The sequence below is a fragment of the Diceros bicornis genome, chromosome X (genome assembly GCF_020826845.1).
Source record: "Diceros bicornis minor isolate mBicDic1 chromosome X, mDicBic1.mat.cur, whole genome shotgun sequence".
NCBI classification, from domain to species: domain Eukaryota; kingdom Metazoa; phylum Chordata; class Mammalia; order Perissodactyla; family Rhinocerotidae; genus Diceros; species Diceros bicornis.
This window is the reverse complement of record NC_080781.1, coordinates 23691386-23763474: the sequence shown is the minus strand read 5'-3', so window position 1 is coordinate 23763474 and position 72089 is coordinate 23691386. Positions and strand designations below refer to the sequence as shown.

Here is a 72089-nt window from a genome sequence, read left to right as displayed (position 1 = left end):
AGCACATTTTGCTTTAGGTTCCCAGTGGAGGCGCTATAGATTGTCTTCAGGCTTTCATGTTTGGCAGACAAAACAGATCACAGCATAACCCTGGTAAGGATTCTGGAAAAATAAATGTGTTACTTTGGGAAAGTTTTCCTCTCTTCTTGCCATTTTCACTCCAACTGTAAAATGGAGCTCATGGCAGAGGCCTATGCACTTCCTGGTCTGAACTTGAAACCTGAGCCATTCTCAAGCACAATGACAGCACATTACAGTAGGAATTCATTAGGACTTCCACCCCAAATAGACTCTCAGGGCTTTGTACATACGATGCTCTAATGTCACACATCCTCACAAAAGAAAAGGCTTTGTCTGGATTATAGAAAACACACCTGAAGACTTATTTTTACATCCAAAACAAAATCTTAAGTTCATCCCTAAACAATCTAGATCCTTGTCTTCAAGACTGATGCCAAGAGCTGAGCCTCTTTGACCTAGGCAATACCAGAGCCTCAGACCTCTGTCTTATGCCTGTTTCCTTCACTTGCTGGTCCCGGGGAATAGCGGTTACCCTGTTTGAAATGAGGATTCCTATGCATCACAGCCACTCAAAAGCTTGCTAATATCACCACAAATGGCTGTGGAATCTGGTGACTCAGGCCAACACAGGCTGAGCAAGTTTGGCAGACTTGGAAACTCTCCACATAAGAGACAGTGTGTCACTCTTTTTGCTGCCTCGTGTTTGTCATAGATCACATGCCAGAAAGTAATGGCCACCAGAGAGACCTACTTTCAGAAGCCTGTATCACTAGATGAGGCCCTGTATTAAGATATCCTTCACTAACAAACTATGCCTACAACTGACTTAAAGAATCAGTGTTCCAGGGCTATTTTCAGAAAATCCTGAGAGTGGTATAATTCCTAAAGGCTTACTGTACCTATGTGAATCCCTGTATTTCCTGGCCAGCAAAGCACTCCTAACATATATTCCCAGACTATGCTGGAAGATGGATGATCATTACATATGGCCATTTAAGCTGACTGTTATGACCTGAATGTTGTGTCCTCCCAAATTTATATGCTGAAGTCCTAACCCCCAGTGTGGCTGTATCTGGACCTCTAAAGAAATAATTAAAATTAAATGAGGTCATAACGGTGACGGCCTGATCTGACAGGATTGGTTTTCTTATAAGAAGAGACACCAGGGAGCGCTCTCTCTCTCCTTCTCTCCCTCTCCCTCTTTGTCCCTCTCCTGCTCTCCCCCTCTCTCACTTTCCTCCTCTCCCCCTCCACTTGCATGCTTGCAGGTACCAAGGAAAGACCATCTGCAGGACAGGAAGAGAGCTCTCACCAGAAACCAATCATGCTGGCACCTTGATCTTAGATTTCCAGCCTCCAGAACTGTGAGAAAATTAATTTCTGTTGTTTAAGCCGCCTGGTCTATGGCATTTTGTTATGGCGGCCTTAGCTGACATACACCAACTCAGATTATAAATAATAAAACCTGGGACACTTGTTGCCATCGTTCATGGAAATGTGTACCTTTATTTATTGTCTTCTGTTCATAACTTAGTAAAGCATGAACAGCACTTAAATACAAGCCCTAGAAATGTAATCTCACCAAAAAATGTATATTTAAATTAAGTTCTAATCTTTGCAATTTTCTTTTATATAAAATTCAGACTAAGAAGTTCATAATCAAGAAGAAAATTATTACCAAATTGGAATTCTAAGTCAACTGCAAACTGAGACTTTTATTTGAGAGGTGATAAAATTTTAAATGAAGGAAAAGTATATAAAAAAGGGGGATTTAAAAAATGCTAATCAAGAAATTGGGGATATTAGGCATTTTAAACTTAGGATTATGCTAATTAATAGTTTTTATGTAGAAATTCAGAGTAATATTAGAGACAAATAAGTCTTCTTAGTAATCAGAGATGCAATTCATATTCTGAAAAATCATAAACTACGTGGAAAAAAGGCTTTAGATAAAAAATATTTGATTAGAACTATCAAATGAGATGGGTTCCTAAGTGCTATTCCAATGATTATTTTTTAAAATCTTAGATTTTAGTGACTTTTTTATAGTAGGTTCCCAATTACAGTTTATTGAATGAATGAATGGTCAGTAAGGATTAAAGGCACACCCAGAATGTAATTTTTAAAGCTGTTGGGAAATTCCTAAAGCAGTTTTTCCTTTGATAGTTTGGGATGCTGACTGGAAAATAGTTAGTTTCTCTGTTAAAATAAGGTAATTTTTGACAGTAAAGGAAAGCAGTATTGGAGGTCTAAGAAAGGGTGAGCTACTTTGAGTTCTTTCAAAAGAATTTTAAAAATTGCACGTTTGATTATCATCTTAACGGAACTTTGAAGTACATATGTTGTCAAATAAAAGTTCAATTAATTGTGGTACATGCTATTAGGCTGTGTAATGAGGAAAGATGGATGGCTAGGAGAGTGGATGGATGAGCTGCTGTTCTCACTTGAGGGAGAATTATGTTGGCCTTCTCTGCAAATAGTACCTCCTTTTGCTGAAGCACTGTCAGCTGACCAACGGTCTAGAACATTTTCTGTGATTTAAAGTGTTCTTGACTGAATTTCAATCCCAGTTCTGTTAGCAACTCTTCTTTGACTTTAGAAATCAACTTCTCTGTGCCTCAGTTGTCTTATAAGTAACATGAAATGGTTATATTAGATGGTACCTTCCAATTCTTAAAAATACAATACGTTTCATAATGTGTTGGTCCAAAAAATTCAATCACGTAAACGTTTTGGTTATATTATTGCAACTTTAGCTAGAAAAAAATAGTAGCTATTTTTACTACTTCTTCCAGTTAATGTGTGCAAAAATAAAAACAAGTTTTCATTTATTGTAAATACAGGAAATAGACTGATACTAAACTGAGAAAGTCTCAAATGATAACGTGGCAGTTACTTTCTAACTCATCTTACTAGGAATACAAGAACTTCAGCTAACTGAGAACAGCAGATGCAAGGAGGTTTATAGACTAATATGCATTTTATTGTGTGTCTGCATGTGTATATATATCCCATTGCTTTCATTTTTCATGGTGAAACTCTTTACTGAAATATGTATATTTTAAATCATTCCTTTGCTCAATACAGAGTTAGGCACTAGCTGCAATTAGTTCAAAGATTGTCTGTATCAGAATTTGATGATGATGAAGGAATAATGATAATACCAATATATAGCATACTTATGCCATGTTTTCATTATGTTTTTACAAAATATCTACATATTTAGTTTCATTTTAGATTTGGCTTTGAGCTGGAAGAGAAAATTTTTCAACTTAATTTCCATATTGGCATAGTAAATGTGTAAGACCACTGGAGGAACAGTAATGAAATTTGGCATTACATTTTACATCAATCTCAAATACGAATTTAACTTCAAGATGTGGCCTTAGGTGAACTGAGAAGAGACTTAGTGACATAAAAATGTGTTTCAAAACTTAAATAAACAATAGGTAGACAAAATAACAGCCCTCCCAGAGATACCCACATCCTAATGTCCAGAACCTGTGAATGTGTTATGTTACATGGCAAAGCAGAATTAAAGTTACGAATGCAATTAAGTTTGCTAATCAGATGACCTTAAGATAAAGACATTATCCTGATTATCCAAGGTCAGAGGTGGTATGACTATGGAAGAGGTCCGAGTGATGCGCTGAGAGAAGGATTTGAACCCCATTGCTGGCTAAAACACCTCCTTACCTTACTTTGTAATTTCATCTCATATATAAAATTGTCTTGTTTGTTATTTGAACTTTATGACAATCTAGCCACATTGTGTGATGTTATGTCTCATTTCTGTTGTTTAGCATTGTTCTTACAAGATCCTAAACAGTTGTGGCATGAAGCAGAAATCTGTCCATTTTTATTGCTTTGTAGTATCCACTGAATGTGTATACCACAATTTATTTATGCATTCTACTTTTGACGGGCATTTGTGGTGTTTTCTGTTTGAGCCTGTAACAACGCTTCTATGAACATTTATATGTGTGTGTGTGTGCGTGTGTGTGTGCCTAGATGTGGATTTCTTGCTGTGGATTAGTGTCTTTCATAAGTTTTGCATATCTGTTATTGTGTGCTAAAAGTTGTTCCTGATCCATTATTTCTCTCTCATTCTGGGACACTAACTAAATATAAGTTAGGCTTTCTCTTTGTAACTCTATGTTTCTTATCTTCTCTTGTATATTTTCCTCCATTTTGTCTTTTTTTGGTTAAATTCTACGTAATTTTCTAGTAACAAACTCTATCTTCCGTTGTATCTATCTACTGTTAAAATCCTCCATTGAATTTTTTATTTCATTTATTATATTAAAAAATTTGAGGATATCTACTTAGTTCTTTTCCAAACTTACTCCATCACTTTTTTTGTGTGTGTGAGGAAGATTAGCCCTGAGCTAACCTCCACTGCCAATCCTCCTGTTTTTTCCTGAGGAAGATTGGCCTTGAGCTAACATCCATACACATCTTCCTTTATTATATATGTGGGATGCCTGCCACAGTATGGCATGATAACCGATGCGTAGATCCACACCCGGGATCGGAACCCATGAACCTCAGGCCGCCAAAGCAGAGCAGACGAACTCAACCACTGTGCCACCAGGCTGGCCCCACTCCATCACTTTTTAGAATCCCCTCTTTCCCACGTGTGTTTTCCAGCTTGGATTTAATTTCCGTTACAAATATGAAGCTCTTATATAATGTGCCAAATAATTCCAGTAGCTGAAATTTTTGTGGTTTTGTTTGTGCTCTCTATTGATTCAGGTTATTCTCACTCATGTCATATTTTCCTACATGCATGAATGGTCTAGACATTGATTTTTTTTTAAAGAAGCTGTTTGTCATTCTTGTCTCTAGAGATTACAACACAAATACAATAAGTCAATTTTATCAAAATACAGCGTATTTCTTCCATATCCATAAAAGTCAATTCCTGTGGACATTGGGTTTTTTATGTGAATATGTTTTATTCACTCAATTTAAGGGAAGTGGTGGATCACTTGCTATCCGGCTATAACCACACTCCTCACCACAGTAAAAAAGGTTAACCTTACAAATATTTCTTTTCATATAATCTTTTTTATCATATAATCTTTTTTAAATTAATAAGCTTTATTTTTTAGAATGGTTTTAGGTTCATAGCAAAATTGAGCAGAAAGTACAGACTTCCTATAATACCCCCATCCCCACATATGCACAACCTCCCCCATATCAACAATGATTCATTTGTTGCAGTTGATGAACCTACACTGATACATTATCACCACCCAAAGTTCATACTTTAAAAGGATTCACTCTTGGTGTTGTACATTCTGTGGATTTTAACAAATATACACTGACATGTATCCACTATCCTAGTATCATACGGAATACTTTCATTGCCATAAAAACCCTCTGTGCTCTGCTTATTCATGCATCCCTCCTCCTAACCTCGGCAAAACAAATCTTTTTACTGTCTCCATAGTTCTGCCTTTTCCAAAATGTCATATAGTTTGAATCATACAGTGTGTACCCTTTTCAGATTAGTTTTTATCACTTAGTAATATGCATTAAAGTTTCCTCCATCTCTTTTCATGGCTTGATATAGCACTTCTTTTTAATGCTGAAAATATTCCATTGTCTGGATGTACCACAGTTTATTTATCCACTCCCCAACTGAAGGACATCATGGTTCCTTCCAAGTTTTGGCAATTATAAATAAAGCTGCATCGTATGGTAGTTCTATCCTTAATTTTTTGAGGAATCTCCATACTGTTTTCCATAGTGGCTGCACCAGTTTGCACTCCCACCAGCAGTGTATGAGAGTTCCCTTCTCGCCACATCCTCTCCAACACCTGTTTCCTGTCTTGTTAATTATAGCCATTCTGACGGGCATGAGATAAAGCTGCTATAAACGTCCATATGCAGGTTTTTATATGGATGTAAGTTTTCAATTCATTTCAATTCATGGTAAGAGTATGTTTAATTTTATAAGAAACTCAAAAACTGTCTTGCAAAGTGGCTGTACCATTTTGCATTCCCACCAGCAATGGATGAGAGTTCATGTCAACACTTGGCGTTGTCAGTGACCTAGATTTTGGCCATTCTAATAGGTGCGTAGTGGTATTTGCATTTCCCTGATGATAGATGATATGGAGCATCTATTGATATGCTTATTTGCCATCTGTTTATCTTTTTTGGTGAGGTGTTTGTTAAGGCCTTTGGACCATTTTTAAATCAGCTTGTTGTTTTCTTATTGTTAACTTATAAAACTTCATTGTATATTTTGGACAAAAGTCCTTTATCAGATGTGTCCTTTGCAAATATTTTCTCCCAGTTTGCGGATTGTCTTTTCATTCTCTTCACATTGTTTTTTTTAGAGCAGAACTTTGTAATTTTAATGAAGTCTAGTTTATCAATTCTTTCTTTCATGGATCATGCCTTTGGTGTTATATCTAACAAATCTTTGCCAAACTCAACGCCATCTAGGTTTTCACCTATGTTATCTTCTAGGAATTTTATAGTTTTGCATTTTACATTTAGGTCTGTGATCCATTTTGAGTCAATTTTTGTAAAAGGTGAAAAGACTGTGTGTAGATTCTTTTTTTTTTTTATGTGAATATGCAGTTCTTCCAGTATCATTTTCTGTTGTATTGCCTCAAAGAATGAGTTAGGAAGTATTCCCTCTGCTTCTATCTTCTGGAAAAGATTGTAGAGAATAGTTATAGTTTTTTCCTTAAATATTTAGTAGAATTCACCAGTGAACCCATCTGGGTCTGGTGCTTTCTGTTTTGGAAGGTTATTTATTAATTATTGATTCAATTTATTTAATAAATATAGGCATATTCAGATTGTCAATTTCTTCTTGTGTGAATAAATAACTTCAGTTCAATTTATTCTTTTTCTTCTTGTGTGAGTTTTGGCAGATTCCTTCTTTCAAGGAAGTGGTCCGTTTCATTTAGGCTGTCAAATTAGAGGGCATAGACTTGTTTATAGTATTCCTTGATTATCCTTTTAATGTCCACAGAATCTCTAGTGAAGTCTTATCTTTTATTTCTGATATTAGTAATTTGTGTCCTCTCTCTCTTTTTTTTTCATTAGCTAGGCAGGATAGAGACTTATCAGTTTTATTGATCTTTTCAAAGAACCAGCTTTTGGTTTCATTGTTTTTCTCTATTGGTTTCCTTTTTTCAATTCTTATTATTGCTTTTCTTCTGCTTACTTTGGATTTAATTTGCTCTTCCTTTTCTAGTTTCCAAAAGGGAAGCTTAGATGATTGATTTTAAACCTTTCTTCTTTTCTAACATATGCATTCAATGCTATAAATTTTCCTCCAGGCACTGCTTTCACTGCATTCCACAAATTTTGTTAAGTTTTTTTTTCATTTTCATTTAGTTTGAAATATTTCTTAATTTCTCTTGAGATTTCCTCTTTGACCAATATGTTATTTAGAAGCATGTTGTTTAATCTCCAAGTTTGTTGGATTTTCCAGCTATCTTTTTTGTTATTGATTTCTAGTTTAATTTCATTGTGGTCTGTGAGTAGACATTGTATGATTTCCATTCTTTAAAATTTGTTAAGTTGTATTTTATGGCCCAGAATGTGGTCTATCTTGGTGAATGTTCCATGTGAGCTTGAGAAGAATTTGTATTCTGCTGTTGTTGATGGAGTAATCTATAGATGTCCATTATATCCCGTTGACTGATTGTGTTGTTGAGTTCAACTACATCCTTACTGATTTTTGCCTGCTGGATCTGCCCATTTCCTATAGAGGAATGTTGACATCTCCAACTATAATAGTGGATTCATTTGTTTCCCCCGAAGTTCTATCAGCTTTTGTGTATTTTGTATTTCAATGCTCTGTTGTTAGGTGCATACATGTTAGGATTGATATGTCTTATTGGAGAATTGACCCCTTTATCATTATGTAATGTCCCTCTTTATTGCTGATAATTTTCTTTGCTCTGAAGTATGCTCTGTCTGAAATTAATATACCTACTCTTGCTTTCTTTTGATTAGTGTTAGCATGGTATATTTTTCTCCATCCATTTACTTTTAATCTATATATATCTTTATATTTAAAGTGGTTTTCTGGTACACATTTCCGTTGTTTTTCCTAGTTTTGTCTCCCACTCTTTTTATGCCTTTTGTGGTTTTAATTGAGCATATTATATGATTCCTTTTTCTTTCCTCTCTTAGCATAGCATATCAATTGTACTTCTTTTTTTGCTTTTTAAAGTTGTTGCTCTAGAGTTTGCAATATACATTTACAACTAATCCAATCCACTTTTAAATAACAGTACACAGCTTCACGGGTAGTGCAAGTACCTTATCATAACAAAATAATCCTAATTCCTCCCTCCTGTTCCTTGTATCATTGTTGTCATTCATTTTGTTTACACATAAGCATGCATAAACATACGTATCTTCTCAATGAGTGGATTGTCAGAGTCCTACATTAGGAAGGTCCTGGACTTTGTCTTTTCCTGTTGCCCTATGAAGTTAACAAAACAGCAGTTTAGTTTCTGAGATATTTATTCCAGATCAGAAAATGTCACCAAGGCAAAATTAGCTTTAAGAGCTCAGTTGACCTTTCTGGGCTTTCACTTTCTCCTATATTTTCTTCACTATCATGCTGTCTCTTTGATGTTTTTGAAAAGCAATTTAAAAACTTTTTTAGTTATTTGGTAAGGGAGAGTTGGTGTTTGTTATCTAGTTTGCCATTTTGAGAAGTGAAAATCTCAGCAGCATTGGTTTTTAAATTATATCTTCAATGAGCATTTGTTTGCAATACAAACAAATGCTTCATGGTCAGCCCTGCTTCAGGGACAGCCCATTTGGTCAGCCAAATTTGTGGGGCACTGTCGGGGGTCAGGTTTCAAAGGGCTGGCTTTATTATCTCTTCATAGATTTACAAGGAAGAAGAGCATGTCTCCTTAACCATCCTCTCAAATAGTAATATGGGCCCTGAAAGGGAATCTAAGGGAGAGGAAGAGATACTTTTCATAGGACATTAGAACCTAAAGTTTTCAAACCATTTAGGTCCTGATGTCTACTTGGATATGGATGGTATAGATTTAAGTGCTTTCTCTGGAATCGACTTGATTGCAGCAGAGAACATAGATGGTCTGAGTAGAAGACCTCTTCCTTTACGCATGGCATAGGACATACTCTTGTGATTTTTTCACAGAAATTTAGAGAAAGAAAATTAACCTGGACCTTTCTCAGTCAAATGGATTCTTTAATTTGAGAGCAGTAGTTTTCAAGTTAAGACTAAATACATAGGCTGGTCACTTTTTTATTTGATAGGAATTAATCCCGTTTATGTGGTTTTACAACAAAGGTGTATTTTACTTTAACCCCCATCCTTAAAACCTAGAAATTTGAAAAATGTTAGACAATATCACATGAAATTATTGAAATTGAACTCAGAATATGTTCAGTGACCTATATAATAAGCAATCAGAAATAAACAGGATTTCAATTTCTTCTAAATGTTCAAGCATGTAATTTTTAAATGCCGTTTTAAAATCTAAGCTATTTGATAGTAATTGAGTTCCAATTGCTCAAAAATATGTTCCGACACAGTTATTAAAGAAATCGGTGATTGCCTGAGGTAGATAGATATAATTTAAATCTATACAAATTAGTTATCATTGATCCAGTTGACACTCAGTACATTTTTATTTTAATTCTCCCTGTTTCTTAGCCAAAGGCAGTTTGCATAAATTTATAATCATGACTCATGATGTGTACAAACTGCTTTTTTTTTTAAACAAATGACATTGATTAATATTGTCTAAAGAATCATCGCTGTTTTACATTTGTATATGTGAATGTACTAGTATTTTTAAGGCAAAAATAACATCTTAATATCTTGACAGTTAATCTTTATAAAGAAGTTGCTTAAAAAACTGAACTTTGTATTTAATACAGCATATGATGATTTTTAAAGATGTGCTCTTATCAATTGACATAATTGAATTTTTTGTTGTTCAATTTGGATTTCTTTATTCATTCAAGTAGGTACCTTTCTGTTTGTAACTCATTTGTCATATACTCATCACAAATGCATCTTGAGAAGTAGTTAACGCAACTTTTTCAATTGATGATAATTGAGGAGGTGAAGAAGCATGGTTTCTGGAGGTTGCATACATATAATCTTCTAACTTCTTTTCCTGAACCCAGTATAAAACACTATAATATTGACCCATCACTGAACCTTAGGGCAACTCCTAATGATGACCTCTAGCCCCACTGGTTGAGGGTATTAAGGCACTTCTTAAGCAAAAATAAGGACTAGATTGCATATGAAATAAGGAATACTTGGCTTTGGATTCGGAGAGAGTGGATTCACATTCCAGCTCTGCTCTTAATGACTGGATGAAGTAGCCTTGCTTTCCTAATCTATAGTGTGGGAACCCAGTTGTTTATACCTCACAGGAATGTTGTGAAGATTGAGATAAAATGCAATGGCTGAAACTTTTCATCTAATTGGAAAAACAGGCATGTTAACTTGTAACTATTTATAATGAAATAAGTTTAAAAAAACAATAGAACTAAAACCAATGTGCTGTAGGAGTACAGTTATGAGAATGGTCAATTTGGGGGCTAATTATTATTTTTTAAAATTTTATTGTGGTAAGAACACAACATGAGATCTACCCTCTTAAATTTCTAAGTGTTCAATATACTGTTTTTTACTATAGTCACTATGTTGTACAGTAGATCTCTAGAGCTTATTCATCTTGCTTAACTGAAATTTTACACCTGTTGATTAGTAACTACACATTTCTTCCTCCCCCCCAGCCCCTGGAAACCACCATTCCACTCTTCGATTCTATGAATTTGACTATTTTCGATACCTCATATTAGTGAAATGATGCAGTATTTTCCTTCTGTGACTTATTTCACTTAGCATAATGTCCTAAAGTTTCATTCATGTTGTAACATGTATCAGAATTTCTCCCTTTTTGAGGCTAATATTTAATTTTATGTATATACCACACTTTTTAAAATCTATTCATCTGTTTCCAGCACTTGGCTATTGTGAATAGTACTGCAATAAACACGGGAGTGCTAATATTTTGTTGAGATCCTGACCTGTTATTCTGGATAAATACTCTGAAGTGGGACTGCTGGATTATATGTAATTAACTTTTAAGAAGTTGGAAAGTGAATGAGGTGAGAAATGATGTTTTACTCGGAATTTGGTTATTTCTGATACTCACAAGTTCCTTGTAACTGTGCCCTGATTTGAATTTTATCTAAGGTAGTTGGTTTGAGTGTGGGAGTCAGGAATGTTCAGGTTTAATGTTATGTTGAGGGAATTTTCACTTGTGCTAGCACCTTTCCTCTGTACATTCAAGATAAGGTGTGAATATTACCTACACAAAACTAAATTTCGGCCTGATGAAAGCCTTAAGGACATTCCAAGCCTTAAGTTTGCCAAGGGATTTTGATCAGTTTTTTTCTTTCTAAAAAGATTAACTAGAAATTAGATCTAAATTAATGCATTTGATGAACTTAACTTCCATTTCTCCAATCACAAATGTCATAATGTTCTTCCGCTAAGAATCAACATAATATGAGTTTCATGTTGCTTCCTTTCACCATCATTTTTTAAGATCTGATGTGTCACAAAACCACATAACACTAACAATTACAACAAAAATAATAAAATACCTAGGAATAAACTTAATCAAAGAGGTGAAAGATCTGTACACCGAAAACTATAAAACATTGCTGAAAGAAATTGAAGACACAAAGAAATGGAAAAATATTCCGTGCTCTTGGATTGGAAGAATTAACATAGTTAAGATGTCCATGCTTCCTAAAGCAATCTATAGATTCAATGCAATCCCTGTCAAAGTTCCAACAACATTTTTCACAGAAATAGAACAAAGAATCCTAAAATTTATGTGGAACAACAAAAGACCCCGAATAGCCAAAGGAATCCTGAGAAAAAAGAACAAAGCTGGGAGTATCATACACCCTGATTTCAAAATATACCACAAAGCTATAGTAATCAAAACAGCATGGTACTGGCACAAAAACAGACACACAGATCAATGGAACAGAATCAAGAGCCCAGAAATAAACCCACACATCTATGGACAGCTAATCTTTGACAAAGGGGCCAAGAACATACAATGGAGGAAGGAAAGTCTCTTCAACAAATGGTGTTGGGAAAACTAGACAGCCACATGCAAAAAAAAAAGAAAGACCATTACCTTACACCATACACAAAAATTAACTCAAAATGGATTAAAGACTTGAATGTAAGACCTGAAATCATGAAACTTTTAGAAGAAAACATAGGCAGTACGCTCTCAACATCGGTCTTAGCAACATATTTTCAAGCACCATGTCTGACTGGGCAAGAGAAAAAATAGAACAAATAAACAAATGGGACTACATCAAACTAAAAAGCTTCTGTACGGCAAAGGAAACCATCAACAAAATGCAAAGACAACCTAACAATTGGGAGAAGATATTTGCAAACCATATATCTGATAAGGGGCAATCTCCAAAATATATAAATAACTCATACATCTCAACAACAAAAAATCTTACAATCAAATTAAAAAATGGGCAAAAGACCTGAACAGACATTTCTCCAAAGAAGATATACAGATGGCCAACAGGCACATGAAAAGATGTTCAACATCATTAACTATCAGGGAAATACAAATCAAAACTACAATGAGATATCACCTCACGCCCGTCAGGATGGCTATAATTAACAAGACAGGAAACAACATGTGTTGGAGAGGGTGTGGAGAGAAGGGAACTCTCATACACTGCTGGTGGGAGTGCAAACTGGTGCAGCCACTATGGAAAACAGTATGGAGATTCCTCAAAAAATCAAGGATAGAACTACCATATGATCCAGCTATTCCACTGCTGGGTATTTATCCAAAGAACATGAAAACACCAATGCATAAAGATACATGCACTCCTGCGTTCATTGCAGCATTATTCACAATAGCCAAGATTTGGAAGCAACCTAAGTGCCCATCAAGGGACGAATGGATGAGGAAGATGTGGTGTATATACACAATGGAATACTACTCAGCCATAAGAAATGATGAAATCCAGCCAGTTGTGACAACACGGATAGACACTGAGGATATTATGTTAAGTGAAATAAGTCAGAGGGAGAAGGTCCAATACCTTCTCCATATGATCTCACTCATAAGTAGCAGATAAAAACAACAACAAGCAAACACATAGAGACAGAGATTGGATTGGTGGTTACTAGAGGGGAAGGGGGGAATGAGGGGGGCAAAAGGGATGATTAGGCATACGTGTGTGGAGATAGATTATAATTAGTATTTGGGTGGTGAACATGATGTACTCTATTCAGAAATAGAAGTATAATCATGTACACCTGAAATTTATACAATGTTATAAACCAATGTTACTGCAATAAAAAAAAGAAATAAAATAAATTTACTCTTAAGATAATGCTACAACTCGAAATAAAATCACAGTCCTTATATCCTTTCAGGTTCTCTAGTCCACAATCAAATAAAACTCAGTCCATGCAAAAAAAAAAAAAAAGCACATAACATTTAAACTTTGCCAATAGCTAAAATAGTTTTAAAAATATATGTATAGAGACAAGGTTGGGCACTAATGTTTGAAGTAAAAGGGGATAAGATGGCATATAAAGAAGAAGCTTGAAGAAGAGCTGGCATTTAAAAATAGAATTGGGGTAAGAAGCAATACAAATTAGTTATAATAGACAGATCAGGTTGACACTCAAAACATTTTTATTTTAGTTCTGCTTGTTTATTAGCCAAGGGCAGTTTCCATACAATTATAATCATGACTCATGATGTGCAACAGTTGCTTTTAAAAAAATGACATTGGTTAGTATTGTTTAAGAATTGTTTCCTTTTCACAATGCGTACATTAACATTTTTAAGATAAAACAGTATTTGACTGTTATTTTTTATAAATAAATTACTTCAAAAACCTCAGCTTTATATTTTACCATAGTGCTTGATATATGGATTGGTAACACTATTGGGTACAAATAATATAGACGGCAAGGTCTGTCAACAGGTAGTTAAAGCTATGACATAATTTAAAGAACACATCTTGAAAATAATAACCAGTTCAATTTGCCAATTGATTGTTTCAAGATAAGTCTCAACCATTCTCGGTGTCTTTTTTAGTATTTGTGTAAAGGGTTTAATACTGTGGATTTGTTGTGAGGAGTAAAGGAGGCAATGCATGAAAAAGTGAGGTGAGATAGATAGAGCATAGGTAAGGTCAGCATGACTACACTGAGGAACTAGAAGGAGAACAGTGTAGGTTGTGTAGAGATGAGTAACTTGACCTCCATAATCTCCCCATCTGGACTGCTTCAATTGCCTCTCTTTTGCTTTTGTCAAGGTGCATTTATTCTCTACACAGTGTAAACCAGATTCTGTCTCTTCTACTTAAGTTTCCATTGTGCTTAGTCTTAATCCAAACTCCCTGTTTTAGTTTCCAAAGTCCTAAATTATCTGCCCCTACCTATCCCTTTGACCTCACCCGCACTTCCCCTCTTGCTCGCTGTGCTTTAGCAAAACCGGCCTTTTGTTCCCACAAAATACCTACCTCATTACAACATTTAGGCTTTTGCATTAATGTGCACCTCTGTGTGGAATGCTTTTTCTTGGTTGTACATGGCTGGTTTCTTCTTGTCATTTAGAGCTGTCATGTTCTTAGAGGGGCTTTCCAGGACCATCTCTTGTGAAATAGTCACCCAGTAACTATGAAATCTCTCCATTTAATTATATGAACAGCATATACGGCCAACTAATATTTCCTTGATTCTTTTTTTGTTGATAGATTTTTTGATTTTTCTTTGTCCACTAAAACATAAGCTCCATGAGAGGTGGGACTTTTTCTATCTTGTTTGTCAATGTGACCCCAAAACCTGGAAGAGTATTTGGCACAAGGAGATACTCAATAAATATTCATTAAATGAATGAAATAATATTGGATGGATAAGAATATTGCTTTAAATATTTGTCTCCTGAATTAGCCAAATTTAGAGAATAAGCCTGTTAAGCCCAAAGGTTACTGCAGGATAAGATGATGAGAATCTGGGACATTGGTTCTTAAACCTTTAAGAAACTAATGAAAACTAATGGTCTTTTTTTCTAAATTCACGTAGGTGTATACAATATTATGCACACTTTCTGTGGATTCACAGATTCTCTATCACTTCCCCATAACTCCATGGAACCTTGAATAAAAAACACTAGTCTACACACTCTACTCCGTGCAGTGAACATGGAAAGCAAAAGAAAACTTTGAGGGACATTTTAAGAAAACAAATTAGCATTGAGGGGCAATGAGAAGAATGCTATCATTAAAATATTGAATTGAGAATTGTAGGTGATGCTAAGACAACAGGTTTGGATTTTGTGACCCATTGGCAATTAGAATTAGAGAACCATGATTCTGGTAGAAATCTGGACTGTGGTGGCAGGTTTAGGTAGTCAGTAGAAAATGAATTATGGAATCATGACCTTTTTGCTTTTCAAAGGAGTTGGTGTATAGAGAAACATATATTTAGGGGATGAGAAAAGAAAAAGAGCACAATTAAAAAAGAAAAATAGAACTCTGAAAAGTAGGATGGAATTAGGACAATATATTATCACAAAAATGAAAGACTAGGAAACCTAAACACTGTGGGTGTTTAAGTGTCATGTCAGAACGTGGGCACATATGGAGTGAACTGAATGAGCTGGCCTTGTGGATCAATGGGTCTGAAGGCAATGTCCCAGCAGGGCTAGAAAGCAAAAATATTTAAAATGTTTGAGAGGAAATATGGTTCCGAGGAGTTTGTGGATAATCGAGGGAAGGAGAAAACTGAAGATCCATGCTGAGGGGCCCATTCAAAGCAGAGTAGGGTGAGCTCATTTGACAAATAAAACCCAATAAGTGTCAAGCATAGAGAAGGAAAGGCAAGATACTCAGAGAACAGAAATATTGATAGAAGCCCGATTCTAGTCAACTTGTCTACTTTTAGCTTCTTTTCTCCTTTTGGTTGGCCTTAGAGGATATCAAATGAATAAGAATCAGAAGTCTGGAAGCTCTGTGATACTGAGAAGAGAAAGAAGGCAGTTTCAAACTGGGAAAAACAAGGATGGCCTTCAAGAAAGTAGGTTTAGTGTGTGATAAGATGGAAAAGTATGTATGTTCCTACAATAGCTCTTTCTAGTGCTATTGATACATAGCAAACGAGACAAGAATATTCTAGAAATGGTGGCCTACATAATTAAAATTAGTCTGCCAACTAAAAATAACTAACACAGGGCAAAAATATTAAAAATATTTTCTTAAAGGCCAAAAGTATATGATTGAAGTGAAAGACAGAGGCCCAAAGACATGAATCTTTGGTGTCTTTTATTCCCCTTTGGACAGCAGCAAATAATTTTAATTAGAAAATAAAGTTTTAAAAATATTAAAGGTGATATCCAAATGGCCAGTAAATGTATAGCCTAGGATTCAAATTCATTTAGTCATCAGTGAAATGCAAATTAAAATATAATGAGCTACTGCTGCACTCCTGGAATAGCTAATATTAAAATTACTGACAATATAAGGTGTTAGCAAAATGATGAAAAAAAGGGAATTCTCATACTCCAGTCTTTGTCACGTTGGAAAATATTTCAGCACTATTAGCCAGCAATTCCTTTCTAGACATATATCTAACAGAAATGTATGCACATGCCTACCAGTACACATGAACGTGAATGTTCATACATATTATTCATTATATCATTACTGGAAATGACAGAAACATCCGTCAATCGTAGAATGGACAAAACCCCCAATTTTTGCATGTTTATTCAATGGAATACTACAAAGTAATGAAAAAGAGAATTACAGACACATGCAACAACAAAGATGAAACACAAATATGACATTGAATGAAAGAAGGTAGATACAAAAATTACATGATGTTTAATTACAAGGATATACATGTTGAAGCACAGGAAAATTTAGGGATGCATTTTTTATTTGATAAAGTATAAAGAAAAATAAAGTAATTTTTATGAAATTCAGGAGAGTGGTTACCTGTGAGTGAGATAGTGACATGTGGGCATAGAAGGGGAATATGAGTAGTGATAATGTTCAAAGTTTGGGCTGGAAGGTGGTTTCATAGATGCTTGCTTTGTGATACATAATTGAGCTGTACATTTTTGTGCAGATTTTTGCATATGTGTTACATTTATAATAATAAAGTTTTTTAAAATCAAAGAAGATGAAAATGTGTCATCACATATAAGACAAATGAAGAAAAGTTATCTTGATGGACCAGCATCCTTTCCTCCCTTATATTTAGTGAAAGCTTAATCTATTTCCAGAACTAGAAAATATAGCTTGAGAACAACAAAAACCATAGAGGTTATGAATATCTTTATTTTACAGGTGAGAAAACAGGTGAGGTCTAACGGGTTTGAATATAAGCTGGATGTCATTTAACTAGCTGGAACTGAGAATCAGACATCCTTGCCTAAGAGTATGGATTTTTTTTTAACTTCATCCTGATATTTCTTGCTAAATTCCCCTTTGAGCTGCGAATTTAAACTTGGGTGTTATAAAAATTTTGAAGATGTAAATAAACTTCCTCATCCTTGGAAAAATATGCCTCAAATCCATTTCCTTTTATATATAGATTGATATATTTTTTAAATGGAATTTTAAAGATGTATTTTTTGGGGGTAATTTTTCTCTGGAAATTTTTTCCATTAGAAGTTAACAAACATCATGAAATATCTTCACCCAGTAAATCTCTTCAGAATTAATGGGTGTGCAAAGTGTCAAATGATGCACATGAGTTAAATATAGGCGTTTAAGTAAGTGGATGAGTTAATATTTCTGTTCACATGAAAGGACAGGATTTCACACCTAACATTCATGAATGTTGATTATTTCTTGCATTTATTAGCATTGATTTATTATAAAATATAATGAGAGGGTGTGTACATGGCATGCATGTGTACATGGCATTTAGTTTATAATTAAAAAAGGATTTCGTATAGTACACATTGAAAGGCACGAGTTAAAGATGGTTTTAACCTTTTTCACATGCGAAACCAATAGAAAAAAATGAAGCTATTAATACGTCCAATTCATTCAACAAATATTTATCCAGTGTCCAGTAATGCAAGTTTAAAAATGTTGTATTAGCAGTGTTCACAAGTTAATGATGTGATATTTGCACTCCGAAAATAAAGGTTCTGTTATATTGCCAGTTTGTAGTTTAATCCTGGGTCTCTACATGAATCTTTGTTTCTTATTATTCCAAAGTCGTCTTTATTATGTGTGTATTCGTCTGTTAAATAATAATCAATTAGTGACAAAAGCCAAAGCCCTGGGGGCAAGAAATACACATCCAGTAGTGATATTAATACTCTTGGTTTAAAGGACTGTTCTCTTGTGCCAAGTTTTGATTGTTGTGAATACTTGGATGTATTGCCACCTTTTGTCATGCCAGAAAATGTGGAATTCTTCATTTCTTTGCTTTCCTTGGCTTTCACAGCAACCCTTGAGATTCATTGTCAATCTGACTGGCATCTTCCATATATCACGGCACTTAGAATTAAGTATAATGCTTTCAGAGTAATATGTTTATTCAGTTTAGAATTCCACCTCATTCTAAATGGAGATCTCATAATTACATTGTTCAATAGTTTGTCACAATGCTTGGAGGAATACTTTAGCAAATTAAAGGGAAGACAAAAACGTATTTCATTATTTAATGACACATTTTCTACTAATTCTTCCTTGTTTATAACATTTGCTTTTGCAAGGAACTCTAGGAAATATAGAGAAGTACAAGATACACTGTTCGCCTTCAACAGATTTATAATTCAGTTAGATAAGGAGAAAAATTAAATACTATAATAATGATACAATATTTAAATAATAATTCATGTTTATTATAAAAAAGTTATAAAAGCATCATATTTCAGTATTGGTATTACTATACCTAAATTTCATATGCATTCCTAAATTATGAATAAATAAATAAAGAGAAAGTAAGCCAAGTTTCATGTTTTCTTAGTATATTTACTGAACTGTCAGTTACTAAAATTTTACTTAGTTGATTACTGCTATGAGATATAAAAACTGCCATTTTACAATTTTCATCTCTTCTTAGGGCCTGTCTGACTTACACAAAGATTAAAGGTTGTTTTCATTTAAAAAAAGAAAAAAGTATTTCATATGTTTTCATATTTATAGATACATTTAAAATATTTCAAAAGGTAGACTATTGGATTTGAAAGAACTGCTTATTTATTTGACATGTAATTTGTAATTAGAATTTAGGAAAGAAGTGTTATCCACTTTTTAAGGGGTAGAACTCATTTAGTTTTTATTGATGGTATATTCAAATTTGTGCTAATATACTGAATTTCATGCTTGTGTAAACTGGAGATACTTAAGGTATACCATTAATTTTAAAATATAAATATTTCTACTAGGATATTTATAAACCCATGTTAAACCTATTTACATGAGTCTGTATGAACAAAAACAACAGCTCATCTTTCAAATTCCAGAAAACAAGAAACTTTAAGAAAGCAATTATTGAAAACGTAATTAATTTACAGAGCTCATATTCATGAATACTTTAAAATTAGACATTCTAAAACAGAAAAAAAATTGCAAATCTAAGGCCCTAATTAGTTGCAATTGACATTTGTTTCTAGGTAAAACATTTGATTCCATAATTTCCACACTATAGATATGAAAAAGAGTTTAATAAATGTGCATTAAAGCATGCAAGTAGGTCTCAAGAAAACATAATAGTCAGTTCTCTAATTTGGCTTGAAATGAATTAGAATTATTCAGTTATTCTCACATCAGTATGTCAGCAATAATTGTTTTCAAATCAGCAAACGTCTAAAGTAAATTTCTTTGATTTTAGACAAGAACAACATCATAAAACAACAACAACAAAAAATCAACATGGAGAATGTACTTTTCTATTGAACACGCAACTGCAGATGGAGAATATCTCTAATGTATTATAAAAGGGACACAGCATGAGTTTACCCTCTCTCAGACAATTGAACAGGAATACTCAGCAAAGGTACGACCCTGCAATCATTCAACATATAGTATTGATGGCCTGCCATGTCTGCAGCACCTGGTTTTGAGGCAGTAGAGGACACTTACAAATATAATACCCAGTCCTTTTCCATAAGAAGTGCCAATCTAGACTGGTTATAAGTCATGACAATGGATGACAAATCACTGTACAAGAACGAATAATAAAACTAGACAAAAGTATAAAGAATGGCTGCAAACACTATGTGATAAGTGATACAGGAAGTGTGTACTCTAGAAACTCCAAAAAGGAAAATATCATTCTTGGCCGGTTATGCATTGTGATCTTGTATCAGCCAATTCTGGGACGTTGGCCAAACATTTATTATATAAAGTTATTTGAAATCATGTATATTATTTATTTCTTTGTAGACATAGAAGAGTTTGATTAAAAATAAAAATATCTGGTTTGATGTAATAAATAAGACTTAACCTCTGTGTTTTATCAAATTCATAGGTATCCATTAAGTGTATAAACGCTAACCTTATTCATGTAGGTGAAATACAGCGAAAATATTTTTCTTATCCTTATCTATACTGCCTTGTCTGGATTACTCAATTATCTGGAATTCTGGAAATGTCGTTTTATGTTCTTAATCTCAGTATCTCTTTTCTTTATTTTGGTATTAGCTTTTTATAAATATTACTTTATTGAGAGCATATTGGCTTACAACATTGTGTAAATTTCAGGCGTATATCACTATATTTCAGTTTCTGTATAGACTGCATCGTGTTCACCGCCAATAGTCCAGTTTTTAACCATCATCATACATATGTGCCCCTTTACACCTTTTGCCCTCCCCCTACCCCCTTTTCCTTTGGTGACCAGTAATCTGTTCTCCTTATCTATGTGTTTGTTTATCTTTCACATATGAGTGAAATCATACGGCATTAGTCTTTCTCTGTCTGACTTATTTCACTCAGCATAATACCCTCAAGGTCCATCCATGTTGTTGCAAATGGCACAATTTTGTCTTTTTTTATGGATTAGTAATATTCCATTGTATATACATACACCACATCTTCTTTATCCATTCATCTGTTGATGGGCAATTGGGTTGCTTCTATGTCTTGGCTATTGTGAATAATGCTTCAATGAACATAGCTGTGCATACATCTTTTTGAATTATTGATTTCATGTTCTTTGGACAAATACCCAGTAGTGGAATACCTGGATCATATTGCATTTTTATTTTCAATTTTTTGAGAAATATCCATACTGTTTTCCATAGCGGCTGCACAAGTTTGCATTCCCACCAGCAGTGTATGAGAGTTCCCTTCTCTCCACATCCTCTCCAACACTTGTTATTTCTTGTCTTGTTAATTATAGCCATTCTGATGGGCATGAGGTCATAGCTCATTGTAGTTTTGATTTACATTTCCCTAATAATTAGTGATGTTGAACATATTTTCATGTGCCTGTTGGCCATCAGTATATCTTCTTTGAGAAAATGTCTTTTCATATCCTCTGCCCATGTTTTGATTGGGTTGTTCATTTTTTTGTTGTTGAATTGTATGAGTTCTTTATATATTTTGGAAATTAACCCCGTGTTGGATATATGATTTGCAAGTATTTTTTCCTAGCTGGTGGGCAGTCTTTTCATTTTCTTGATGGTTTCCTTTGCTGTGCAGAAGCTTTTTAGTCTGATGTAGTCCCATTTGTTTATTTTTTCTTTTTTTTCCCTTGCCTGAGTAGACATGATGGTCAAAAATATACTGCTAAGACTGATGTCGAAGAGTGTACTGCCTATATTTTCTTCTAGGAGTTTTATGGTTTCAGGTCTTACATTTAAGTCTTTAATCAATTTGGAGTTAATTTTGTGTATGGTGTAAGATAATGGTTTACTTTCATTCTTTTGCATGCGGCTTTCCAGTTTTCCCAACACCATTTACTGAAGAGACTATCCTTTCTGCATTCTATATTTTTGGCTCCTTTGTCAAAAATTAGCTGTCCATAGATGTGTGGGTTTATTTCTGGGCTCTAGATTCTGTTCCATTGATCTGTGTGTCTGTTTTTTGTGCCAGTACCGTGCTGTTTTGATTACTATAGCTTTGTAGTATATTTTGAAGTCAGCAGGTGTGATACCTCCAGCTTTGTTCTTTCTTCTCAGGATTGCTTTGGCTATTCGGGGTCTTTTGTTGTTCCATATAAATTTTAGGATTCTTTGTTCTATTTCTGTGGAGAACGTCATTGGGACTCTGATTGGGATTTCACTGAATCTGTAGATTGCTTTAGGTAATATGGACATTTTAACTATGTTTATTCTTCCAATCTATGAACGTGGAATATCTTTCCACTTCTTTATGTCTTCTTCAATTTCTTTCAATAATATCATATAGTTTTCAGTGTATAGGTCTTTCACCTCCTTGGTTAAATTTGTTCCTAGGTATTTTATTCTTTTTATTGTAATTGTAAATGGGATTCTATTCTTGATTTCTCTTTCTGCTAGTTCATTGTTGGTGTATAGAAACGCAACTGATTTTTGCATGTTGATTTTATGCTCTGCAACTTTACTGTATTTGTTGATTATTTCTAATAGTTTTTTGGTGGATTCTTTAGGGTTTTCTATATATAGAATCAAGTCATTCACAAATAGTGACAGTTTTACTTCTTGCTTACCTATTTGGATTTCTTATATTTATTTATTTATTGCCTAATTGCTCTGGTTAAAACTTCCAGTAATATGTTGAATGAGAGTGGCAAGAGTGGGCATCCTTGTCTTGTTCCTGTTCTCAGAGGAACAGCTTTCAGTTTTTCACCATTGAGTATGATGTTGGCTGTGGGTTTGTCATATATGGCCTTTATTACGTTGAGGTACTTTCCTTCTATACCCATTTTATTAAAGAAAAAAACAAGATCCAACAATATGCTGCCTCCAGGAAACACATCTCAGCTCTAAAGACAAACATAGGCTCAGAGTGAAGGGATGGAATATGATACTCCAAGAAAATGCCAAGGAAAAGAAAGTGGGTGTAGCCATACTTACATCAGACAAAACAGACTTCAAGATAAAAAAAATAACAGGAGACAAAGATGGGCATTATCTATGATAAAAGGGACATTCCACCAAGAAGACACAACACTTAATATGTATGCACCTAACACAGGAGCACCAAAGTATATAAAGCAACTATTAACAGACCTAAAGGGAGAGATTGACAGCAACACAATAATAGTAGAGGACCTTAAGACCCCACTTATGTCAATGGTATTAGCCTTTTAAATGTATTTAAAAGGGAGTTGAGATGACCTCAATGAGGTGGAGAAATCCACACGGTGCTAGATTTCTAAATAAAGAATGTGAGTCTCATTTTTAGAGATGTTTCTAATAGAAGGGTAGATTCTAAATTATGTATATTAATCCTCACTTTCTTTTACATCCAAAGTCTATTTTTTTTCTTCTTTGGAAAACCCAATTTTATACATCTACATAGATATGGTTTTTGTTTTTTGTTGATTCCAAGTGATGTTAATATTCACCATCCATATCCTAGAGTAGAAATATCTATATTTCCTTATACATTTATTGTTACCCTTCTACAGAAGTTTAATCTCTTAACCAAATCTGCTGAGGATTCCTGCTTATTTATTTCAAGAATAATTTCCATAAAAATTTCTAAACTATTTCAAACTATTTTTTTAAAATATAAACACTAAAGAAATGTGCGTCATCAATATTTTCAGGACATGAAGTTTTATAATTTTTTATCTCTTTTAAAACTCATGTCACTTTTCATTCAATTTGGGTGTTAGAGGATGGTGGCCTTGGCTCAAGATCAGACATAGATTAATAAAGCCTCTGTCAGACTTGGGAAATTATAGAAATAGTACTGCTTGTAATAGACAAGTAGCTTCTGTATTTCAGGGAAAATAAAAGCCAAATTGAATAGGCTTCACAAGTTTAGACTAAAGGGATATATGTCTTTCCTGCAGAGGGTGTCAATCCTGGGCTGGAAGAAGGATACACATAGGGCTTTTGTTCAGATATAATCTAGACACAGTTGATTGTGCTTAGGCTAAATCATACCTCCAAATATTTACTAACTATATTATCTAGTACTGGTTAGTTAACCTGCCCCAGCCTTTGTTTTCACATGTGTAAAATGAGGATAGATTGCTCAACTCTCAGGGCTTATTGAGAGTATTATGTATATATCTATAACAAAAGTAACCCCTTTCGTTCACTTATTAAACAGATGTTTGCAGAGTGCCTAATAGAGATACAATGATAAGCACAAACAGACAAGGCCTCAGTAATCAAGGATAGGACTGTTATATAGATGAGGAAGTAAATGTCATTTGACAGATGAACGGATAAAGAAAATGTGGTATACACATACAATGGAATATCAGTCAGCCTGAAAAATAAGGAAATTCTGCCATATGTGACAGCATGGATGAACCTGGAGGATATGCTAAGTGAAAGGACATATATGGCATGCTTCCACATATCTGAGGTATCTAAAATAGTCAAACTTATAGAAACAGAGAGTAGAATGGTGGTTGCCAGGAGCTGGGGGGAGGGGGAAATGGGGAGTTGCTGTTCAATGGGTATAAAGTTTCAGTTATACAAGATGAATAAGTTCTAGAGATCTGCTGTACAACATTGTGCCTGTAGTTAACAATACTGTATTGTGCTCTTAAAAAATTTAAGAGGGTAGATCTCACATTAAGTGTTCTTACCACACAGAAAAGGGCAGGAGGAAACTTTGGGAGGTGATGGATATGTCAATCACCTTGATTGTCGTGATGGTTTCAAAGGTGTATGCATATGTCCAAACTCATCAAATTGTATATATTAAAGATATGCAGTTCTTAAATATCAATTATACTTCAATAAACCAGTTAAAATGAAAGAAAGAAAAAAGATAGATAAGGAAGTTGTCTGCTGGACAGATGAGGAAACAGAAGAAGGCACTTGCTTAAAGTCACCCAAGTATTTCATTCCAGGTGCTCACAGAGGCTAAGAGAGACATAGGTTACTTCTATATTCTTTAACAGCTTTGTTGGAATATAATATACATGCCATAAAATTCACCTATTTTAAGTGTACAATTTAAAGAATTTTGGTATATTTACAGAGGTGTACCCATCACCACAATCTAATTTTAGAACATTTCCATCACCCTCAAAAGAAACCCCATGCCCCTTTATATTCATTCCCATTCCCACCTCCAGTCCAAGGCAACCACTAATCTACTTCTGTCTCTATGGATTTGCCTTTTGTGGATATTTCATTTAAGTGAAATTATACAATATGTGGTATTTATGTCCAGCTTCATTGTTTTTGAGGTTTTTGATGTTTTGAGGTTCATCCATGTTGTAGCATGTATTAGTACTTTATTCCTTTTTATTGCCAAATCGTATTTCATCACATGGGTCTCCACTTTTTAATGTACCTTGGAAACTTTTAAAAATGAAGAAATGTCAAAAGATAATTACAAAAACCATGGTATAATTTACTTTATTATAACAAATTACTATATTAGCATAGAAAGATGAAAATATAGTCTATATGAATAAATGCACTTTGTTTTACATCAAAAGTCTAAACCGCAGGCCTAACCCCCCCATCTCTTGCACACACATACTATTAACTAGTTAACATTTAGTCAGTAATTATTGAATGGCTGTAACTGGTATGAATGCTTTATAACATTTATATCGTTTAATCTTCACAATAACCCTGTGGGATGGGTTAAGTCAACTCTGAAATCAGACTCCTTTGGTATCAATGAGGCCCGCTGACCAAGTGTGTGATCTTGGGAAAGGCACTTTAGTATCGGTGCTTTAGTATCCACTGTTAAAAAATTAGAATAAAAACAGGATCTAAGAATGAGTTTATTGCGAAGGTCAAATTATACATACATAAGAATTCTTGGCACATAGAAAGAATAATTTTAGTGTCAGCTACTATTAATAGAAAAGGAAATTGAAGCTCAGAGTGTTAAGTAACTTTCCTGGGAAACACTGCAAGTAAGTACTATTGCCGGGATTCAAACACAGGCAACATGACTCCAGACACCAACAACCTCCCATATTATGGCAGAAAAGCTAGAGTCCAAATCATAGAGATAGAATTTAAATCCATGACTTCTTTTTCCTTAGGCTAGAAAACAAGCCTCTTTTAAAATATTGAATATACACAGTATAATGGGCATTGAGTCCAAGGAGTTACTGATAAAATAAATATAATTACATATGCTTAAATGTGATGGGGCCTGGATTAACAATATTGGATTTTGGCTATACTATTAAGATTATTTAAAACTATTGTATACTAAGAGAACTTGAATCTGTGGAAGCAATTTAACAGACTTTTACTTAAGAAGTGATAAATGCTGAAATACCTAATGGTCCTGAATGCTTCTGCACTAGATTTTTACCTACGGCTTTAACAGATTGCAAATATCTTTTATGATCATTATAGTTTGCTCAGAAGCCTCCAGAGTAATTTAGTATAATTATTATATTATTAGGAAATATTTTATGAATGAGCACATATTCATTAATCTGTACATACCCAGCAAAGGAAGACTCACTTTTACATTAGTAATTCCTTTTCCAAGGAAAAGTAGTCTTATATGTATAGATCAATGAAGGAGTTATTAAATCGCTTTGCCCTACTGCTTTTCTTTGTAAAGTGGATAATGCAATTATTTTAAACATATTTCCAGTTCCAATTTTAGTGAACATATTTGATGTGGTAAGGCCAGTCACTGATTTATTTTATTATTATTTTTTGATTAATGAACTTTTAAGCAATTTTAGGTTCACAGCAAAATTGAGCAGAAAGTACAGAGTTTTCATATACCCCTATCTCCACTGATATATATTTTATTAGCCGACTTTCTCTATGACACTGATAAAAATTGATATTATTTGTTCTAAATTATTGGGTTTTTGTTGTGTTTTTTTTTTCTTTTTTCTGAGGAAGATTTGCCCTGAGCTAACTTCTGTTGCCAATCTTCCTCATTTTTTGCTTGACGAAGATTCGCCCTGAGCTAACATCTGTGCCAATCTTCCTCTATTTTATATGTGGGTTGCCACCACAGCATGGCTGCTGAATGGTGTAGGTCCATGCCTGGGATCCAAACCCATGAACCTGGGCCGCTGAAGTGGAGCGTGCCCAACTTAACCATATGCCATGGGGCCAACCCTAAATTATTGTTTTTAAAAGGTGTAATTAACTTCTTGTGATTTTGCTATATTCCTACACATTTCTGAATTTTAAAGGAAGCTTAATTATTTCTTGAACAACATTATTATTTCAGGATCCTGAATTGGATCCTGAAAGGGATCCTGAAAGGGCTTACGCCCTTAGTTGGCCTCTACTTCAATTCAAAACCTGTATTTAACCAGATTGTGCCACATCTTAAAATTGAAGTTAGTTAGAGTTTCAGTTTATCTTCTGATGAAAGATCTACCATTATAGTAAAATCAAAGGTTCTTTGGATTTTTTAAAATTTTGCAAAAGGATCTTGAATTCATCTCTTGAAAAGGAAGACCTGAAATGTATGACTTTTGAAAGAGAGTTTAAATTTTTATTTAGTACATAATGATGCATCCTTCCTTTGCACAATAAGAAATTTTAGTAACAAAGAAAAAATGGATTTTATTTTTATTTTGTCTTCTGTACTATTTTTTGCTTGAAAGGGCATTCTCTTTTAGGACTTTTTGATCAAACCATTATGGTAATTATGAGTGAAATGCACAAATCAGTATTTAAATGCTTTGTTGTAATTAAAGAAACAAATTCAAAAGAAAATTACAAATGTGTGTTAATCACGGGTAAACCAGTGTCTGGTGAAAATGTGTTGTATCTAAGAAAATTTCTAGGACAATTCAAAGAAAATTTTAGGCATTATTGTTACATTAGGCTGGGGAACCACAGAGAAATAAATGTGTGCTAATGTACTTTGTTTTTTTGTAGGGACAACATAGATACTGATACGGTTTAAAATATCAATAGGACTAAATACATATATGGATGCATCTTAATTTAAGGCCAGACAGTGTAAGGGCAAAATAGAATTTTTAAATGTCAAACCAAGAAAAGAAATCTTGATCTAGCCAACAGAAAGCAGGAGAGAGAGTAAAAGTAAATGACAAAGAAAGTCAAAGAAAAAATATGAAATGAGGAAAATAAATATATTGTAACATACACAGTATAAGTATAAATCCTTTAAAGTCACTGATTCAAAGACAGAATGTATGGAAGAAATACTTAATGCAAAAAGTCAAGGAAATTTTGAACATTTTTTAAAATGGGAAAAGACATATGTCAATCAAAAGAAGCTTGAGTAATGATTCCGATTATGGACAAAATAAAACTTAAGCCAAATACATTGTGAGAACCTAAGAAGGAATTCTAAGAATTCTATACTTCTAAAAGGAAAAAAAAAAGACCAAGAAGATATATCATCATAAACCTATCTATACCTTACTCTACAGCATCAAAATATGTCAAACAGCATCTGAAAGAAATGGAGAAAGAGTAGATTAAAAATGAAATCATCAAATGTACCTCAAGATTGTTAACACATTCTTCTTAAAAAATAATAGATCAAGCAAACAAGAAATTAGCAGAGATTTTGAGATTTGAATGCTATAGTTTGATTTTTAGATATATATAGAACTTTTCCTGCTAAATATGGACAAGTTACACAAAACAGACTAAAGTTTAGAAAGTCTTAATGAAGTCCAAAGGATCAATATTGAATATCATATTCCCCGATTACAGTGAAACAAAATAGAAATTGGTAACAAAAATTTAGCTTAACTATACCATTTTTTTGAAAAATACTAAAACACATTCCAAAATAATATTTTGAATAAAATCAAATTATAAAAGAATATAAGAAACATTTAGAACTGAATGACAATCAAAACATTACATGTCACAATGCATAGGACGCAACTACAAATGTGTGAAGAGGGAATTTTATAGCTTCAAATTCATTGTTGGTAAATAAAAAACGTTAAAAATAAATGAACTAAAAATTTAACTTCAAGTAGTTTGCTAAATACCAAGAGGTAAACTCAAAGAAAACATAGAACAAGGAAAAGATAGGGGTAGAAATTAGTGACTAACATTAATGCAGAAGATTAACATAATCAAAGTTTATACTTTGAAAAGATTAATAAAGTAAGCAGATCTTTGGTAATGTAGTCAAGAGGGAAAAGGAGAGGATATAAATAAACAAAAAGTAGAATGAGAAAAATATCTATATGCAATAAATAATTTAGAAAATAACTGCATGTGCAAATATATACTAATATAGTTGAAAATATGGTTAAAGTGTATCATCTCCTAGAAAAATGTAAAATGTCCAAATTGGTGCGAGAAGAAATAGAGAACTTCAACAGGCCAATAAGAATCAAAGTAATGGAAATGGTTGTTAAGCTCTCTTCTCTCAAAAAACTCCAAGACTAGATGGTTTTACACATGAGTTCTACCACACTTTCAAAGATCAGTTATTTCTTCTCTTGTCTCGTGGACCAGAATACAGAAACAGGAGCACTTATGCCCAGCTCATTTTATGAGGATAGTGCAATCTTGATTTCAAAATCAGATTAGAACAATTTTCTTTTTTCTTATATAGATGCCAATACCCCAAATAAAATATTAAATCAAATCTAAGAGCGTATTAAAAATAATACAACATAATCAAGCAGAGTTATCCCAGAAATGCAAGAATGTCCCAACATCAGAAAATTTATCAATATTGTTTTCCATATAAGTCGATTAAAGGAGGGTTCATACAATTATCTCAACCAATACAGAATAAATATTTGGTACGGTTCTCCATAATTTAAAATTGAAACTCCTATCAAGCCAAGAATACAAAGGAGCTTGCTTATCTTGGTAAATTTGTATTCTAATGCCCTATAGCAAATATTACACTTACTGGAGTAACTCGAATGCATTCTCTTCATGATTTGGAACAAGGAAAGGATGTCTACTATCACTGCTGCATTTTAATCTAGGACAGGAAGACCTAGCCAATATTAAAGAAAGAAAACCAGAGATAAAAGAATTGGAAGACAGGACAATAAAATTGACATTTTTTTGTGGATAAAATGATTTACCTGGAAAAACCAACAGACTCCAAACAAACTATCAGAATTAATAAAAAAAAAAAAAAAGTTCAGCTGCTGTGTTACTGATGACAAGATCATCCTATAAAAATGATCGGAGACAGCCAATTAGAACATATAATAAAAGAACAACTTGCCATTAAGAATCTAAGAATTAGTTTAAACAAAAACAAATAAGATTTTTATAAAGCAACTTTAAAACCAATAAAGAACACAAAATATTCCATGCTCTTGATTGGGATGACATAATATTATAAAGATATCTATCATCTCCAAATTAATTCATAAATTCAATAATATTCCAATCAAAATTACGGTATGATGTTTGAGGAACTTGACAAACTCACTTTTTACACTAAAATGTGTATGGATAAATGAAAATCCAGGAATAACTAGGTCAATTAAAAATAAGAGTAAAGATGGAGGATTGAGCATGCCAGATATTAAGACATAAAACAAAGTCACAGAAATAGAGTGTGCTGTAAAGCAAGAAAAGGTCAGCAAATGAAACACCAAAGTGTTCAGAGACAGACATGGATAGGAACTTGGTACAGGTGTGACACACACATCAGTGGGGAAGACGGATTGCTTCACAGATGGTGTTGGGAAAACCAAATCACTATATGGAGTAAAATAAAACTGGATTATCATCTACTAACACATGGAAAGGGAAATTATAACTAGGTTAAAGGCCAAAATTTGAACAGTAAAACAATAACATTAATAGAAGAAAAGGTAGAAGGGCATGATTCAGAGACAAGTAAGGACTCCTTAGAACTTCAAAAATACCAACCATAAGGCAAAAATGTAATGAATTTGATTATATAAAAATTAAAGATTTCCATTCAACAAAGAACACTGGACAAATTTAATTCACAGTTAACAAAATGGAAACATAGACTTGTAATATCTAAAATCAAAAAGGGTTTTATCTTTTATATAAAATAAACTCTTGCAAATAAAGAAGGAAAAGATAACTCCAATTATAAAAAATAATGAACCAAAGATTTAAACAAGCAATTTACTGAAGAGAAAACCCAAAAAAGTAACAGGCATGTGATGAGATTTTCTAAATTATTGTTAATTAGAGAAATAGAAATGGAGGGGCCGGGCTCCGTGGCTTAGCGGTTAAGTGCGTGCTTTCCGCTACTGGCGGCCCGGGTTTGGATCCCGGGTGTGCACCGATGCACCGCTTCTCTGGCCATGGTGAGGCCGTGTCCCACATACAGCAACTAGAAGGATGTGCAACTATGACATACAACTATCTACTGGGGCTTTGGGGGAAAAAAAAGAAATAGAAATGGAAAGAAAACAACATCACTCTGCTCCTATTAGACTGGCAATAATTAGAATTCTGGATTGTGCCAAGTGCAGTCAGAGATTTGGGGACATGGAAACTCTCATCATTGCTTCTGAAACTGTAGACCAGTGCAGCCATTCAGGAGAGCAATCTGCACTACTTAGTAAAATTAAATATATACACACCTAAGCTTTAGCAATTTTGCCACTGTGTTTATATTCCAAGGAAATTTTCATAAAGGTACATCAGGGTACATGTACAGGATGTATATTGAAGTGGTGATGGTCTGCCTGGGAGATGCAGGCAGTCTGCATGTCTCTGCCTGGGAGTGTTCAGGTAAAATGTGGTAGATGTACAACTTGAGACACTATGAGTAGTTAAAAGCAACTGATTAGGTGGACAAAGATCAACTTGTATAGATTAGATCTTAACAGCATCAGTGGAGGTTAGTCACAAAAATTAACAGAATCAGAACTAAAATGTGTTTTTTGCTTTTACATGCGTTAAAAGTATGTGCATACAAAACAATGTACATTTTGCAAGAACATATGTAAAGATACAATTGAAATGGTGACTGAAGGCAAGAGGAGAAAAGTGAGAGTAGGGTATGAAGAAAATGAGATATTATTCAAGTATTCAATCAATTAATAAAGACAAAATGGGTCCTTGTACGGGACAATGTACCACAAACTGAGTAAAATGATTAACTCAACTCATTCAAGGTACCTCTCCCTCTGTCTCTCTGTCTCTGTCTCTCTCTATCGTTGTAACTATAATTGGCTCTTGGAAGCAACAACAGAAATAATTAAATTAGTTGTACGATTTTAGCACTAGTAAAACAGTCTGAGCTTCCATTAAAATGAAAGCAGAGTGCTACCTAAATTACTAAATTAATTACTATCTAGATTACTATTCCTGGGGTTACTCCAGTCATCCTCCAGTGCTTTTTTTCCTTAAGGATTCTAGAGAGGTTTTATATTATGATGGAAAGAGAGCATTAACAAGCCAAATCCTGACTCGGCAGTGATTCGAGACAAAATTCTTGCGCATACTTAGCCTCTGTGCCAGATGTCTGTGTGTTTGCTCTCAGATCCGTTCTTGGCCCTTCTTTACTCTGTTTCTCAGGGATCTGACATCAGTGTACTACATTTCCTAGGCAACCTTGCTTCTGATTAGTTTTAACCAATAGGTAGCACTGATGGGACATTGGATGACAGGACCAGGGGAAAAACCGGAGTCTCTCTTCCCTCCTTCTCTGCTTAGGGTGGTGGCTCCAGCAGAGCCTGCGTATCTCCTGTTGTTTAAGCTCCTGCTGGGCATTTTCTTTTCTCTGGTCCCAGCTCCACCTGGGCCCTCCGCTCCACGGTAGCCCCCTCCTACAGGTTTCCAGTTCTTGCTTGGATAGTCTCTCAGACATCACCTATTCCATGGTTCCAAGCTACCTCTTAGGAACTCTGTCTTCTGAGATCAACTAAAATAATTTCTTGGTTTTATTCCTCCAGCTCTAGGATTGGCAGGAGCTTCCTCTAGTTTTTATTCTCTGGGTTTCCTCACCTTGCCTTTTCTTAGCCTCTCCAATATCTCTGCACCTAGTTCCCTGTTTTAAGTTACCTCTATTGAAATACTTGTTTTCCTGACTTGACCCTGACTGATATAATCTGGCTGCAAGACAGTTTGTTGTGGAGATTAAATGAGACAGTAATAATATTAACAATACGAATAATAAGAATGTCATTATTATTATTAAATGGACGTAATATGCTTGCTATGCTAAGCACTTTACATGCATTTTATTACTTATTTTCTATGACAACCCTTTAGGAGCCCTATTATATCACCATTTTACTAATAAGGAAATTGAAGTCCAAAGGATGACTTGCCCAATGTCATGTAGATATCCAATGATTCCTCTTAATAATGTGCCACATAAAGCATGTGGAATTTAGTGGCCACTATCATGATTCCTAAAAATATGTGTGGCAGTCAAAATGGAAACCCTGAATTTAGGTTCTTAAGGCAAACATTGAATGGTGCCACTCCATGATTAGCACTTCTTAAGGGATGCCACATTTGCTGTTACATCTTTTCTACCCTGAAGGAGGTAAGACCATTTTTAGAATAAAACATATAAAAAATTTACTCAAAATAGATCATAGACCTAAATGTAAGAGCTAAAACTATAAAACTCTTAGAAGAAAATATAGGAGTAAATCTTCGTGAGCTTGGGTTAGGTAATGGTTTCTCAGATATGATATCAAAAGCACAAATGACAAAGAAAAAATAGATAAATTAAAAACTTGTCTGCTTCAAAGGCCACCATCAAGGAAGCGAAAAGAAAATGCACAGAATGGGAGAAAATATTTGCAAATCATATATCTGATAAGGGACTGGTATCTGAAATATATAAACAACTCTTACCACTCAATTAGAAAGACAAGTAACCCAAGTAAAAAAACTTATAAAAGGATTTGAATAGATATGTCTCCGAAGAAGATGTACACATGGCCAATAAGAACATGAGAAGATGCTCAACATCCTTAGTCATTAGGGAAATGCAAATCAAAGCCACAGTGAGACACCACTTCACTCCTATATGGTCACTATAAAAAAAGATGGACAGTAGCAAGATTTGGCACGGGTGTATGAAAATCGGCACCCTTGTACATTGCTAGTGGGAAGGTAAAATGGTGCAGCTACTTTGGAAAACTTTCTGGCAGTTTCTCAAATGGTTAAACATAGAGTTGCCGTATAACTCAGCAATGTACCCTGGGCATATACTCAAGAGAAATGAAAACATATGTCCACACAAAAACTTGTACATGAATGTTCATAGCAGCATTATGTATAAGAGCCAAAAGTGGAAACAACCCACATGTCCATCAATTAATGAATGGATAAACAAAGTGTGGTGTATCCATACGGTAGAATATCATTTATCTATAAAAAGGAATGAAGTACCGATCCATGTTACAACATGGATGAATCTTGAAAACATTATGTTAAGTAAAAGAACTCAGTTACAAAAAAACATGTATTGTATCATTGCATTTATACAAAATGGCCAGAATAGTCAAATTTATAGAGACAGGAAGTTGATTAGTATTGCTTAGGGCTGAGGTAGGGAAGGAAGGATTTGGGTTGACTGCTTATGGGTATGAGATCTCTTTTAGGGTTCAGTTGTATGCTTTAAATGAATTGTAAGGTATGTGACATGTTTCAATAAAGCTATAGAAAAAGCAGTGTGAGTTAAATAAAGCTGTTTCAGGGTGTCAACCCACTGAATCCAACTTGTTCAATAATGTCAGATTCAGAGGTTTTGACTTTGTAAGGGCCAGAAAAGTGGCACAATGTGAGATTTATTTGGAGATGTAAGAGGATAAATTTAAAGGGGGAAATGGGATAAGGCTTTTTTGTTTAAATAACTAATTAAAATAAGAATGAAGTAGATGTTATATGAAATGGTAAGGAAGAAATGAGAGCTATACCATGCTTTAAAATTATTAGGGCAATGGTGATCCCAGTACTGACAAAGCAAAGATTGGAGTGAGAATTTTTCATTCATTTACTTGTTGGTTGTTTGTTTTTTATGCTGCATTCTAATTAGATTTTCAAGAGTCCATAACAACGCAATGAGGAGAAGGCCTACTGCCGACTTGAATAGCTTATGTGGCTTCAGACGACATTGTAGGGAGATATTTCTGACAGATGAAACTGGATTATGGCTGCCTCAACCTATGGATCCATCCAGAATTAACTTAGCTCATCTGGCTGGCCAGGTGGGTGGCCCCTTCCCATATTTACCCCTCATCTTGTTTTCTTTCTGAAGTTTCACACTTCCTTTAAGAAGATGACTTAAGTGGTTTTGATAAGCGTATAGCTGAATCGGACTTCCAGGTAGAACTTCCAAAAAGTTCTGAAGGTCAATTTAAAGGAGAATTTAAGCTGTCTTGAGTCATTAATAACAAAGACTTCTTTATTTCCCCCAGAATGGGACTATTAGTAAAATCGCAATGAGAGTCTAACATTTTAAGCTCAGTGTACCAAATGTTTTACACACAATCTAAAAATTAGAGGATGGGACTGTAGCTCACAGGGCTCTGATTTGGCAACAGACTGGAATAGTCGTCAAAGTGTCATTGATAACTGAGGTTCTCTAATAAAGGTATGCTCATAAATCAAACTTTATAAATGCTTAATGAATACACTAAATGTGTTTTAATTTCTTCTTTGAGATAGCACAAGCCATAACAATGAAGAGTGGGAGAATAAGTATACCTAAATCCTGCTCGGTGATTATGAAAAAAATCAAGTCCTTGAACTTTTAAACAAGAAAACTTTCATAAAGTTTTAAGAAATGATGCTCCACACTGTGATACGTCCATAATATGGCAAAAATGAAACGTTTCATTGCAGAGATGAAATGACTGCACTGCATTTCTAACCTTGAGGATATGAATATGGATTAGGCTCATCAATCAGGAGAGATTCGAAGTTAGTGTTTCTCACCTTAATTGGACCTAACAATCTCTTTTAATAATAAATATTTTAATGCCTCATTTAATATCCTGAAATAAAATTTATAGATAATAGAACCTACTGACAAACATAAATTTTTAAAAGCACTATGATATTCTAACTTTAATATAAAGGAGACATAACTGCCAAGCACTTTATTTTTTTTTAAAAAAGGTATTTTAGTATGTAAATGCTTAGGGATGACCATCTAGAACACATAATGAGGTAGTCAGATGCTTGTGCCTCTTCATAGAATCAGTGGACTTGTGACAGCTATAAATACCAACAGGTACAGCTGTGTAGTGTGGGCCACTCAAATACCATGAGCAGCATTGACTTCATTGGCATAATTTTCTGGAAGAGTAAGCAACTCTTGGTAACATTCTGAGGAGAGCAAAGCACAACTTTCCTCAGTCTGCATGGAAGTTGCATTTCTAGAAAATTCAGGTTATTTTAAAACTTTACAAACACGCTTTGTGTTTCTATGTAAAATGGAATGAGGCTATCTATCCTCACATATGAAAAGGCTTTTCATGTTCATGAACATTCAGTGGGGATGTTTGCAAGTCATAGGGGGACAGGATAGTTCTTTACATTTGGGACAATCTGGAGCATTTCTGGACCTCTGCCTACTTCATTCTAGTAGCTCCCCACCTCCATCACTCTGGTAACCTAAAATGTTCCCCTGGAGTGAGTGATACCAACCCCTTGAGAAAACCACTGATCCAAACAACTATGTCAGCAAGAGATCTCCTTGAGACTTCTTAGGTTTATTGTTCATATATATTTTTTAAATAGCCTAGAGTTATGTGAATGAGTAGTTTTTAGCTTGGGAGATCCCTTGAATTGACTGAAGAGAGACAGACGAAGATCATCATAGAACCACTCTGCTTAAAGTGAAGTAAACGGGCATTTATCAATGAATATTTACATTTCTTTAATTCTGCCTCTGAAATTCATACCCCAGTCAACAACATGCAGAAGCGTGCAGTATCGCTCTGAAAGATGATATTCTCAGTGGCTACGATAAAATCAATTTATTTCTGAGAAGTTAAATCATTTTTAAAGGGTATCAGCCTGAGGCCATAAAACAAAGTCCTCAGTGGTTTGTTTGGAAAGCTGAGTCGTTAATTTTTCTTTTTTAATTAGTTGCTATCATTTTTAAATTGTTATATTTTTAAGCAAAATAAAAGTCTGACATATTTTTAAAACTTTTTAACTGTGGCCTGCTGGACCCACAGCCACTGCTGTTTATCAATGGGGTACACATTCTCCAGTTCGCCGTGGTTGATATCATTTCCTATTGACCTTCCAACATGGCTGACCTCAAGCGTTTATTCACCTGCCTTCAAACCAGGGTGCAAGTAGCCCCAGGGGATAAATGAAATCTCCAATTATCTTAAAGAGATTTTTGATGCCTTTGTCGCAGATTGTAGCTTTTTTTCCTTTTGTGTAACATAAGTAATACAGTTCTTTATAGGATACTTTGAAAATAGAGACTAATGCAAAGAAAAAAGTATTAAAGGCACCCTAAGGGTCGGCCCCGTGGGGTAGCAGTTAAGTGCACATGCTCCGCTGCCGGCGGCCGGGGTTCCGATCCTCCGCGCGCACCGACGCACCGCTTCTCCGGCTGTGCTGGGGCCGTGTCCCACACACAGCAACTAGAAGGATGTGCAACTATGACATACAACTATCTACTGGGGCTTTGGGGGGAAAAATAAATAAATAAAATTATTTTTTAAAAAAAGGCACACTAAGATAACAATTGTTAGCATTTTAGTGTATGTGCATCCAATTTAACAAAAGAGTTCTTGGCATTTTTTTGTATCTAAATTCAAGTGGGATCTTAATTATGCAAAAATTTAAAGATATAGAAAAATACAGAAAGTCAAAATCAGACATTCCAGTATCCTCCACTCTATTAGATTAGTCAGAGTTCTCCAAAGAAACAGAACAAACAAGATGTATAGATATAAATATTTATAGACTTCAATATCTATAGATATCTAAATCTATATCTATCTATGGATCCAGAAGGATTTTAAGGAATTGGCTCATGCAATTGTAGAGGCTGGCAAGTCCAAAATGAAGGTTGGGCCAGCAGGCTGGAGACCCAAGGAATTGTTGATGATGCAGTTCAAGTCTAAAGGCAGTCTGCTGGCAAAATTCCCTTTTCTTAGGGGGAGGTCAGCCTTTTTCTATTAAGGCCTTCAACTGATTAGATGAGGTCCACCCACATTATGAAGGATAATCTGCTTTACTCAAACTCTGCTAGTTTAGACATTAATCTCATATAAAAAATGACTTCATAGAAACATTTAGAATAATGTTTGATCAAATATCTGAGTACTGTGGCATAGCCAAATTGACACATAAAATTAACCATCATACCCACCCAATATTAATAAAAGCCATGTGAGATATTTTGTGGTCTGTATATGTGAAAGTTCTGTGGTATGCCCATGAGATAACATTTAATTTCACCTTGGGTAAGAGGGTAGTGAGTGAGAAGATGATATTGTATTTGATGTGTGAAGGATGGATACAAATTTGGCAGACATCAGGAAGTTAGGAAGTTTTAATTGATGAAGGAGTTATTGAATGAGGGGCCAAAATAAGCAAAATTTACTAAATATGAAAGTATACAAGGTGTAAAATGCTCAGAAACTATGATGGAACAAAAAGAGTGTCCTGGTATTGAGGCTGGAGTGCTCCTGGGGTTGAGATCTACCTTAGATCTGTGTCTTAGAAAACATTGGTAAAAACTTTTACAAACAGTAGGGTTTTATACTAAAATAATAAATTACTATATATTTGAGGTGTTTCAATGGAACTTGTCTGTTTTTGGATTTTTATTGTTTGCTTTAGTTGATGGTCTTTTGGTGGGCCTTATCAACCAAGAGTTAAGATGACCATATCTCTATTTTTCAAAGTAAGGGCAGTTAAAGGTTTTGCAGTCTGTAGCATATTGTAAAGTGGAATATTTTCCCAAAAGACAAGGCATGGAAGTATTTAAAATTCTCTTTTATCTATACTCAGATTATTTGGGGAATCAGATTCCTAGTGAACAGATCTAGGATCACTTTAAGAAAATATTTTCATCCCCAAGGGAGAATTAGTAAAGATTTATTTATTCTTACAGTATATGAGAATATATAAGCTCCTTATTTACTAGTACTTTCCTTTTATGTTATGATTGAATGATAATTAATTTGACCAAATATTCTATATTTCTTTCAAAAAGTTATTCCTTGGAAACTGTCAGAGCATAGGGCTCAATCTAGCATTTAAAAAGTCAATAAAGCATAAAAGTGGAAATTTTAAATTTTCATTATTTTAAAACTAGACAAGGGTATGGAGAGGTGGGAGCATGAGTGTGCCTCTTTTATTCTGAGGATCCATATATTCCTGGAAACAATATGCTATGTGTTACTTTGAGGTCATAATCAGATTTTCAAGAATTTGAGACTCATAATGAGGTTGAAGGCATATCACGATTAGTATTCTGACAGAGTCCAAATCATCCAGGGATCAGAGTCTAGCACCTCATGGGCTTTCCTGGACATTCGGAGATGACTAAGAAATGGCCAGTGAAGTTAGGCGTTAGAGTTGACAAGGATGAGAGTTGGGAGGCGAATTGTATTGACTGAATATCATGACCCCACCTTTCTCATGTTGCTTGGAGAAGCCAAGCCAACTTCTAGGATATAACAGGGTTTCAAACTACAGTTATGGCATATAGAGAAGTAATCACCCAGTCAAATTTTTCATAAAGTGAATATAGGAAACGCCATTGCCAATATTGTATTCATGTCTTCTAAAATGCTAATGCATGCCCAGTGCTTCAAAAATGAACAAATTGGCTCTTGGCATCCGAGGAATCCATGTATAATTTAATAGGGGGTTAAAGCATGCAAAATTGGTTTCATAGAAACAGTGCATTGGGATATATTTTTTATGACATATTTGAGAGTTACAAAAATACTGTCCCTTTACCTGTAGCTATTTCCTTAAAACAAAGACATTCTCTTACATTACCACAGTACAATTATTTAAATCAAGAAATTAACTCTGATATAATAGTATCAGCTAATCCACAGATCTGATTCTAATTTTGCCAATTTTCCCAGTAATATCTTTTTTAGAAAAAAAAAAAGTTTCTCCCTGGTCCATTATCCAATCCAGGATCGCACATATTAAGTGGTCATATTTCTTTAGTCTTCTTTAATCTGGAACAGTTCCTCAGATTTCTTTGCCTTTCACAACTGAGACACTTTGGAAGAGTACTGGGCAGTTATTTTATAGAATGTCCCTCACTCAGTTTAAGTTAGTGTGATGTTTCCTCATGATTAGTTTCTGGTTATGTATTTCTGTCAAGAATACCACAGAAGTAATTAGACAGACTGTTGTTTGGTGTTTTCAGGAAATGTTGCCAAATGATGGCCCCTCCTTGTTTTTGAAAAAGTGAAATAAGGATAAATCATATTGTGAAAATACATTTCCACAACTTGCCTTTTAGTTCTCTAAGTTAGGAGTTTTTTCCTTTAAATATGAGAGATTTTTACTGTGTGGCTATATTTAACAGCACAGAGCTTTCTGTCCAAAAGGGTATTGTTGTACTCACACATGGACAGAACTTAGGTCTACATGACCCAACATGATGCTCAAGTGAATGGGTGTTCTTAAAATTCTTAATGTGTACCATGTTCCTAAGAAAGCAACTCAATGCAAATGAAAAATAGAATAAAATTAGAAGAATCGGAAGAATTTATGTTCCTGCATTGTGATAAAGGATAAGATGCTTATAGTATTTCCATGCAAAAGTCATTTTAAGTAACTCGTTCACTTTGCAAAAGCAGTAGACTGCAGGAATTAAACACATTGGCTTTGGAGTTAGACGGCCAGGGGAGAATCCCAGATCTGCGACATCCTAACTGGGAGACTCTGGATCTCACTAACCTCAGTTTGCCCATCTGTAAAGAGGATCATAGTAGTACTGAATTAATGGAGTTATAGAGGATTAAATGGAACAAAGTAAGCAAATTCCTTACCATGGTTCCTGCCATACAGCCATCACATACAGCTATGATCTAATTCTGAACGAATTAGTTCAAATCCAGGCTTTTTCTTAGAAATGTCTTTCTTAGAAACTCAGTGGAAAACACAATGCTTTTACAACAATTTGTAAATTTTAAAGTGTTATTTAAAACTAAAGAAAATGCTGGGACATATACCTCTAGGGAATATTTGCTTTTCTTCAAAATATAATTGCTGAAAATATAGGTAACTTCAGGTCTGTTTCATTGCCTGGATTATGCACAGATGTGGGAATTTAAATTTTATTGGTAATTATAGACATACATATTGACATTGAAATGTATACAATTTAATGTTTTAAATGTGGTGAAATAGGAATCATTATTACCTTGGCAAAATATCAAAGTTCTGTGTGTGTGTGTGTGTGTGTGTGTGTGTGTGTGTGTGTTGACCTTAAGTCTGCCAGTAATGCATCTAACCAGAATTTTACCAGGCTCGGTTAATGTTATGGAGCAATGGCTGCTTACCTCATCTTCTTAAACTGGACACCAGAATGTTCACTGCCATTGTCAACTAGGGGAAACACTGTTCGCATATCACATCCAGAAGATGGTGCAATGCATTGTTTTTTCCTATTCCATAGGAAAAATCCAGTTCATGCTAGCCTCCCTTTCCTCTGTCTCCCAGTTTGCTCAAGTCTTGCCTTTGCCTGCACATCCAGGCCAAGCCCCATTATGTTGGAGAAGCACTAGGCCCTAGAGTTCTTTAGCATTTTTTTTTTCTGTGACATGGACCCTTTTGGCAGCCTGAGCTTCCTTTAATATTCACTTATCTCCTTCCTTTCAATGCAGGAATAATTCTTCTTATAATATCTACAGAAATGGAGCTCATTATTTTCAAAGACAGATTATTCCATTTTCTGGGCAGCTCAAATTGTTGGGAAAAGTCTTCTGTACACAGAAGATAGGTCAACGACTATGTTACGAATTAGGTTTTGAACTTGAGCAATTCCTTTTTAGTTCCTTTTTTAGAAAACTAAATATTTTCCTTATATAATTCAAAGGGTAGTTTTACTAATAAAATGATAAGTGATAAAATAAAATGATAAAATACAAATAAATAATAAAATATATCTCAAATTTATAAAATATGAAACAGTATAAACTTTAAATATCTAGAATAATTCATAAATAATTTTTCTCTAGTTATTTTCCATTTCCTCTTTTTGTTCTATTTACTGTTACCAAATGTTTCATATAGTTTGATCCACATAAAAGGCCTCTGAGATAGATAGCACAGGAATGATTTCCCCTGTGTATAAATAAGGAAATTGAGCCATGAGATGCTGAGTGGTTTTTCAGGGCTCCCATAACTGTTACTACCATTAGCAAAGACCTGTCTACTGACACCCGAAGCATTATTCTTCTCAGCACACCACTCTGTCATTTGGTGTGACTTCAAACCTTGTAGCCTGCCACGTCAATTCCACGAGTCAATTAATATATGTATTTCAGTGTTGAGACAGTCAGTTCTCTAGCTAGAAATCGACCTGGCCTTGATTAACTTGTTTCACTTTCCCCAGGGAGACAATGTGAACTTTTTGGTAGTTTTTAAGATGGACAGAGCACCAGGACACAGGATAACTGTTCTCAGATGTGTTAAAACTTTAAAGAAAACAATTAAGAACTGAGACAAGGCTGGAATTTACAGAAATACATAGCTTTAAAACTGCACAATTCCTTAATTAGTCTCCATAGGATCATTTGAAATTCTTTTGTTTGTTTATTTGTTTTACCTCCTCTGTATCTCTATTTGCTTTAGCAGCTGCTAAATATATTTGAACAATTTATCCTGCCTGGTTGAAGGTATATGATAATATCTTTTGTCTGCCATCTGTTGCTTAGCATTGAAACAGGTTTTCCTCATCTCCCTCTAGGTCTGTCTACCAATGTAGGAATTTAAAAGTGAACACTCTTTTTTAAATGTTTAATGGGACTTTCAAGGAAGAATCTTTTTTTTTGACCCACCAATAAAACTCCTATTGAGTTGTTATGAGATCTTTGTTATATTCAGTAATTCATGAACTTTTGTAAAATACCTGGTACTGATATTGAAATAAAACCCTAGAATTCTAGTTTTATAAGAGACTTGATGATTGTCAATGGTCATATTTTATACCATTCATAAATACCATCAAAAGCATTACCCATGGGATGTCAAATAGTTTGACAATTTTCAGTGATGGAAAACTTACTAAAATCTAGACTTCTAATAATGTTCAAGAATTAAGAATCTTCTAGTCCAAATCCTTTATCACATATCTGAGGAAAATAAAGGTCAGAAAAGAGAAAAGATGGATAGTGACCAGAATTCAGGTTTGAGTTATTAATTCACCATATTTTGTTGTTTTTCAGGAGTTATGTTATTCAAAGTAGCCTCTTGTTCATCCTATAGAATTTTCTTAGTTCTGAAATCTACTTTTTTCTGATATTATTATAGCTGCTATGCCCTCCTTTTAATTAGTGTTAAGGTGGTATATCTTCTCCCATTTTTTCACTTTTAACTATTTTTAACTTTATATTCAAAGTAGGCTTCTTGGTTTGGTCTATGATTGGGTCTTCCTTTTTATATTATTCAATCTGACAATTTCTACCTTTTATTGGGAGTATTTAGGCCACTTAAATTTAATGTGATTATTGACATGGTTGGGTTTAAGTCTACCATCAGGCCAATTGTTTCTAATAAATACATCAATTATTTGTTTCTTTTTTTCCCTTTCTATTCTGCCTTTTTTTTTTGAAATGGGTATTTTTTATGATTTAATTTTATTTCCTTTGTTGGCTAATTAGCTATAATTCTTCTTTTTAAGTGATTGCTTTAGGGTTTATAGGACACATATTTAACGTATCATAGTCCTTAAGTTAACATTATACTACTTAACCTATGATATAAGAACCTTACAAACATTTCCCCCTCTAAACACTTGTACTAGGGTCATTATGCATTTTATTTCTATATGTGCTATAAACCATACACTACATTATTATTATTTTGGCTTTAAACTGACAATTATATTTTAAAGTTTGTTAAAAAATAGTTTTAAAAGTCTTTGTATTTGCCATTTCTGGTGGTCTTCATTCCTTTGTGAAAATCCAGATTTTCATCTAGTATCATTTTTATCCTACCTGAAGAATTCTTTTAACACTTGTTGTAATGCAAGTCTTGGTGGAGAATTATTTCAGCTTTTGTAAGTATGAAAAAGTCTTTATTTCATTTTTGTTTTTGAAAGATATTTTCACTGGGTATATATTATATTCAAGGTTTCTAGTTTTCTTTTTTACCCTTGCATTAAAGATGCTGCTCCAGTGTCTTCTCACTTGCATTGAATCCAGTGAGAAGTCTGCTGTAATTCTTATCTTTGTTCCTCTATATATAATGTATCTTTCTGTCTCTGGCTCCTTTTAAGATTTTTCTCTTTATCACTGGTTTAAAACAATTTGATTGTGATGTGCCATGGTGTATTTTTCCTCATGTTTATTGTGCTTGCAGGTCACTGAGCTTTGTGGATCTTGGCTTTATAGTTTTTAGCAAATTTAGAAAATTTTTGGCCATTGTTTCTTCAAATATTTTTTTTTCTGTTCACTCCTCCCCTCCTGATGTTTGAGGACTCCAATTACATATATGTTAGACAACTTGATATTGTCCCACAGCTCATTGATGCTCTGTTCTTTTTTTTTTTTTTGGTGAGGAAGATTGGCCCTGAGCAAAGATCTGTTGCCAATCCTCCTCTTTTTTCTTGAGGAAAATTGTCACTGAGCTAACATCTGTGCCAATTTTCCTCCACTTTGTATGCGGGATGCTACCACAGCATGGCTTGACGAGTAGTGCCTAGGTCTGGGCCCGATATCTGAACTCACGGACCCTGGGCCGCCAAAGTGGAATGCACAAAATTAACACTTATACCACTGGGCCAGCCCCATCTTTGTTCATTTTTTTTCAGTATTTTTTCTCTGTTTTATTTTGGACAGTTCCTATTGGTATGTATTCAAGTTCACTACTCTTTGTTTCTGCAGTGGCTTATCTCCTGTTAATTTATGCAATGTATTTTTTGTCTCAGACATTGTATTTTTAATTTCTATGCGTTTATCGCTGCTTAACATGCTCATTGTTTCTTCTACCTTCTTGGACATATGGAATATAGTTATGGTAACTGTTTTAAAGTCCTTATTTACTAATTCTAACATTTGTGTAATTTCTGAATCTGTTACTATTTATTTGTTTTTCTCCTTATTATGAGTAATATTTTCCTGCTTCTTTGCAAGCCTAGTCATTTTTTTTATTGAATGCCAGAAATGCCAAGTGTTAGACCCTGGATATTCTTAATCTTTCTTCTGAGTTGCAGTTAATTTATTTTGAAATGCTTTTATCCTTTCAAGGCTTACTTTTAAGCTTTGCCTGATGGGACTAGAGCAGCCATTAATCTACGGCTGAATTTTATCCATCACTATAGCATGTCATTCTGAGTCCTCTCCCCTATACCTTGTGGCTTACAAGATTTCCCATTTTGACTGGTGGGACTACGAACTATTGCTGGCCCTGTGAGAGATATGATGATTGTTCTAATTCTTTAGGGTAGTTCTTTTGAAGATCTATGAAAAGTCTGAACTTTTGCTCTACTTGCAAGCTAACAACTTGGCTGCCACAGTGTCATGGATGCTGACAGAAGACACAAGACCCTGGACAGAGGTCACAAGTTCCATGAGCCCCAATTCTCACGGAGTAATGTGAAGAGGACCAGGTGACTCCTGCACATGCAGTAGGTTATGTCATAGGAGAGGAAACCTAAGCTTAGTGAATCTAGATCTTTTATACTGGACAGTAAGCCTGCTTGTCCTTTGCTTTCAAGGGAAACATTATATCTAAGACAGTTCACTATAAAAATACCCTTGAAAAGATATGCCAGAACAAAGACAGTTAGTGAATCTGCTTGTAAGACATGCAGAAACAAAAGAGACAGATATGGACTGAATTCTGACCCCCTCACAATTCATATGCTGAGGCCCTAATCCCCAATGTGACTCTATTTGGAGATAGGGCCTTTAACGAGGTAATAAAGATTAAATGAAGTCAGAAGGGTGGAGCTCTGATCCAATATGACTCACGTCCTTATAGGAAGAGGAAGAGACTCCAGAGAAAAGACCATAGGAGGACACAGCAAGAAGGCGGCCTTCTGCAAGTCAAGAGAGAGTCCTCAGGAGAAACCAACCCTTCCGGCACCTTGATGTTGGACTTCCAGCCCCCAGAACTGTGAGGAAATAAATTTCTGTTGTTTAAGTCACCCAGTCTGTGGTATTTTGTTATGGCAGCCCTGGCAGACTAATACAGAGAACCATAGAGAATTGTCTCTGGACAGTTCTGTCCCTGCCATCAGGTAATTTCCTCCATGTGCATTGATCTATACTTAGAAGATGTGGGGACCCTCTGCAGATCTCTGGAGTTCTGTCTTTGTTCAGCTCTTTCCTCTTTGATATACTGCCCTGAAAACTCTAGTTGCCTTGGTATCCCCAGATTCTAGCTCCATCTCCTCAACTCAGGGTGACCTCCAGGGTCTGCCTAGGTTCATCCATCCCTGTGCTAGGGCCTCGAATCTCTCTCTAAACAGTGAACTCGTATAATCATAGGCTCACCCCATTGATTTTCCTTATCTTGGGGATCATTGTCCTGTGCTACCTGATGTAGAGTATCTAAACTATTTTTAATATATATTTTGTCTTGTTTTTGTTTTATACAGGAAGGTAAATTTAGTCATGGATAGAAGAAGAAGTTTCTTACACTAAAGAATAAATGTTTACTTTTAATCTAGGAAAGAATCAAAGCTGAATTGGTAATTAGTTTGGAACTTAAGAGATACATCATAGTTTTGACTCAACAACTTCTCTCTATGAATGCATGCCAGATATCCTGAGTCTTTATGTCTCATTTTCTCATTTCTAGCATTGGGAGGAAATAAATAACTAAGCCTACTAAGTAGAATATTGGCATGGTTAGAGAAAATATTATGAAGGAGATTTGAACTCTCCAAAAGGAAGTTTATACACAAATATGAAGTTTCTGCATTATTAACAAGGCCTGTGAAATTCAAATTACATTATACAGTTTGATGAAATATCAAGAAAGACAATAGTAAATATGACACCCCTCTCCTGCTACTGTGGGTGTTGCAGTAAAACTCCAGACCACTGTTTATTTTCTTTATTTTTAATTGTTGAACACTTAAAGCAAACTGATGTTTAGTCTTTTTATCTCTACTTGCAACCATGGAGATTTGAGCTTTTTCTGTTTCTTTTATTAAAAAGAAGAGAAATTTGTGCAGAAATGGTTGAGTTAATTAGGACATGTAATGAAAATTAAACCCAGACAAAAATCGAGTCCTATTACCTAGAATATTTTTCTTTATGGTTTCAAAATGGAGGACGACATAGAATAAAATATTTCATTTGGTCCAGCCCACTTAATAAAATATTTAGTAATTTTAGTAATAAAATTTTAGTAATAAAATACTTAGTAATCAGTAGTGCTGAAAGATTTGAAAAATAATAGAGGATGAAGAGGGGCAAGAGGCTGAAAAGACATTAGAATGAGGTACCTTTGCCTTGGGGAGAGCAACTATTTAAAAAATACTTTTAGAAAAAGTCATTTCTCTGCATCAAAGGAAAGATGTCATCCAGGAGAGTACACTGTGAAACTGTTTTTAAATGCTTTTTGAAATCTGTAGCTAGAAAAAAATCATCATTTAGAAGTCTTTTAGAAAACAGCTTCTCTTCCCAAACACTCATATTGGCGAAAGAAATGCTAAGGAAGAAATTTATGTTTAAGGGACTTAAGTTGCTTTTTAAATAGAACTTTTTATTTTTATTTTTTAAAAGTCTTTATTTTTTAGAGCAGTTTTAGGTTTACAATAAAATGAGAGAACGTACAGAGATTTCCCATATACTCCCGACCACACACATGCATACCCTCTCCCATTATCAACATCACTCAACAGTATGGTATATTTTTTGCTAAGGATGAACCTACATTGGATACATCATAATTACTCAAAGTCCATAGTTTACCTTAGGGTTAACTCTTGGTGTTCTATAGTCAGTGAGTTTGGACAAATGTATAATGACATATCCATCGTTATAATATCGTACAGTGTATTTTCACCACCCTAAAAATCCTCTGTGCTCTGCCTATTCATCTCTTCCCTCCCATCCCTGGCAACCACTGATCTTTTTATTGTCTCCATAGTTTCGCATTTTCCAGAATGTCATACAGTTGGAATCATACAGTATGTAACCTTCTTGGATTGTTTTCCTTCACTCAGTAATATGAATAAAATATTTCTTCATGTCTTTTCATGGCTGGATGGCTCGTTTCTTTTTAACTCTGAAAATATTCCATTATCTGGATGTGCCACAGTCTATTTATACACTCACCTACTGAAGGACATCTTGGCTGTTTCCAAGTTTTGGCAATTATGAATAAAGCTGCCATGTGCAGGTTTTTGTGTGGACATAAGTTTTCAACTTCTTTGGGTAAACACCAAGGAGTGCAATTGCTAGATCATATGGTAAAAGAATGTTTAATTTTATAAAAATCTGCCAAACTGTCTCTCAAAGTGGCTGACCCATTCTGTTTTCCTACCAGCAAAGTATGAGAGTTCCTGATGCTCCATATCCTCGCCAGCATTTCGTGTTGTTAGTCTTCCAAATTTTGGCCATTCTAATAGGTGTGTAGTGGTATCTCATTGTTGCTTTAATTTGCATTTCACTGATGACATATTATGTGGAGCATCTTTTCACATGCTTATTGGCCATCTGTATATCCTCTCTGGCAAGGTGTCTATTAAGGGCTTTGGCCCATTTTTTTAATCAGGCTGTTTTCTTACTGTTGAGTTTTAAAAGTTCTTTATATATTTTAGATAACAGTCCTTTATCAGGTGTGTCTTTTACAAATATTTTCTCCCAGTCTATGGCTTGTTTTCCTATTCTCTTGATATGTCTTTCACAGGCCAGAACTTTTTAATTTTAATGAAGTCCAGCTTATCAGTTATTTTTTCATGGATTATGTTCTTGGTGTTATATCTAAAAAGGAATCACCATACCCAAGGTCATCTAGGTTTTTTCCTATGTTATCTTCTAGGAGTTTTATAGTTTTGCTTTTTACGTTTAAGTCTATGATCCATTTTGAGTTAATTATTGTGAAGGGTGTAAAGTTTGTGTCTAGATTCATTTTTTTGCTTGTGGATGTCTAGTTGTTCCAGCAATATCTGTTGAAGAGACTACCTTTGCTCCATTTATTGCCTTTGCTCCTTTGTCAAATATCAGTTGACATATTTATGTGGGTCTGTTTCTGTGCTCCCTATTTTGTTCCATTGATGTATTTGTCTATTCTTTCACCAATACCACATTGTCTTGATTCCTGTAGCTTTATAGTAAGTCTTGAAGTCAGATAGCATCAGTCCTCCAACTTTGTTCTTCTCCTTCAATATTGTGTTAGGTTTTTGGGGGTCTTTTGTATCTCCATATGAACTTTAGAATCAGTTTGTCAATATCTATAAAACATCTTGCTAGGATTTTGATTGAGATTGCATTGAATCTATAGATCAAATTGGGAAGAACTGACATCTTGTCAATATTGAGTCTCCCTATCCATGAACATGGAATATCCCGCCACTTATTTAATTATTTTTTCATTTTGTTCATCAGAGTTTTATAGTTTTCCTTATATAGATCTTGTATATATTTGTTTAGATTTATACCTAAGTATTTCATTTTTTGAGTACTAATAATAATCCAGGATAATCTCACTATTTTAAGCTCAGTTGATTAACAACCTTAATTCTATCTGCAACCTTAACTTCCCTTTGCCATGTAACATAACATATTCAAAGTTTCTGGGGATTAGGACATGAATATCTTTGGGGGGCCATTAATCTGCCTAGCGCAGTACCTGACTCAAAGGCTTTCAAATAGTAGTTGTTGCATGAAAGAGTTCATGGGGGTGAATAAATGGATAAATAAGCATTAAGTGAAAGGTGTGGTAATGTTTGAGAGACTCAGGATAACGTCCAGAAAATAGACCTATTTTCTCAATATTTTCTCAGCCTCAAGAAAAAGCAAAGTAAACAAAATCTTTAATAAACTTGTGAACAGAAATAGTGTTTAAAGTTAAAATTCAGGGCTATCTTTGGGGTCCACGGGAACTATAATTTCTAAGAGGAAAAGTATCTAAAGCTGATCAAAGACATCATCTGTTTCTTTCCACTGAAAAAAAGAAATATCGCATAGAACAGAGATTCTCAAACTTTAGCATGCACCATAATCATCTGAAGGACTTGCTAAAATACAGATTTCTGGGCCCAACTCTGACAGTATCTAGGTCAGTAGGTCTGGAATAAGGTACAAGAATGTGTACTTCCAACACGTTCCAAGGTGATGCCAATACTTCCAGTGCAGAGACCATACTTTGAGAACAACTAGTGTAATAGAAGGCACAGTTTTTTTAAAAGACCAGTCTTTGGGTTCAAATACCTGTCCAGTCATTTATTATTTGTGAGACTTCTGGCAAGTTATTTAGCAGCTTTTAACTTGAGTTTCTTTGGCTGTAGAATGAGAATAAATATTTTATAGGGTTATTTTCAAAGATCATGGATGTGAAAATTTACTACTTCATTAAAACGTATGTAAATTTCCTATTTTCTAAAAGATACTCAACAAACATTGATGCCTTCCACTTTCCCCTTGCAATGAAATTACTACTGCTTTCGATAATGAGTGGAAGTGAGTGGAGTGGAGCTGTGCTTAGTGTGTCATCAGAAATAGAAATGTGAAGCTCCCAGATCCTACATTAGGTAGTATAGAAAGAGGCCACTCTTATTTACATGAGGTGGGAGGAAGGGAACCTGCTAAGAGTTAAGGTCCTTGTATAAAAACTAGGTAGCAGCTGGAACCCTAGCTGCAGCTTAAGATCTTGATTGGCTTTAGGCTAATGGGTGCCAATTACAATAATTAGTGCTCTCTTCTGCTTATAAATTATAATAAAACTTATTAGCAGTAGGTCTTTTTTAAATTGTATCTGATTTGGGATGGGCGATAAATGCTGATTTTAGAATTTTTTTTTGACAGAAATGCTACATGTTTCTGTTCAGAGTTCTCTGGGTAAATATCTCCCTTTATGAACTTTTCCCCTTTTTTGGTCAGATAAATGTGATTTACTTTTATTTTGTAAATATAGTATTTCAAAGATTATATGAAAGTCTTGAAATGCCCCAAATCCTCATTATTCTGTCAGATATTTCAAAATATTGCAATTTGTATTGGTATAATTTCTTGCCGTTGATAATCATCAGTGATTCCGTTTACAAGTGTTGTTGCTCAGTGAAATCTTATTGGTAGTTATGCCCTAAAAGTGTAGATCCTGTCTCATATTAAACTGAAGTTATTCTAAAAACCCAATCTCTTTTGTTCTAGTAAATTGAAATATGCTTGTGAAGTATCAAGCAATATATTGTACAGAATTCAAACTTGGCAGCTTTTATTATACCAATTCCATAGTCCAATAAACACTGAAAGTATTTCTAGAAAATTTCTTTCCGTTTCTAGTAGACTTTCCTGGCGCCATACCAAGAGCCTCTTTATCTGGCTATCATTCCCATCCTTCAGTTGCTGTGAGTTTTGGCTGCTAACATTCATAACGGGCCCCTCTCCAGAGAATTGCCCTCAGCTTGCCTGGAAGATAACCGCCTCCCCACACCCTTAATGCTGCCGCTGCTCCCAGGGGCAGCCATTGGCCAGTGACTGACTGGTGTGGGCATACAAAAGACAGTACCTACTCTGTGGTGCAATTTATGCTCCAGAGCTACCTTTAGGGCCAGGCTCAATCTAGACTTCAAGTTAGACCACATTCCTGCTTGACATTTTTCACCTGCTGTATCTGCTTCCTTCACTTCCTTTCTCCTGAGAGCACTCCCTCAATAAATCATTTGTTCAAGAATCCCCATCTCAGTCTCTTCCTTTAAGGAAACCAAGAAGTTTGGTTTGACACTCTTGTAATTAGATATTAAATTATTTATAACACGTTTGGATTTTGTCTTCCAATGTTTTATTGCAAAGATTAAAATATTGAATTACTATACCTTTACTGTCTAACTAGAATAATAGTAAGTTAGATTTGATACATCACAGCGTCTGGTGATGAAAGATTTTGAATCATTTGATTCAACCATCATCAATTTACAAAAAATAGTCCACAATGGTTAGCTTCAAGACCACCTCTTTCATCTGGATCCAGGAATGAGAAGAAGAATGAGGAAGGTAGACAAACCAACTTCTGTCACAGTGATGAGGGGCCAAAGATGGTTGTAAGTGCAAAACAATAAAAGTATGGCCTGGGGGATGGGCCGATGGCGTAGAGGTTAAGTTCACGCGCTCCGCATCTGCAGCCCCTGGTTTGCAGGTTCAGATCCCTGGCGTGGACTGACGCACCACTTGTTAAACAATGCTGTGGAGGCGTCACATATAAAGTAGAGGAAGATGGGCACAGATGTTAGCTCAGGGCCAATCTTCCTCAGCAAAAAGAGGATTGGCAATGGATGTTAGCTCAGGGCTAATCTTCCTCACAAAAAAATAAAAAATAAAATAAAATAAAAGTATGGCCTGGTAACCCAACAGCCAGCATCTGAGAAACACAATTTGGGATTCCCTAGACTGTAAAAATACAGAGATCCCTGTCTCCTAGTAGACAGAATCAAATTGACCTGAGTGTCCAGTTATTGATTTTTCATTAAAAATAAGTCATGAAGGAGAGAGAAAGCAGATGCAATGATCCATGTTCCCATGTTTAAATATAAGCTCCATGTTACTATGTCATTCTAGTGCATCCCCTTCTGCTACTGATTATATAATCACTTTCTCAAAAATGGAGAAGAAATTGGAAATTAATTTTTAATCCATACTGCTGGTGGAAATCCATCCCTCTCCCATCCCAATCTCTCAAGTGGATGTGGTTGATTTTATTTTTATAGAGCCATTTAAGATGTCCAGTGTTGTTCTGCCATAAGAAAACACTCATACTAGAAATAACCAGACCACCCTACTCAGACTTCGAGCCACCTCTTCTGGTATTTTTTGACATAAACATATACTTTGCGGCTTAGCTTCTTCAGATGTTATTCATCAACTACCTCTCCCTCTGCCCTAAGCACTGTTGTTTTGTTCAGCTTTGGACTTACATTTTCCCTCCTGACAGGGCACTTCTTCCTCAACCTGCTTTCCTGATGATGAATATTTCTTGGAAAAATCTTGTGACTTGTCACATTTTTAATCCACGTTGGCCAATAGTTCTGTCTGGGCATAACTTTGCACCACAGACTCTTCTTCTTTCTGCAGACAAAAGATCCCATTAATTGAAAAAAAAGAGTTAAGTGAAAAATTACATAAATGAAATCACCTAAGTTCTGCATAATACGTCTTGAATTGTTAATGAATAATCTGATTTTTTTAGTATCAATAATTTGTTCTTAGAGCATTTTTTTTTTCTCAGTTTGACTGTAACGGACAATGCAAATTCCTCTTCTGGGAAAACCCCTAATTTCATTATTTTATCTTTTCAATTTTTTTAATTAAGATCACATTGGTTTATAACATATAAATTTCAAGTATACATCATTATATATATATATATTTTTTTTTTTCTTTTACTGAGGAAGACCGGCTCTGAGCTAACATCTATTGCCAATCCTCCTCCTTTTTTTTTCCCCCAAATCCCCAGTAGATAGTTCTCTGTCATAGTTGCACATCCTTCTAGTTGCTGTATGTGGGACGCGGCCTCAGCATGGCCGGAGAAGCGGTATGTCAGTGCGCGCCCGGGATCTGAACACCAGGCCGCCAGCAGTGGAGCGTGCGCACTTAACCACTAAGCCACGGGGCTGGCCACATCATTACATTTTGATTTTTGTATAGACTTCATCATGTTCACCACCAAAAGTCTAGTTGCCATCCTTCACCATAGACATGCCCCTTTACCCCTTTCACTCTCCCCCCACCACCTTCCCCTCTGGTAACCACCAATCTGTTCTCTGTATCTAGCTGTTTGTTTATCTTTCACATATGAGTGAAGTCATATGGTAATTGTCTCCCTCAGTCTGACTTATTTTGCTTAGCATAATACCCTCAAAGTCTATCCATGTTGTTGCAAATGGCAAGATTTCATCTTTTTTTTACAGCTGAGTAGTTAATTTTACAGATAAGGAATCTGAGGTTCAGAAATGTTAGTATTTTATATTCACCCTCATCATTTGTAACTATGGTTGATCAATTTTGTAGCATTTGTATAGTATTATATTGTATAGTATTTGTATAATATTATTGTTCATATATTATTTCAATTATCTATTTTACCGTTGATGTGCACTTGAGTTTTTTCCAGGTTTTGCTGTGAAAACAACACTGCTAAGAACTATTTATATGAATATATCCTGATAGTTCAGTAAGAGTTTCTCTAGCTTCTTTACCTGAGAGTGGAATAGTTGGAGCATAGAATATGTGTGTTTCCAATTGCACTTTATAAAGCCAATTTGTTTTCCCAAGTGGTTGTACCAAGTCATATTCTCACCATAGTACATAATAATTCTGGTGATTTCACATCCCCGTATATGCTTGATATTTTAAATTTTTTCCCAATATTTTGAGTATGAAATGCCATCTCGTGGCTTTAATTTGTATTTTCTTGATTAGTAGTGAGACTTATTATCTGATTATTTATATGTTTATTTGTTCCTTGGGTTTCTTCTTCTGAAAAGTCCCTATTTAAGTATGTTGTCCGTTTTTTCTATTGAATTATTTCTTTTTCTTATTGATGTCTTGACAAAAGAGGTAAAACATGAAAGATTATGTTGAGTATGATTACATTTACTTATTTAGTTTTTTTGGCATTTTATTTTTTTTATTGAGGTAACATTGGTTTATAACATTATATAAATTTCAGGTGTACATCCTCATATTTCGACTTCTAAGTAGGCTTCATCATGTTCACTACCAAAAGTCAAGTTGCCATACATCAATATACACATGTGCTCCATTACCCATTTCACCATCCCCCCACCCCTTCCCCTCTGATAATCACCAGTCTGTTCTCCATATCTATGTGTTTATCTTCCACCTATGTGTGAAATCATACGGCATCAGCCTTTCTCCATCTGACTTATTTCCCTTAGTATAATACCCTCAAGGTCCATCCATGTTGTCGCAAATGGCAAGATTTCATCTTTTTCATGGTTGAGTAGTATTCCATCGTGTGTGTGTTCTTTATCCATTCATCCATTGATGGGCACTTAGGTTACTTCCAAGTCTTTGCCATTGTCAATAATGCTGCAATGAACATAGGAGTGCATATATCTTTTTGAATTCGTGTTTTTGTGTGCTTTGGATAAATACCCAGAAGTGGAATTGCTGGATTTCTATTTTTAATTTTTTGAGGAATCTCCATACTGTCTTCCATAGTGGCTGCACCAGTTTACATTTCCACCAGCACTGTATGAGGGTTCCCTTTTCTCCACAGCCTCTCCAACACTTGTTATTTCTTGCCTTTTTAATAATATCCATTCTAACAGGCATGAGGTGATATCTCATTGTTGTTTTGATTTGCATTTCCCTAATAGAGATGTTGAACATCTTTTCATGTGCCTGTTGGCCATCTGTACATCTTCTTTGGAAGAATCTCTTTTCAGATCCTCTGCCCATTTTTTGATCAGTTTGTTTTTTATTGTTGTTGTTGAGTTGTATAGGCTCTTTATATATTTTGGATTTTAGCCCCTTATCAGATATATGATTTGCAAATATCTTTTCCTAATTGTTAAGTTGTTTTTCATTTTGTTGATGATTTCCTTTGCCATACAGAAGCTTTTTAGTTTGATGTAGTCCCATTTGTTTATTTTTGCTTTTGTTTCCCTTGCCTGAGGAGACATGATATTCAAAAAGATACTGCTAAGACCAATGTTGAAGAGCATACTGTCTATGTTTTCTTCTAGGAGTTTTATGGTTTCAGGTCTTACATTCAAGTCCCCTACTATTATTGTGTTGCTGTCAATTTCTCCCTTTAGGTCTGTTAATAGTTGCTTTGTATACTTTTGTGCTCCTCTGTTAGGCGCATATATATTAATAAATGTTATGTTTTCTGGGTGGTTTGTCCCATTTATCATTATATAATGTCTATCTTTGTCTCTTGTTATCTTTTTTTGGCTTGAAGTCTATATTGTCTGATATAAGTATGGCTACACCCACTTTCTTTTGGTTGCCATTTGCTTGAAGTATCATCTTTTACCCCTTGATTTTTTCTTTTTTTTGTGAGGAAGACCAGCCCTGACCTAACATTAAATGCCAATCCTCCTCTTTTTTGCTGAGGAAGACTTGCCCTGGGCTAACATCCGTGCCCATCTTCCTCTACTTTATATGGGATGCCACCACAGCATGGTTTGCCAAGTGGTGCGTTGGTGCATGCCTGGGATCTCAACCTGTGAACCCCGGGCCGCCACAGCAGAGTGCATGCACTTAACCGCTTGCACCACCGGGCCAGCCCCTACCCCTTGATTTTGATCCTATGTCTTTAGAGCTGAGATGAGTCTCCTGGAGGCAGCATAATGTTTGTTTTTTGGTTTTTTTTTTAATCCATCCAGCCAGTCTGTGTCTTTTTATTGGTGAATTCAATCCATTTACATTTAGGGTGATTGTTGATAGATGAGGGCTTAATACTGCCATTTTGTATTTTGTTTTGTGGTTGTTCTATATCTCCATTGTTTCTATTTCCTTGTGTTTCTGTCTGCCATTTTGGTTTGGTGGTTTTCTGTGATGTTTCTCAGTTTCCTCTTCTTTTATGTTTCATGATGCTGCTCTGAATTTTTGTTTTGTGGTTACTATGAGATTTGTATAAAAGATCTCATAGATGAGATAGTTCTTTTTCTGCTGATAGCATCTTATCTACATTAGCTTATACAGATTTTCTCCTTTTCCTCTTCCCCTTCTATGTTTTTGTTGTCACAAATTATTCTTTTTGTATTGAGTTTGTTACCAAATTTGAAGTGGTTATAGTTATTTTTAATGCTTTCTTTCCCTTTAGCCTTTAGGTTATAATTAAGTGTTTACTAACCTATTCTGGTATAGAGTTGCAATTTTCTGACTCTATCTGTCTATCACCTTGCTTAAAGCTTTGTATACCCTTGCCTTTTTATTTCAGGTAGGAGAGCTCTTTTCAAGATTTCTTGTAAGGCAGGTCTCATAGCAATGAACTCCCTCAGTGTTTGTTTGTCTGGGAAAGCCTTTATTTGTCCTTCATATTGGAAAGATAACTTTGCTGGATAGAATATTCTTGGCTGATAGTTTTTATCTTTCACTATTTTGAATATATCAATCCACTCTCTCCTGGCCTGTAGATTTTCTGCTGAGAAATCCACTCATAGCCTAATGGGAGTTCCTTTGTGGGTTATTATTTTCTTCTCTCTGGCCACCATTAATATTCTTTCTTTGTCATTGACTTTTGACATTTTTAATGTAATGTGCCTTGGAGGATATCTTTATGTATTGAGATAATTAGGTGTTCTATTAGTTTCATGTACTTGTATATCCAATTCCTCCCCCAGGTTTGGGAAGTTCTTAGCTATTATTTATTTAAATCAGCTCCCTGCTCCCTTCTCTCTTTCTTCTCCTTCTGGGCTACCCATTATCTTTATGTTGCTTTTCCTACTTGAGTCAGATATTTCTTGTAGAATTTTTCCATTTTTAAAAAATATTAGTTCTCTCTCCTCTTCCACCTGAATCATTTCTAGATTTCTATCTTCAAGCTCGCTAATTCTCTCTTTCATATGGTCTGCTCTATGTCCCATGCTTTCTACTGTATTCTTATATCTCATTTATTGTATTCTTCAGCTCCAGAATCTCTGTTTGGTTCTTTTTTAGAGTTTCAGTCTCCTTTGTGAAGTACTCCTTCTGTTCATTAATTTTATTTTATTTTTTTTAATTTTTTTGTTTATTGCAGTAACATTGGTTTATAACATTGTATAAATTTCAGGTGTACATCAATATACTTCTATTTCTGCATAGATTACGTCATGTTCACCACCCAAATACTAACTACAAGCCATCACCACACACTTGTACCGAATTATCCCTTTCGCCCTCCTCCCTCCCCCCTTCCCCTCTGGTAAACACCAATCCAATCTCTGTCTCTATGTGTTTGTTTGTTGTTGTTATTATCTAATACTTAATGAGGGAAATCATACGGTATTTGACCTTCTCCTTCTGACTTATTTCACTTTGCATGATACCCTCAATGTCCATCCATGTTGTCACAAATGGCTGGATTTCATCGTTTCTTATGGCTGAGTAGTATTCCATCATGTATATATACCACATTTTCTTTATCTTGAGCTCATTGAACTCTCTTTCTGAGTTTTCTTGTAATTCATTGCGTTTCTTCATAACAATTTTGAATTCTTTGTCAGGTTGCAGTCTTCTGTGACTTCAAATTTGATTTCTGGAGAATTGTCATTTTCTTTTTGTGATACCCTGTTGCTGTATTTTTTCGTGGTGCTTGATGAAATGTTCCTCTGCCAGTGTATTTGTGGTAGCAAGTACCTTTCTTATTTGGGTAAGGCTTTTGTTTACTTTGATTCTGAGCTGCTTCTGGTTTTGTTTGAGAGCCAGCACTTTCCACCCTCCACTGCCTCTGCCAGAGGTGTCATCAGTACCCTCCTTGTGCTGCTTGTGCCTCTAAGGTTGCTGGTGCCTTACTGCTTATGATGTCACTGCAGTTGCAGGTGTCACCACTGTGGTCCCTGGGCTGGCAAGCACCTCTGCTGCTTCTGGAGTCGCCTGTGTCATAGGTTCCCCCACTGCAGCAAGGGGAAGGAGAGAGTGGGCAGGAGCAGGGTCATGGGCACCTCTGCCACATCCAGGTTTATTGGGTCTGCAGGTGCTGCTGCTATGGGTGAGGGGCTGAAGTTGTGGCCACTGCTGCAGCTGGGGGGGGACTGGGGTCATGGGCTCCTGGTTCTCAGTGGGCTCTCCATGGGCTTGGTGGTGCTACCACATGTGCCACGTGCACTGCTGCTCCCAGGTTTTCTGTGGGTGCTGGCACTACCACTGCCAGGGTTGCTGACTTTACAGGTGTCACCGCCACTGCTGAGTGGACTAGGATCAGGGGTGACACCACCACCACCATGGGGGAGGGGTATTTGGGCTGTAAGTGCTGCCGAAGTTCCTGAATCCTTTGGTCTCTGGCACTGGTGTGGTTCCTGGCACATCAGGTCATGGCCAATGCTGCCGCTGCCAGGGCCCAGGGTCTTATATGCAGCCTCTGCTGCTAGAAGGGCTGGTGTGGGAAGCAATGCCACCAGGGAGGGGGAGGGGGCTGGTTTGCAGGCACCACGGTGGTTCCTGAAACCCCAGGTCACCGGCATCACACACCACTGCTGGGGGAGGGTGAGGGGCTGAGTTGTGAGTGCCATTGCAATTCCTGCAGCCTCTGGTCTCAGGTACCGGCATGATTCTTGGAACCTCAGGTCATGGGCACTGCTGCCGCTGCCAGGGGAGTGGGGACTTGGATGCAGCCCCTGCTTCTGGGAGGGCCAGGGTTGAAGGCACTGCCACTGGGGGAGGTTTGAGGGCTGGGTCACAGGTATCATTGCGGTTCCTGGAGCCTCTGGTAATGGCCTGGCAGCGGTTCCTGGCACATCCAGGAGTGTGGGCTGCCTGGATTCCTGCAGCCTCTCTTCGTGGGCATTGCCACAGTTCCTGGGGCCTCTGGTTGTAGGTGCAGCCTCAGTTCCTGGAGCCTCCATTCTCTGGAACTACCTCTGCTGCTCCCTTGGTTCAACTGCCTCCAGGATTTCCAGTCCACCCACCTTTTGATATATAGCTATATAGATTTCTTAGGTGTTCTGGTGTACTGTGCAGAGTCCTTTGTTGGTCTATGTATGTCCTACTGGTTGTAACTTACAGAGGAGAGGCAAAAGGAGCAACTCACTCCACCATGATGCTGATGTCACTCCCTGATTACATTTATATAAAGATGAAATACAGGCAAAACTAATTTATATTGTCTGTGTGTGACTACATATATGTTAAAACTAGTAGTAAAAGTAAGGGAATTATTATCCCCCAAACCAGGATAGTGTTGACATTTAGGGGGAAGGAAGTAGTTATGATTAAGGAGGAGCATGGAGGGAAAGGATTGATGTGGTACTGACAATATTCTAGTTTGTGACTAGGCATTGGTTACATGATTCTCAACTCCATTAATATTTGTTTAACTGTGAATATAGATGTATGCTCCACTCTGAGTATAAATTTGAAAATTGAATAAGTTACACTTTCCATCTGCTGGCTACTATTGATTAGAAATGCAATTGATTTTTATACATTGATGTTTTTTTATCAAGCAACTTTTAAAAAACTTTCCTATGTGTAATTAAATAATCTATAGATGGTGAATTTTAAAAACACAGTGGTATTGTATGAGAAAAATGACAATCTTGTTTCCCCCTTTCCAATTATTTGTTTTATTTTTCTTGACTTATTATTCTGGCTTTTAACTTCAGTATAATGTTAAATAGAAGTCACATCATGTTGCTGAACTTAAAGGAAACATTCTTCATTTTTTTCCATTGACTGTGATTTTTACTGTAGGATTTGTGGAGCTATCTTTTATCAAACTAAGGAAGTTCTCTTCTATTACTTTTTTGAAATCATTTTTTAATTAAAAATTGATGTTAAGTTTTATCAAACATGTTTCCTCATTTATTGAGTTCTTAATATCCAATATTCAATTTTTTAATTCTTCCAGTTCAATATGGATATTTTTTAGATTTGTTTCTTTTTATATTTCCTTATTTTTCTCATATTTAATCACTTCTTTAAATCTAACATTATACTTATTTTTATGTTTTCTTTTTAATAATTCAAATATATGAAGTATCTGCAGGTCTGATTCCACTCTCTGATGTTTTTGCTGGCTTTCATATATGATACTTTATTTCATGTTGTGTATTTAAATTTGAGTTAATAATTCTGGAAATCTTACCTCTGGGAATCCTTTGAAGCCTCGGTTTTTGGTGAGTTTCTCCAGAGAGTATTTTCATTTTCTTTTGTAGGCGACCAGGAGCTTTTACCAGCTCTGGACACTTTAAACTATATTCGTGGCTAGAGGTTTTTCAAACTACACATGAAGTGGGAATTCAGGTTGTAAATGCACATAAGGACTGGATTTGGCTACAAATTTTCAAGGAGGATTTATTTTTCTCTCCTTGCATTCAGTACCTAAGTTCAATTGGACATTATTTCTTGCATTATTCTGGAGGCAGGGAGGGAGGAAGACAGACTTGCTTCTAGTATATTCTTATTTGAAGGTATAGTTCCTTGGGACCTCAGCTCTATGTTGGGGATATTTTCTATTACACACCTCAAGTTGGCTGACTCCTGGGCTTTGCCTATTCTCCTCTGGGTCTTGAGAGGGCCTGAAAACCAAAGTTCAAGTTTACATTTCTGTCAAGTGTTATCAAGTTGAAAGCCATCTTTCAACTTTTTTTCCTCTGGGTTCCAGCTTACATTTATTTTTTGGCCTCTGAGTGTTTCTTTACCAATTTTTCAACTCTTGGATGCAGTTAAAATATTTTTAAATATTTTGTCCAGCATTTTTGTTGTTTTATTTCCCATTGAAAGGGTTGTTCAGGTTACTTAGTCTGCTAGGATGCCAGAAACAATAACTTAAACTTTATGATTTCTGACCTCTCTTTCAACTTTGTGGTTGACGCTATGTTCACTATATTAAAGATTTGTGGTTGGTAAGTGCTATATTTCTAAAAAGAAATAACTTGTGAGAGCAAGCAATATGATTGTCCACTCATGAGAGGTTTTTGGGCCACATGTTCCCATAGCTTATGCATCAGTGTCCTTGCCTTAGGCTGTTCCATTTAACACATAGGGATTTTTAGTTAAAAGGTAAATTCAGTTTAACTAAAACCCCATTCTGTAACCATTTCCTAGAATGCAATAACAATGCCTTGATTAATTGTTGAAACTTCTTTCTTTTAATAAAAGATAGCCTTCTAAAATAATGTCATAATCCATCTGGTATAATAGTAACTAAATGTTTAACAATATAAACCTCTTAGACGTTAAATACTACTTTTTCTGTTAAATATACATCATTTTCATGAGAAGAGTATGGTCTTCTTAATTACACATGTGTGCATTCTTTTTTTTTTTTTCTGAGGAAGATTCACCCTGAGCTAACTTCTGTTGCCAACCTTCCTCTACTTTTTGCTTGAGGAAGATTAGCCATGAGCTAACATCTGTGCCAGTCTTCCTCTATTTTGTATTTGGGTTGCTGCCACAGCATGGCTGACAAGTGGTGTAGGTCCATGTCCGGGATCCAAATCTGCCAACCCAGGCCGCCAAAGTGGAGCGCGCCAAACTTAACCACTATGCCACGGGACTGGCCTCTGTGTGTATTCTTAAATCATATTCTTGGTTATCTATAATTATTATTCTTGTCAAGATAGTACCAAACTTACAGAGTTGTGAGAATTTTATGGGTATATGTATGTGAAAGTTTTTTGCACATCATAAAGCAATACAAGGTTATCAAATATATTTTATGAAATTAAATGTTACATCATCTGAATTCTTTTAGCACTTTAAAAAGTGATAGGTGGATAAAAATTTCTTTTTCTTTCTAAATTATGAGCTTAATGATGGAAGAAAATCTGATTTAATCAAATAAAATCTCTAGAATTTAGCACCTTGCCTGGCACATAGTAAACATTCAATCACAAAGAATGTTTAATTAACAATAAATGAGAAATAGTTTTAATGAGATGTTTTTTGATACATCTTATATCATAGAAACATTCATTTTTTAAGGGGTATTTATTTAGACTAGGGAATTTTCATGTCTTTTGCTTTCTTCTTCCATATTTGTATCAGCTAAAGGATGTCTATGACAGCTGAAAATAATGGGCCATTTTGGTTGTAAGGGTAATGTTAAGATGATTTTCCCATGTGTGAAATGGGAGAGTTTGATTGAATAATGTGAAATGTTTTTCCTAGATGTAAGATCCTATGAGGTATGGGTCATTAATGAAGTGTAGACTTTTAATTTCTACACTGTAGTGTTAACATAGTGACCTTTAGCCTAGAAAATGCATACTGGAAGACATGTAGACAAATGTATGCAAATATGCAAAATTTGCAAGCATATGCAAATTTTCTTTTGCAATACTTATCTAGTCTGCTTTTCAAAACAGGACTATGCAAGGCCCTACCTCTGTAAATCATCCTACTTGGATTGCTTTTCAAAGGCATAATTCATTGCTTCATCCTCTTTTTCTCTTACCATCAAAAATTATTTGCTTTGGGTATGATCAATTTGGGGCCATTTTCTCTAATTTCCAAGATCACAACTGGACAGCCCAATAAAATAATCCATAAGATTGTGTTAATATATTTATGGAGGAGGAATTATTGCCAGGCTCAGTTTATTATGTTTATCCTGAATTATTTGAATATAATGAAATACAGTATCCCTGTGATCGTTGTTTCAGTAGAAATAGTGAATTTATTATTAGGAATTTCAAACTTGATTGCAATGAGGGTAGTGCCTAAGACCTCAGAATAAACAAAGATTTTGAGGTTAGCAGATTGTAAACATGTTCAGTTTGTAAGTTTCCACAAGGCTTTTGGTGGTGTGGTAGGATGTGGAGGATGTTTGGGTGAACACCAATTATAAATACAACTACTTTTTATAAGATCTTTAATTTCTTTAAATGTCTACTATCTAGAATAGTACTATAAACAATATTGGTATTTAATAAATGGTTAATAAATACTCTATTAGTGAGAATTAGATGTATTTCAAAATTAATATTTTACTTGGGGAAATGAAAGAGAAAGAGCCTCATTTAATCTTTCCATTACAAATATTTCTCCACTTAGAAGGCATATCTTTTTTAATATTTAGTCTAAATTTATGAATGTTGTCAAATGCCCTTCCATTCACTTTTTGATAACTAGAAACATTGCTTTTTAAGACTTTTCTCCATTTTCCTTAGTAGTACATTAAAAGCAAGAAAGAAAAGCAAATGTTAAATGTAAGGACACATTCTAAATATTCCTGAAGAGATAACATTTTGTTGTCAACTAAGATTGTGAAGTGAGTGGATGGAAATCAAAATGCACTCACAATAGGTAGTCTTTTGCGACTTCTATTGATGTCCATATTACCCACAAGGAGTGCACAGGTTATCTGTGTGAACTATTGTGTGGCTGTAGAGCCAGGGATTTTACTCTTGCTATCAAACTCCCTTCAGGCAGTGAATCAAGGGAGTATAAACTGAAAAACCTACAGATAAGGGATTTTGAGTACTTATAAATAATTCATCCATCTCTTATGGCATTTAAATGACTATGAAAAGTTACTGATCTATGGGCATCTCATGCTTTTTCTTTTCATGTCAGTTTCTTGGTTTCTACTCACTTTCCTTTTCGTACTTTTACTTTTCAAAAGTAAGAACATAAGATATTATTATTTTAATATGCTTTCGGTTTTCACAAACCATCACTTAGTAACAAATCATTTAGAATTTTATGATGTTAAAGAGATTAATCACATAAGAACAGAAATCACTACAGCACAATTTGATTGTAAACTGTGCGTTTTGTGCATGTTTTACAATATAAACAGAGTTTACACATTAGCGAAATTCAATTGAAACATTTTTTCGATCAGAAATTCCTAGCTGTACCTCTCCCTTCTCTGTTGTCTCTTGCATTTGGCTTCCACAGAAATGCAGACATGGCATGAAAATAATTGATATAACAGATTTAGGAAAACAAATAAGACTGGGGCAAATTGATAACACAAATCCAGCTATTAACCTCCTCATACCAATAATACTTATCACTGATTAAACAGAGTACTTTTAACCTTCTCCTCATCAAGATGTGGCACCTTCAAGCACCAGTCTAGAGCGACGTTAGATGTCCAACAGAGGTAGAAAAAAATCTAACATCATTTGCCATTGCTGATTGAAAAAAACGTTTTGGAAATAAAAATTCAGTTCAATTTATTTCACATTTTACAGATTTGATTGCCTTAAGTAAGAGATGGATATTCAAAATGATGACTAAGGCAATGTATGGCTTGATTGATTATTAATTAATTAATTCTTTATAAAGTCCTGAATATATATCAAGCATTGAACTATACCCTGAATACACAAAGATAAATTAAGATAAGACCCTTGCCCTCAATCTATTAGGATTGTCATACAAATAAACCATTTCACTACCAAGGAATAAATCATAAAAATAATATGGAAAATGCTATAGGAGCACAGAGAAAAAGAGAACTGTCTGTTATTGCCCAGAGTACCTGAACAAGACTTTTACTGAGAAAGTAATAACATTTGAATAGGTCTTGCAAGAGGAGTAGGAAAATGAGTTGGGCAGATGGGCAAGAACAAGACCATTCCAGGAAGAAATAATGACAAGGCAAAGTAGGATTATGATGAGGTACATCTTGATTAGAGAAAGAGAAATCATTTGGTGAGACTGGACAGCAGGAAAGGAGAAAAATTTGGTGATTCCAGGCTATAAAGTGCTTTGTATATCATGTCTAAGAGTTTGAGTTTCTGGCGCAGATGTGGAGAAAAGGGAACCCTTGTGCACTGTTGGTAAGATTGTAAATTAGTACAGCCACTATGGAAAATAATATGGAGGTTCCTCAAAAAAAAAAAAAAAGTAGAACTACCATATGATCCAGCTATCCACTTCTGGGTATTTATTCAAAGGAAATGAAAACACTGACTGAAAAAGATATCTGCACTCCCATGTTCATAGCAGCATTATTTACAATAGGCAAGACATGTAAACAATCTAAGTGTCCATCAATGGAAGAATGAATAAAGAAATTGTGGTGTATATATATGTATACATATATGTGTATATGTGTATGTATATGTATATATATATACATATACATACACACATATATACATACAATGGAATATTACTCAGCCATAAAAAAATGAGGAAATCCTACCATTTGCCACAACATGGATGGAACTTGAAGGCATTATGCTAAGTGAAATAAGTCAGACAGAGAAAGAAAGATACTGTATGATCTCACATATGTGGAATCTAATGAAAACCAAACAAAACCAAAAAAAACACCAAACTCATAGAAAAAGAGATCAGATTTGTGGTTAATAAAGGTGGGGGTTTGGGGGAGGGGGAATTAGAGGAAGATGGTCAAAAGGTACAAATTTCCAGTCATAATATAAATATGTACTAGGGATGTAATGTACTACATGATAACTATAGTTAACACTGCTGTATGATATATAGGAAAGTTGTTAAGAGAGTAAATCCTAATAGTCCTCATCACAAGGAGAAATTTTTTTGTGTGTCTATATGAAATTATGGATGTTAGCTAAATCTATTGTGGTAATCATTTCACAATATCTGTAAATCAAACCATCATGCTATACACCTTAAACTTATACAGTGATATATATCAATTATTTCCCAATAGAACTGGAAAAAAAAGAGTTTGAGTTTTATGCTTTAGGCAGTGAGGAGAAAATAAAGATTTTAAGTAAAGGAAGGTATGTGGTAACTTAGTTAACAGTATGAAAGATGAAATAGAAAATAGAGATCCTGGTGGCTGAAATATCACTTAGAATAGTGATCCCCAAATGGAATGAACATGTCCTAGGGAAACTTAAATGCTCCATTGGAATATGGGAAGAATATCTTATTTACTTTTATTGAAAAATAAGAAATAGATTAAGCTTTACTGATATTTAATATATAGATTGACGGATACATTTATTCATGTATATATTTAAAAGTACACTTATGGGCCGGCCCCGCGGCTTAGCGGTTAAGTGCGTGCGCTCCGCGGCTGGCGGCTCGGGTTCGGATCCCGGATGCGCACCGATGCACCACTTCTCCAGCCATGCTGAGGCTGCGTCCCACATACAGCAACTAGAAGGATGTGCAGCTATGACATACAACTATCTACTGGGGCTTTGGGGGGAAAAAATAAATAAATGAAATTATTAAAAAAAAAAAAGTACACTTATAATGTTGTGTACTCAAACATATTTCTTTACTCATAGAGCTGTGCCCTTTCAGAGCTACTCTCTACTCTTCTCTGTCCTGACCACAGGCTAGGCAGGCTCACTTCTACAGTCTGCTTCAGCCATGTTCCCATCCTGTCTGGCTTTCAGTTGGGTTCAACCAATGGAGAGTAACGGCATGAGACTGAAGCATGAGGAGACAGTGAATTTGGGGAATTTATTCCCCTGGCTTCCTCCTTGCTAATATGAGGGTTTGGTAACGACTGATCCTCTCTACTAGGACAGCAGTTTTTGTTGGAGAAGAGGGAAGAGGGGAAGGTGGGCGGGAGACAAAAACTGAGATGGAGGATATATTAAAGTTGTGCTGCTGTCCAATTCAGTAGCCATTTAGCCACAAGAGCCACATATGTGACTGAGGAGCTGAATTTTAAATTTTATTTAATTTTATTTAATTTAAATTTAAAATTTAAAGCTGGTACTTGATTCAGTTATTGGGAAACTTTGTTTTGGAATAACTTGGGTTAATTTTATGAAATCTAAATACAGATCAAGTATTTCTTGTGAAGACTCAACATCCAAATTGAGATCTGCTGTAAGTGAAAAACCAGATTTTGAAAACTTAGTATGGAAAAAAAGTAAAATAGCTTATTAATAATTTTTATATTGATTTCATCCTGAAATGGCAATATTTGGGATATATTGGGTTAAATAAAATGTATTATTAAAAATAACTTCACTTTGTTTTCCTGTTTTTAAAATATGGCTATTAGAAAATTTAAAATTACCTATGTGCCTCACATTATATTTATATTGGACAGTGCTGAATTAAGGAGAGCCAATATTTTCCCACTGAGAACAAAGCAGGAAAATTTAATTAAAAAAGCAAAGATTAACTTCTGATCCAGAGAAAATGGCATAGACTTTTCTCTGCTATGTGTGACAAAAGGAGAACCCTGCCAGACGGAAAGAAGGCAAACTGGTTAGGGAATGGAGAAACAACGTAGTGGCAGAGTGTCTTATGCCCTCCCCACCACCCGTCATAAGAAAGCAACTCAGGCCCAACATTTCTTAACCCCTAATCTAGTACCAAAAGGTGGCCCAGGGAGGCTCATTCCTCCCTTGTATCTAATTGGAGTGTCACCAAAAACACTAGGCAAGCCCAGCAGAACCCACAGAGTTTCCCAGCTAACAATAAGTTGCCAGTGGAAGATCTCTCCTCTTTCCCTGCCAGGACTGAGACACCTCCCCACCCGACTGCCACCAGACACTGGGCAGGGGCGGGGAATGCACCAGGAAGAAGGATCCCATCACAACAAGCACATAGCCTGGAAGTCCCTTTATCTCTGCAGGCCTGATACTCCCCGCCTACTCACAGACACACCACACACATATGGGAGGACCCGGTAAGGGTGATCATGCTACAAGAAGCAGCTACATCCAAAGAAGCAAACTTTTCCAAAAAACAGAAGGGGAGGAGACACTTACCAACTCATTTTATGAAGCCAGTATTACCATGACAATAAAACAAGCAAAAGACAATATTAAAAAAACTAAAGACCAATATCTCTCATGAACTTAAATGCAAAAATCCTAAATAAAATATTAGCAAGTCAAATCTATCAAAGTATAGAAAGATGTATACACCCTGACCAAGTGGGATTTATACTAGGTATGGAAGGTTGGTTCAACATCAAAAATCACTATAACCCATTATAAAAATAGGCTAAAGAAGAAAAGTTATATGATCATATCAATTGAGGCAGAAAAAACATTTGACCAAATCCAACACTTGTTCATGATAAAGACACTCAATAAGTTAGGAATAGAGGGGAACTTCCTCAACTTGATAAGGAGCATCTAAAAAACTCTGTAGCTAACATCGTATTTAGTGGTGGAAGACTGAATATTTTCCCTCTAAGGTCAGGTACAAGGCAAAGATGTTTACTCTCACCACTCTTATTCAACATAGTACTGCGAGTTCTAGTCAGGACAATAAGACAAGAAAAAGGAAAGAAAAGAAAAGGCATACAGATTAGAAAGAAAGAAAACTGTCCCTGTTGTCAGATGACATAGTTGTTGACATAGACAAACCCAAAAGATCCACAAAAATATCTCCTAGAACTAATAAATGAGTTAGGAAATGTCACAGGATACTAGATAAACAAACAAAAATCCATCACATTTCTATATGCTAACAATAAACACACGTAAAATATGTTTAACCAAAACGTGAAAACTGAAATTAAAAACACAATACCATTTACAATCACTCCAAAGAAAATGAAATATTTAAATATAAACCTAATAAAATACATGTGGGATCTATATGTTGAAAATTACAAAATGCTGATGAAAGGAATCAAAGAAGAGGTAAGTGGCGAGATTTACCACACTCATGGATTAGAACCCTCAACATAGTAAAGATGTCAATTCTCTGTAAACTGATCTATAGCTTTAACACAATTCTTATCAAAAATTTAGCAAGATATTTTGTAGACATAGCCAAGCTTACTCTAAAATTTATATGGAAACAAATAGGCCTTAGAATAGCTAAAAACAATCTTGAAAGATAATAAAATGAGAGGAAACCTTCTACCTGATAGTAAGGCTTGCTATATAGCTCTAGTAATCGAGATAGTGTGGCATGGGCAGAGAGAGACACATCAATCAATGGAAAAGAATCTGGAATCCAGAAATATCCCCTTACAGGTACGACCAACTGATTTTTGACAGAAGTGCAATAGGAATTTAATAGAGGAGGGATAGCTTTTTCAACAAATGGTGCTAGAGCAATTGGAAACCCATAGGCCAAAATAATAATGATAATAATTAATAACTTTGACCTAAACCTCATACCTTATACAAAAATTAACTCAAATGAATCAAAGACATGAATGTAAAACATAAACCTATTAAACTTTTAGAATAAAACAAAAGAGAAAATCTTCTGGATTTTGGGCGAGGCAACAAGTTCTCAGACTTGATACCAAATGCACTATCAATAAAAGTAAAATCGATAAATTGGGCCTCATCAAAATTAAAAACATTTGTTCTGTGAAAGACCCTATTAAGAGAGTGAAAAACACAAACTATACACAGGAACAAAATATTTGCACATATCTGACGAAGAACTAGTATCTAGAATATGTGAAGAACTCTCAAAGCTTGCTGGTTAAAAAAAAGCCAATTAGAAACTGAGAAGAAGACATGAAGAGACATTTCAACAAAGAGGAAGAGGATGACAAAAAAGCTGTTCAACATCATGCACTACCAAGGAAATGTAAATTAAAACCACAATGAGATTTCACTACATACCTATCAGAATGGTTAAAATAAAAAAAACAGTGACAACACCAAATATTTATGAGTATGCAGAGAAATTGGATCACTTATGCATTACTGGTGGAAATGTAAAATGGTGCAGCCACTCTGGAAAACAGTTTGGTATTTTGTCATAAAATGTGCAACAATTATATGACTTAGCAATTGCACTGTTGGGCACTTATCCCAGAGAAGTGGAAACTTACATTCACAGAAAAATCTGTATACAAATGTTTATAGAACCTTTATTCATAATAGCAAAAAAATTGAAACAACCCAGGTATCTTTCAATGAGTGAATGGTTAAACAAACTGTGGTAAATCTATACCATGAACTACCACTCAGAATTAAAAGGAACAAACTATTGATACACACAACAGTTTAGATGGATCTCCATGGAATTAGTTTAGTGAAAAAAGTCAGTCCCTAAGATTACATGCTATAATAGTCCCTTTACATAACAATTTTGAAATAACAAAATTATTGAAATGGAAAGCAGAGTAGTTGTTGCCAGGGACTAGGGATGGGTGCGGTAGGGAGGAAGGGAAGTATGCGTGGGAACAAAAGGACAACATGAGGGATCTTTGTGATGATGGAAATGCTCTATATCTTGACTGTATCAATGTCAATATCCTGATTGTGATATTATACTATAGATTTGCAAGATGTCACCACTGGGGGAAACTGGGTCAAGAGTACAAGGGATCTCTTTATGTTATTTCTTACAGTTGCATCAGAACCTACGGTTATCTCAAAATAAATAATTTAATTTTAAAAAGCCAAAGAATTATCCTGATGAACTTTTTGTCCTGCAAAGATAATAAGAAAATCCTAAAAAATCTTCAAGGGAGGAAAAAAGACTTTTTCTTTTTTACATAAAAGGATAGAAAACAAACCTGTAAGGGGCCAGCCCAGTGGCACAGCAGTTAAGTGCACACACTCCACTGCAGCAGCCCGGGGTTCGCAGGTTCGGATCCCGGGTGCACACCGATGAACCGCTTGTCAAACCACGCTGTGGCAGCATCCCATATAAAGTAGAGGAAGATGGGCACAGATGTTAGCCCAAGGCCAATCTTCCTCAGCAAAAAAGAGAAGGATTGGTATCGGATGTTAGCTCAGGGCTAGTCCTTCTCCCTTCCCCCAAAAAAAGAAAGAGAGAAAACAAACCTCCAACAGACTTCCCATCTGCAAAATAATGTGTAAAAAACAATGGACCTAGTAATAAATACACTAAGCAAAATAAAATTGTTATGGTTAATGTCAATACAGCTCTCTGAGAATTGGATAGATCTTGTAAAAAAAGGTAAACTGTGCTATTGAGGAATACATATTTCAGTCAAATTCTTAATTTTATATAAATAACAAGCACATACACAGAGCCTTACATATGTCAATTATAGTACACGCAGTTAAAAAAATTATTGTGCTCAGAATCACTTAAATTTTTTTCTCATTCTTTGCCTCAAGGAAAACCTTAACAAATTTTAATAAATCAATAAAAGTAGATATATAAA

At 35.1% G+C, this 72089-nt stretch overlaps 1 long non-coding RNA gene across 1 annotated transcript; it reads left to right on the top strand.

The window, feature by feature from the left end:
- Nucleotides 1-16097: 16097 nt before the first annotated feature.
- On the top strand, nt 16098-46802 carry LOC131400835 (uncharacterized). Its single transcript, XR_009217469.1, has 4 exons — nt 16098-16159; nt 19940-20104; nt 35128-35299; nt 46248-46802. It is a non-coding gene; the product is annotated as an uncharacterized LOC131400835 (long non-coding RNA).
- Nucleotides 46803-72089: the final 25287 nt, after the last annotated feature.